The 72,089-nt window shown below is 41.8% G+C and overlaps 1 protein-coding gene across 1 annotated transcript; it reads left to right on the plus strand.

Moving 5' to 3' along the window:
• The first annotated feature begins 4,311 nt into the window (after positions 1–4,311).
• On the plus strand, positions 4,312–38,885 carry LOC121178183 (E3 ubiquitin-protein ligase Midline-1-like). The gene is made up of 10 exons (XM_041032723.1): positions 4,312–4,533; positions 16,142–16,935; positions 25,401–25,496; positions 29,249–29,356; positions 30,954–31,102; positions 31,785–31,912; positions 33,071–33,214; positions 35,615–35,776; positions 36,047–36,254; positions 36,347–38,885. The coding sequence occupies exons 2-10, from the start codon at positions 16,210–16,212 to the stop codon at positions 36,693–36,695; spliced, it is 2,070 nt and encodes a 689-aa protein (XP_040888657.1). The 5' UTR covers positions 4,312–4,533; positions 16,142–16,209; the 3' UTR covers positions 36,696–38,885.
• Positions 38,886–72,089: the final 33,204 nt, after the last annotated feature.

The following is a 72,089-nucleotide window of genomic DNA, read 5'->3' on the forward strand; positions in this document are numbered from 1 at the left end:
CCTCTGGAAGATAATCTGCTGATGAATGTGTGTCGAGATGTTTTAATGTATGTGTGGGTGCTTGCATGAAAGGATGCTGATCTGCAGTGTGTGCCATTTAGTATTTATTTTACCTGGGAGCTTGACTAAGAGCCAAGGGTTGGGGTCACGTGTCTATGTGCACATGTGTGGTGTAAATCCTACAAAACCCAGGCTACCCACAGCGTCGGTGCCCCGTGCAAAGGTCTTGGTCATAACCCTGTCGTGCTTTATCCCTGTAATGGTCTCACCCCGAGAGCAGAGACGGTCTCCACTGCATTCCACTCATTCTTGGTTGTTAAAAATAAGACCTCTCTAAACTCAAAGTAGAGGCCAGCTTTCCTAAATTCAGACTTGTCATGGGAAGGTTGGAGACAAAAGGCAAAAGTTTGTTCTTTCCCTCTTACATTTTACAGAAAATGTAAGAGCTAATGTGAATCAAAGATTAAAGATGTTGATTTTGCTGTCCATTGAAGGCTCTTTAATTTCAGACAGAATAGAATCCTCACTGAAATCCTAATTATGCCGAATAACAAAACAGAGACAGGGGATTGTGTAAGAAAAAATCCAAGGCCTTGAGCAATTTCAAAAAACTGACACAAAACTTCACCTAACATCACAATTTCTCAACATGCCTCAGTTTATATATAACAGCTGTACAGGGAGAAGTGAAGCTTTTCTTTCTTTTTCAAAACATTTTCCTGGAATTGAGATGTCTTTTGGCTCTACTTCACCGTACATTATTTAAAAAATTCCGTTTTATAACAGTACATTCATTCTGCTTGGTGTTTCTTTTATTTTGCAGCTGGACCTTGCACTGAATGTGAGTCTGTGTTTCTCGCAGATCCTAAATGTCCACTGTGCCTGGCAAATTAAGCCATACTGATTGTGAACTCAATAACCTCCATCTCTATTTTGTACAATATCATTAGAATCTCATCGAAATATCACTAGGGGCAAGATGGGAACATATAGTTCAAGGTGAAAAACTGCCATTAGACTTTGCCGCATTGTGGCACAGGACGCTTGGCAAAGCTTCAGTCAGTGTTTCTGCTCAGAGACTTGAGTGAAAGAAGAGGCCTTGTGTCTGTGTGCTTTAATTCTAAAGAGTGCTGCTGCAAAACCTCCAAGGCTAAAGAATAACTGAAAACCTGCTACTGCAATGAGTGTAGAGTATCTCTATGTAAAATGAGGGAAGGGGAGTTGGATTTTGGATTTTAAGGCTTCTTTGGATCCGGTAGAAACCGACACTGTGCAACCAAGGAGCCAGAGACTAGAAGGCAAGTAAAGGGATAAACTATTATTAAAAAATAATGCACTTTGTGTAAAGCACTGTTCAGAACGCAGTCTCAAACCCATCACAGAGAAACATAATGTCAAATAGGAGCAAAACCAGGCAAAGTCAGTGTCCTTAATATGAGCACAGTATTCAAGGCAGGTTTTATGTTGTAAACAGAGCAAAAACAGAAAGCAGAGCATCAGGCCCAGTACTCAACTTCCCCCAGCCCCTGCTGAGAGGTGGCTCTGGGGATAAAGGATCGCCTGAGTCGGTCTGTTGAGCAGCTCTGTGACAGCAACCTGCCACTGAACATACTCCTCTGCTTCATTCTGGCTCTGTGCAGTGGGTGACTGCACAGAGCCAGCTCGCCTAACCAGCTTGTCCAGCCCCATTGCATCGCTCTTCTTAGCGTTGCCCTCCCAGCACACCACAGTGCAAAAGAGAACGCTGACAGCTATGGACTGGTTAAGTGTCTGCAGGAGTTTCCTACTAATGTCAGAGGACCCCAGCCTCCTCAGGAAACAGAGCCGGCTCTGCCCCTTCCTGTAAAGAAGGTCCATCTTCTAGGAAGCACAACAAGATGTGTTGCAAACGTAAACAACACAAGCAAAACAGAAATGCACTATATTATTTAAGCAATTACAAACCCTACCAATTAAGTTCACAAAGCCATACTTCTAGCTGTCTATTGTTATGACATGTATGATGAAAGAACGAAGGTGACTGACCTATGACCCCCATGCTTTCAGATATTACTAGTCATATTTACTCTTAGTGCACTGACCTCACTGTGGAGGTACATATTTTTCGAATCGTACTACTAATTAAATGGTTGCGCCTGTATTTTACTTCTTGCCATGGTGAGGGAACATTTTGTGTCCGGATGGACTGATAGAGACTGTTTGAAAAGCTAGTCGTCTTGCTGTTGCTGAGAACTGACCCAAGATGGAAACTCTTTCCTCATCCTTTTCCAGGAGAACATTCTTTAGCAGCCGCCTCACCTCGACTGATCCTACTCCAACTGCTAGAAACACACAGCAAGAATCCCCACCACACACACACACTTTTTGTCTTAAAATTTAGCTATAACATATCTCAATGATCACTGGAATTTGAAAATTTGTGGAATTTCAGGGAAAGTTTTGATGTGTAAACTACACTAAGTCCATTAAATAACGTCCATTTTACAGCTTTGAGCCAAAGCTGTAAAATAGCTTTTTAAGTGACCTTACAGGAATTCCAAAACGCTTGATCTAATTGAAATTTATATCAGTACTTGGCCTTTCAGCGGTGCATTCAGTTTTGGACATGCTTTCTGGAACTTATCAGACCCAAACAAACAGTTTCATTTGATGCATAAAACTTAATTTTGGGCCAAAACACAATTTCTGGCTCCGCAATCCTGCAGTCCAGGATACAGGATGGATTTAAACCCATAACCCTTTGCAAAGTAAGAATCATGTTCTGCACTACAGGATTCACTCCCCAAGGGCAAAATGTTGGGGATTATTTGGTATCTAGCTACCAATGAGCAGCCGGCTTTCAAAGCTTTCACATCACATGGACTATTAAGTTCTAAATAACGGTTTAGGTTGATAGGTTTGAGTCTTCTGGTTTTATTCTGCTTTTTGTTATTCACAATAGCTAGGACTAACAGCACTGCGGACAGCGTATCAGACATGACGAGGAGGTATGGTTTCCAACGAGACAGCCGATGAATGCTGAGGATTGTTGATCAAAGATTGCAGTCATGGCAGGGCAGTGTGCCTTGTGTGGGAGGGTAAATGACTGACTTGCATCTTGGAGATTAATTTAAGCTGCTTTCCTTGAGGGCTGCATAAAAAAAGGGGGGTTGTTTTTATCAGCAGTGGCCAAAACAGCTGAAGTTTCAAGGTGGAGAGAGAGAGAGGGAGGGAGCGACAGACGGAGACCTAAAAAACTACAGAGGGTGAGTTGGTGCTGAGGATGTGTCATGGATGCAGAAGTGGAGACAGATGAAGGTTAATAGTGGCCTTAAACCTTAACTGCAGCGAGGCCTTGTTTGAAAGACCCTTATAACATTTCCCTGTTAAACATATTTCCTGTATTTCTCTCCATTTTAAATTAGTCTTGATAGAGTGTGTTGTTAATGCAAAAGCCAACTCTTCCTTCATGCTTGATTTGTTTACCTTTGTTTACGCTGATTCAGGACAATCAACGCTGTTTAATTAATGGCTTGAGTGATTTTCACCCATTTGTTTTTAGGCTGCAATGTTAGTCTTCCATTTAACTAAACTGTCCTACATTCAGCCCTGAAAGAGGATGTGAAGTCACAGTTCTGATACGGGTAATGAATAATTAGGGAGCAAATCGATCACGATGGATGACTGTCTGGAAATTACACCACTGTGAAAATTTGTAGTGCAAAGTTGAACAAAAGCGAGCGAGTGAGCCCAGAGGTGATGGTCAAGAGTCTGCACTGAAACGAGAAATGCATGCTTGGATTTGTCAGTTACGCAGGCTCCAGTTGAACTGAATGGGAGATGGAGTGAGTACTCACAAGACAGGAGTGTAATCCTAACACACTGCTGGGGGCCAGCCTTTGTTAGTTCCTTCAAAATAAAAGACTTGGCCATTTTTTGCACACTAACTTTTGAGAATAAGGAGTTGAGAATACACGCTAGCAACAATATAAGCAAGGACAAGTAGACACACACACATGCTCACAGAATGTCTGTATGACATATCTGACTGCAAACTCACACTTGCACACGGGCAGCCCAGACTCCACCCCCACTGGTTCAGTGATTGGCCTACTTAGAGGCAGGGCAGCCCACTGGCAGATTTAAATACAGAGAAACAGAGGGGGAGGGATGGACAGAGAGGAGGAGGAGGCAGGGCGGGGAGATATAGAGGGGGGCGGTGCACTAGTTTGTCCCTGCTCTCTCTCTCTCTCTCTCTCTCTCTCTCTCTCTCTCTTTCTCTCTCTCTGCCGGGTCAGGATGGAAAGGCTTATACAGGCAGGGGAGGAAACATGTCATGAGAGGTGATGACACAGTCAGGGAGACGTATCCACATCCTCACTGACTCCCAACTTCGCTGCTCGCCGCTGCTTCTGCCGCCGCTGCTGCTGCTGTTACTGCGTCCCACAGAGGAGAGAGGGAGCCAAAGATAGCCTCCATTCTCTCTCCCCACCTCTCTCTCTTCCTCTCTTTTTCACTTTGTTTGTGGATGATGGGATTTTAATCATGTGGAAGGTAAGAGGGGAAGAGGAGGAGGAAGAGGAGGAGAGGGGAGCTTGTTTTGTTTTCTTATGCATACTGTATAAGGGGCCTGTCTCAGTTTGTGTTCCTCTTAGTTTACTTAAGTCTGTGAGAGTCCCTGGGGGATTCCCGCATGCTTTCACCCTCCATCTCAGCTCAGAAATTATTCTCAGTGGAAATGAGGAGTGGAAGAGATGAGTGCCAGCATTACTGGAATGATAATGATAGAGCAGTGGCTTCGGGACTCAGCCAATGACTGTTGTGGAGCCATCTGTATGATGGTCGAGAACAAACTTCTGCAGGAACAGTTGCTGAATTTATGTCTAGAACAAGGAGTCTGCTTTCACCATATGGTCTCTTTGATTATGAATGAGTTGTTTATTCCTTATTAGTTTAAATGCATCATTCTTTGAGCTCTGAGCACCTCCAGCTTTACCACAACTTTAATTTTGAGTCTCCTAAACTGTGGTCAACTTCGACAAATGCAGAATTGTCTCAAGAGTTAAGTTTGTGGTGAATTCTGTGGATTGTTCTTTTTCTGAAATTTGGATATTATAGTTAAGAGGTTTACAGGTACTGACCCTGACATTTTTGTATGCCGACTAGAGAAGCACATTAAATTGTGTGTGTGTGCATGTGTGTGCGGTGTGTGTGTGGGTGGGGTTATGCTGCGTGTGAGAGTCTGTTTTGAGTGACCCAATTTCAAAGAGCCACTGTGTGTTTTGGTGGTTGCTTGAAGCCCAAGACACATAAAGACAGGAGACAGTGCCTTGAGGGATGCTTAAAATGTGTGTGTACTTGAGTGCTGGAAGTGCGTGCGAGTTGTGCGAGTGAGTGAGAGAGAGTGTGGCTTTAAAGGTCCCGAATGTTTGGTCTTTTTTTTGCACTTAAGAGGGAGGAAGTTTTACAGTGTTAATTTAACAGCTAGAGGGGAGATGACATATTTAGCTGGATGGTATGTTTTTCCTACATGTTGTGTGTATATGTGAATGTAACACACATCCACATGCAGGTCTTGCCACAGTAGACTACATGTTACCAACTCACATTTGTACGACTCCGTCATATCTGTTCTTACGAGCCTCTCAGAGGTCAGGTTATTCGATTTCACAGCATCTCCTGTGTGCTGAGGCATGTTTATTACGTGTCTGGGCATGTGCGTGCGTATGTGTGCATGTGTCTTGTGTGTGCCGAAGCGTGTGTGTGACAGCTGGCTGCCACAGGCTCAGCGCTACCACTGATCCTTCTCACCTGCTATGGGTCAAAGGGATCAAGAAAATCCAAGTTCGGGTTTTGATCTATAAGACAATGAAAACTAAAGGGAGGGAAGCTACTGTAAGTGCAGGTTATAGTGCTAGTTTAACTTTGAATTAAATGGAAGCATGTGTGACTGCTGTGTGTGACTGTGTGATTTTAGTCCTAAAAATCAAGATTTCTGAACTAAAAGTTTTTGAAAAGGCTTTAAAATTTGTACAGAAGTGTCGGATTTCAGCTGCAGTGAGGGTGGGAGTCATGTTTAGAGCTTACTTCTAAATAAAACTTCATTTGGGAACAAAAAGTTTAAGTTTTGATACTTCTGAAGACTATAAGCTTGCAGTTTGCTGTACCAGCATTTGCTCTGACAAACGGAGACTAGAAAGCACAAAAAGGCTTTGTCTTTAGTTTGGTTTGCAGTTGTCACGATGCCGACCAATATAGCAACAATAGTATTGTTGCTGTGTCTTTTCCTGTTTCCCCTGACACATTTCAGTGGCATTGTCAGCCTTGGCGAGCTTGAGAAAAGCATCTTAGCGCTCAGAGCCCCCCCCCAACCTGAAGACTGACTGTGGGAACCATGTAGACACAGTCAAAGCAGTAAAGGTGCTCTCTTGATTGTATTAAACATCCAAGCAGTTACTTTGAGCGTTTTTGCTTTTAATCACAAGGAAAAAATGTTTTCAGGAAAACTTACGTTGCCTGTTACTGATAGCATTAGCCCCTTATGTTGCCCTCAAAATATCCCGTTATCTCACCAGTGTGTAGCTTAGATGATAAAATGGCGAGGTATAACTCATGAGACTCTTATCACTCCTTAATTGGTTAATTTGATCTTCAAAGCGTCAGCAGTTGCCCACTTCAGACGCTCGAGGGGCAAACTACTAATTGCTATCTAAACATCCTTCAAAAAGGACAAAGACAGACTGGAATACTTTTTTTTTTCCCCTGCTCACATCCTCCCCCTATTTCCACTCCAGTTCAGTTCATTTTATTCACCCCAGTGCGTTCTTTAATCACCAACCGAATAAGATGAGAGTGCAATGTTGCCATGGAAACTTCAGAAATTGTGACAATGAGCACAATCGGTTCAGTGAGACTTGGCAGCTTGTGCAGTCCTGTGGAGAGGATAAGTGGTTCCTCAAACTTTTTTTTTTTTTTTTTTTTTACAGTTGTCAGGAGCTTCTACAGTAGGTTACTTTACAAATCCTAAGTGAGGTATTACCCAAAACCTTTAACATCTGAGCTATAAATATACGATCATAGCCTGCTCCACTTTTCTTATAAGGGAATTTTAGAGATAAAGGCAGTAAAGCACCAGATTTTGCTTTTCTCAATGCATCCAGGCTGGCTTCAACACTGACTTGTTGTATGATTTGCAATAAAAGAAATAGGTGTTTCTAAATCTCTCCTTTGAATGTAGAAGCGCTGAGCAGCCTTCAAACTGTAATCCTACAGTCTCATAACTGTTGGGGGTCTTCAGTGAGGTATCCACAAAAGTAAAACACTAAAGTGACTCCCTTTATAATCTTGATAAGACAACAGATTTGACAAATCTTCCTTTAGAAGCAGACTAAGCAGTGACTCTCTGGCAGTGCCTTCACAGGTGTCAGCCACTGCTTGGTTTTAGTTATTTTTCCTCCTCAGGTTGTGAGTCTGATGTGGCCATTTGATATGCATCGAGGGGTTTTGGTTAATCTGCTGCAGACCGACAGCTGTTAAAAGTCAGGTCACCTCATTTTGGAGAATCTGACACAAGAGAGGGCTCTCCAAAGTTCAGCATCATGTTTTTTTCATTCCTTCCTGTCTCACCCAGTATAAACACAGACCAGGTGAAGTCTCACTTTGCTCTGTAAAGCCATCGTTCGTACTCAAAATATGCAAAGGGCTCAAAAGCATGCGCAATTGTAAACATATCCCCAAGCTGTCCATATGTTAGGTGTTATGACACACAATGCTGTCTCTGATGTAGGTCAACAGGGTCGATTCAGGCATGTTCGGGTTAAACTGTGGTCACATGTGCAAAGAAACAGCTTTCTAGAGAAAAAAGTGGTTTCTCTCTATAATTAAGACCTTAAATCCTCATTTTCATCAAAAACAGGCAAAAAAAAAGAAAATCAGCAGATGCAGCAAAAATATTTCAACCTATATTTCAACCTGTTTCAAATAAAAAACATCTTGTCTCAGTAATTTTTCAGAAATGAGTGTCTGTATATTGGAACAAGAAGGAACAAGTATAAAAGTTCAAATGGAACAAGTCATGACTACTGCAAAACAAGCTGAAATATTCGTGCTGCACGGGCACAAGTTCACTTCAGATGAGAAAATCTGCCTCTGTCACATGACCCCGTTACAGCTTCCCTGCATAAGCCATGATGCAGATGCTGCATGCTTAGGCTTTATCACACTACTGCTGTGTTCATACATGCATAAACTAGCTTACCTCATCCTTGCCAGCTCTCTGGGGGGACTTTCATGTCGAAAACATTTCATTATCCAATCACAGTTGCAATGATAATTTAGCACTTTGGGGAATAACCACTATTTAATCACTTTCATCTCCACCAGGGAATCCTAAGCACATATTTTGAGGCAACATTAATGCATTATGGAATAACTGATCGTAGAAGGAGGCATTAACTAAAGGAAATATGGCACACAGGAGCTCGTCAGTGAATGCTCCATCATCCTAAATGACATGCTCAAGGTTTCTATTTTCTTACCATGCCAATAAGATGAAATGAAGGAATGCGAGTAAGCGATAGACCAGATACCTTCACTGGGATTTATCTATGAGGAAAAGACAGAAAAGTGAATTCTTAAAGTGCATCACGTCCCTGATGCGTTCGGTTCCTGATACAAAAACTGACACTTTGAACTATATAGTGAATTCCACCAGCGTGGTGCATTATTCAAGCTACAGCAAGCATTAAGGGACCATAAACAAATTCTTAGGGAGGTAGAGAAGGTTGGAGAAGGGCAGTGTAATATTTCTTTTCGGTAAAGGCAGGGAAGTCTGAGTTTCAGAAGATCATTCCACCCCAACAATTTCCGTTCAGCCCCTAAGAAATTCTTTCACATTCTCATCACTGTGTGGGTATGTGTGTGTGATGGGTGTGAAGATCATTCACCCAGATGAAATACTGTATGTCCTTGACAACACCAGACTTGTTTTTGTCCCCTATAATCTCTGGCCCCCAAACATCACATCTAATTTCATATGCGACACTGTACCCGATCTGGATCACACAAGCAAGATCCCAGACAGTACACACACACACACACACACAGAGACACACACCCCACAATCACAAATGTCACCCTTTATCATAATCACTAATAGCCCTGACATCCCAGACTACGACCGGCCAATCCTGTTAGGTGTGACTGACCACTTCAGAACATGAAATGCTGTGATTGGTCACGGCCGGTGTGGCAGGAAGCGGATTAGGGCTCAACGCTGCAGGGTGCCTGGAATCAGACAAAAACATTGTGCGTGTGTGTGTGTGTGTGGCAACAGTTAGTGTTGTTAACTTATTAATGACCCAGAGAATGCAGCTTCATACCATACGGGGTGAGGACGGGGGAAGCTGTGGTGGTGGTACAGGGGAGGAGACAAGAGGAGAGGGACGGATGTGAAGAGATGACAGAGATTTGGAAATCTAATTCTCCTCTGAATTTCATATCTAAAGCTCCCAGCTTTTTATGGCCAGTCTAAAAAGTGGAGTTTGGACTCCAGCTCCAGCTCTGGGCATGAGCATCACCCAAGCATACTTTTTCTTCTTCTGTCCTAATTAGACTTACACCACCAACACCTGTGAGCCAGTATGTTGTGGACTATGTGAAATTAATTTCTTCCAGCACAAGCATTGCAAGACTTGTCACATACTTCCTACAAGCAGTGGCCAAGACAAATATTTTGCTAGGAAATGATGTAAGGCTTTAGAGAAATACTTTGCCTTTGTTTCATATGGCAGGGAAGCATATCGGCACTCCTTCCACACGGCTGCTTTTCGTAAAAAGAAATTAAAAATTAATTTGCAGAGGAAATTCGCTTCGACCTTGGCACGGACAGTATGACCCTGACAAAGATAACTTGTACTAGATGACTCTGTGAGGTCGAGGGTTAATCTGTCATGGCGCGCTATCCGCTGCTGCTGTGAAAGCAGATTATGGTTTTTGTGAATGGCAAATCTCATAAGCAGTTGAGGGATCTTTAAAATTCTGTGACAGACCGAGGTAAACAAGGTGTCAAATGGTTTAGGTGTTGGAGAAACAGACAGGGAAGTTAAAAAAAAACAAAAACAAAACAAGCCAATAAAAACTGAAAAAGGGTCGAGGTTGTGTTCCATAATTCACAAAAAGAAAACGTCAATAATTTATTTAGTTTTTTGCAAAAATGTGAATAATTGAGGAGTGGTTCTCTCTGTGTGTCCCCACTGCAAAAGTAGGTGATGTCTGTGGGAAGGTTTAAAGATGTGATACTAACAATATCACATCTGTGATGTAATTGCAATTAGCTGCAATGCTTAAATGTTAGTGGTAAAATGTACATATTTTACTTGGCAAGCTGCTACTGTTTGGTTAGAGCTACTACTACCTTTGCTGTTAAAGTATTAAACTATTATTTTAATAAAGAAATCAGGGGATAACTGGCCTTCTGCCATCATTCTGAGTAGCTGATCTGATTCCATGCTGCAAACAGCTTGAGTCTGCGAACAGCAGGGTGCAGTGAGAGGAGCTGGTTACCACGCTGAGAGGATGGAGGTGTGCAGCCTGTCACTTGCAGCTCCTCCGCTCACTGAGGCTGCTCCTTCTTGTTCCATTACTCACGGCAACATTTCAAACTGAGCCGCTGCCCAAAAACACCTAAAATGACTGTCTTGTCTTGTTGTGTAGACATATTTTTGAATAGTGCTAAGTGCTAATCTCACTGACAAGAAAACTGCATTTCCTGGTGGCTACTTCATAATAAGAGTCAACTTGTGCTTCACCAGCTAAATGCTTTTAATGTGAAGCTGCAGCAGTAGGAAATATTGGCTTTGCATTAGCAGTAACTTAATACAGAGGGAACGCTGACGCAGACACCCAGTTTGTCATTCGCAAACATATAAAGATTGCAATACTGTCATCAGTGGGCCACTGTATTACCTCATTCAGTGACAGTAACTTAACAGATGTTCATTTAAATGAAAATCTTAAAATTGTCACATTAAATCTGCTGTCATCATATTTCAGACTAAATTTGATCTCAAATTTTAACCAGACACCAATTTTTGTTCCAAAAAATGGGACAGTAGAAAAGGTCTTTCGCTTGGTTCCAACATTTCGCTGTGTTTGCTATTTTCTGCCTCCTGTGAGTTCAGAGAGAATTGAAACAGCACAATCATACACTGACAGACACACACACTGTGTGTGGTGATTATGTGAGCCTGGTGAATGGGGATGACCTACTTCTCCGTTCTACTCCGTGGACTGCCACAGCCGCTCATGTCAACTCACCAAATTGACCCATTCACCCACCCACATGTGTTTTTTCGAAAGAGGAGGGTACATAGATTTTGGCAGCTTCCTATAATTATCTGGGAGTGATCTGGAAATGGATTCACTCCCCACTGTCCCGCTATAACTGCTTGAGCTCACTTTGCAGAGCGACGGTGTTGCTGGAATATTAATTGTGCTGAAACAGAAATTAAATAAAATTTCCCTGAAGCAGCGTTTAAAGAGGAGAAAGTCAAGAGCATTTATTGTTAAAATATTACAACAAGCAACTGTGAGTAGACCCGCACTTATTAACAATTATTAGCAGAACATCAGCATTATGTGCTGCTCTATGTATTATGCAGAAGGGCAGGAAACACTCACATTCTTTTCCCATTTCAAAAACAGACTCTCTCTAGCCTCCTTTTTTTTTTGGCCACATTGTGCTCTTGTCGAATCAATTTTTAGAAAATGGATAGAAAGAGCTCCTATGAAAATTTTAACAGCTTAAACTATGAGTGGAAAAGAAAGCAGCAACCTCCATGGACCCAAAGTTAATGAAAGATTTAGAAGTATGGCGCAGACTAATGGGGGAGTCGGCCCAAATATAAACAGGAAGAGAGATCAAAAGTTGTAGGATTTAATGGGATATATTAGCTGTTGCCATAGACAGTCTTATTTGTTTTCCATGCAGCCAGTGGACATCTTCAAAATATTAAAAGTGAGGTTTTTATACTGACGTAACACTAAAGAAAAGGTTCAGTTGCAAAAGGTTATTCACTGACATTTATGGATCAGAGACCATAAAGAAGGTTTTCTTTCAAAGCAAAAAGAAAAAAAAAAACACCAGATATTTGAGAACGGCATCAGGGCAATGACATTTGTAACCCTCAAAATAGAAATGTAACATTTGACTCTGGTTACACAGTGGGAGGTAGAAAAATGAAAACTGTCGGCAACAGAGAAAGAAGAAGAATAAGATACAGGGACGTCAATCTGATTCTTTTGAAGGGATGAGCCCCAACCCACAGCTAACATCCCTCTCACATATCAGCCTGTATTGTTTTCCATGTGGGAAAGGTCACAGGGACTCCAGCCATGTTCAGAAGGTCACATGACGGTTTTAAACGAGCAACTGCTGCAGGACAGAGATGCTGCTTTGTTTTTAATTAATCGTAAGGTAATCATTATTAGGCTTTAGTCTCAGCTTATGGTAGTACACTGCAAGAGTCAACTCGACTGGAATTATAACCAGTCTGTCCTGGTGAACTTACAATGTCTCCTTGTTCGAGACAAAAGGATGTGGGACTAAAATTAGGTTTACTTGCTCAAAGTTCAGAGTAGAGGATGGTTAAAGGCGAGCAGCCGGAGAGAGTAAACAAGTCCAAAAAAGGGAGAAAGCAGGCAAAATCCAAAAACAGACGGAGATCATGACCTCACGGGGCGGCAGACAACAAAAGAGGGTGGAACATTAAATCCGTTTCTGTTTGCTAAGAAACATCATATATTGCTCACATGCAGAAGCTGCAGGGAAGAGGAGGAGGAACAAGGCAGTGAAGGATTCTTCCACTACTCATTCAGCTTTGTATTGCCCCCCACTGAATTGTATCGGTACTGACGTTTCATTGGTGCCAGCGCAGGAGATGAGCCTTTCACACACAGTGGCAGCTCTGACAGCCATGAGGCACAAAGTGATGGTGGGAAAATAAACAACTTCGCCTGGATTTTGTCAATTTCCTCCTCCAGTCTCAGTCCCTTTTTTTCCCCCTCTCACATTCCTATTTTCTCCTCTATTCTTTCCCTCTAGCTTTCCCCATTTCTATGCTCCTCTATCCTCCTTTCTCCTCGGTAACACACGCTGTCTTCTGCTCTCTGCTCGGTCATCTCAGTGCATGGTTCAACAGTGTCACCTATGGTATGCTGAGAGGCATTTCACCCTGTCTCACCTGCCAATCTGGATTTGTGTGACTATGCATGTCTACATGCAAGCACACATTTAGGTTTGTGTGTGTGTGTGTTTGCCTTTGTCAGTATGTGGTGGATTTATTCTCTTTAGTGCCTCCAGGTTTCCCTCCTGTCAAACAGAAACCAGTCAGAGCTCCATCAATGTCCAACTTTTCCAGCTTTGTCAGGAACTTTTTCTGTATTTTCTCAGCTTCTGTAAAATGCTGCCTGCTATTTATGCTCCTTGTCTGACAGCTGTGTGCAGGGAAGGACTGCACAAAAAAAAAAGGTTGTCCATTAAGAGATTTTAGCTTATCGCTTAATTATATCTCCGTTAATGAACTGCTGCTGGTGTATTTTACTGCTGGACCTGGCCACCGACATTAATAAACTATTATTGATTTTGGAACTAACCTCTGCACATCGTTTGTATTATACAGCATCAGACTTAAAGCTGCAAATTTTCTAATGGAAAATGGCAGCCCAATGGAAAAGTTTTGGGATTTGCCTTGCGGTTACCATGCATACTGTCAATTGTTTGTGGATTAAACAAGAGTATAAAGACACCATGGTTATGTATGATGCTCATGCATGCAAAAGAAAATATCTAACTTTCAGTGTTCATCCTCCTACACAAACTTTAGTCCCTCATTTCAAAACAAAACTGATTGTTTTGCTGTAGAAAGCTGCTACAGTTTTGCTCTACTTCCATTTCAATCTAGACATGAAAGTCTAAGGACACAATGATGATGTTCTGACCTGGTAAACAACAGGCCAAACACAACATGATATACTGTAGTCCCTTCAGTCGTCACTGACAAAATATCTCTGGAAACATAAACACCTGAGGGAGGCTCTTTGCTGCTGTTGTGTTTGTGTGTGTATCGACACGTATAAATGTGACTGTGCGTGTGTCTCTAAGGATTTGTTGTGTTTACAGCCCCTCCAAACATACCCATTTCATTTCATTTGAAGCATGTGATTGCTGAATCACCTCCATCTTCCCGACTCTGTATCTGTCCTCTTCTCCCTCTACAGTATACGCTCCCATATTTGTTTCATTTCAAAGTTAGGATTTCCCTCTCGTATTTGGAAATAAGAGATCAAAGTTGACTCACATCAGTTTATTTATTTTATTTTTTGTAATCTAAAAATGTTCTTTGTGCACAGTATTTTTCCTGCCGTCTGTCTTTTGCACTTGCAGCTCATTTGCACTGCAAATTAATGTTATTGGACTACAGAGAGCTAAAGAGAAGACGGTTTATCTGCAGAATTTGCTTTTTTCGTAGGATGAAAGGAAACCATGCGTAAAGATGGTTAGAGAATAAATAGGAGGGATATTCTGATTGCGGTAGTCCACTCAGATGCACACAAGCCTTAAGCTCAGTAAACAGTGACATCTGCTGAAAATACCACACTGTGGGAAGAGGAGTGGTTGTTTTTCCTGCCTCGGATATAAGCATTTCTTATTATTAATGATCTGTAGAGCTTTTACTTTCAGAATTATAATAAATTGGAGAACTGTTTATTTTATTGATTTTCATGTCCTCTGTGATCAAGGTGATAATCATTTATGGTTCTGTTAACCTGGAAACTTTTTTCCATCTTGTCATAATATCTTGACCACTGATGTTACAGGTAGACTGAGACCACCTGTGAAGGATTACAGCTGCCTTTCTCAAAGTTTGTCACATGTTTTGAAATCTGCCTCTTTATATAACAAGGTTAGCTGTCCTCTGTCTGAAGCTGCACGAACACACACCCACACACACAAACTATACACACAAGAGCTACCATTAACCTAGAGACACACTGACAGCATGCCGGGTCAGATGGATAACTGTCAGCTCCTCTGCAGGGGGAATAAATGGACATGTGCACTAATTAATGAGCGACTAAAGCTGTGGCTGCAGCTGCCACTGCTGCAGCAAATAATCAAGACCACACCCACTGCCACACAAGAGCTCAGTGTTAAAAATTTAATTTAACACATATTAAAAAGATTCCACTCTAACCCAAAAATAAGTTCTCCACTGTCACTGCTTTTATTTTCATTTATTTTTAACTGCTTGGTGCAAACTAACTTTAATGGCATGGGGCAATGGACTGTTCTGGAAGAGGATCTCCACTGGTTTTCTCCATCATGAGTCAGCATAAGTTGGAAAATAAAATGTGTTGTCTCCCTCTGGTGATGTTATAATTGCCGAACCACTAGACAAAGAGACAGATGCCAGACACACTATGACTTTGAAGATCTTAGATCCTCATTTCAAGTTTGGCTCTATGCATTGTGTGCGAGTCCCAGGTGGTTGTTTTCTGGTGTTTCTTTCTGTTCCCGTTTTTCATGTCTTTGACATCCACACGTAATTATTCCATCATTTCACTCCAACAACTCGGCACCAATTATCACGTCCTCATCCTGGTCTGACTACTCCTGTGTTATTTTGACAAGGCCAATGAGAGAAGGGATTGAATCTCCTGTCTGCAGCTCCACAGTCACACCCGCTATTATTTAATATTCTGTTCTATCAACAGCTTTGTCTGAGGAGAATTTAAATGCCACAAACATCTGTGGACAGAAGTGGAAGTTTCACAGTCAGCTGTCAGTTGGTTTTAAAGATCTAAATATCTGATGATAAAGCATACTGAACTTTTTTAAGTGTTCTGTTTGTCTAGTCTCCGAGGATTTCAATTTTCCCTCATTTTCACTTTTCAAACAGACTCAGAAAATCCAGCACTTAACACTCTGCCATTCTTTAAGTCCACTCAGTGGTCTGCTCCATTGAGATATAAGCCCTCCCAAGAAAGCAGAGAGAAGTAAGCCGTTTCACACCATTTAATCACAAATCCCTGTGCTTTCTTTTTTCTTTTTTTTCTCTCTTTCTTCACTTTCCTCCCATCTATCTCTGTCTCTGGCCTACAGACAGCTGAGCGGCTCTTCTGGATTTCGCTGACGCTGCGCCTGGTCCCGCCTGGCCTCCTCTGAGCAGGATGGACACTCTGGAGTCAGAGCTGACCTGCCCAATCTGCCTGGAGCTCTTTGAAGACCCACTTCTGCTCCCCTGCGCCCACAGCCTCTGCTTCGGCTGCGCCCACCGCATCCTCGTCTCCCACTGCACTACCAACGAATCTGTTCAGAGCATCGGCGCCTTCCAGTGCCCGACCTGTAGATATGTCATTTCTCTGAGTCCGGAGCGTGGACTAGAAGGACTTAAGAGAAACGTGACCTTGCAGAACATTATTGACAGAGTTCAGCGAGCCTCATCTTCAGCTGGGCTCCCTCTACCACTGCCGCTGCCTGCGCCCCACAGTGGGCCTAACTCTCCCAGCGAAGAAGGGAGCAACCGATTGGCTCTGGTACCTGTCAGTGCCGCCATGTCCAGCCCAGGTACGCCACCCGAACCGGTCCAGTGCCAGTTCTGCGAGCAGGACCCCCCACAGGATGCTGTCAAGACGTGCGTGACATGCGAGGTGTCATACTGCGAGGAATGCCTTAGAGCGACACACCCCAACAAGAAGCCGTTCACGGGCCACCGGCTCATTGAGCCCATGCCAGACTCCCACCTCAGAGGGCTCCAGTGTCTGGAGCACGAGGAGGAGAAAGTGAACATGTACTGTGTCACTGATGATCAGCTGATCTGCTCGCTGTGCAAACTGGTCGGAAGGCACAGGGACCACCAGGTGGCAGCACTGAGCGACCGCTATGAAAAACTCCGGGTAAGCACAGAAGCTGATCTACTGTTTGTTTTAGATCTGGCCTTGATAGGCTGATTTTACACTGGACATTCAGTAAATATTGAATTTTAATATTTAAAGGACCGGTATGTTGAATTTAGTGGATTCAGGGGTGAAGTTTCAGACTGTAACAAATTGAACACCCCTCCCCTGCAGTGGCCTTCAGGTAATGTAAAAAACATGCCATTTGTCCATTCTGGGCTACTGTAGAAAAATGGCAGTACAACATGTCAGGCTCTGAGGAAGAGGACCCGCTCCTTATGTTGAAATAAAGGGCTCATTCTAAGTTAACGAAAACACAACGATTCTTAATTCAGGTGATTATACACTAATGAAAACATAATTATGAATATTATATTCTACTTCTTCCAGTAGAGCCACCTAAATCCTACACTCTGGTCCTTTCATTTTATTCTGCTCCACAACATGAAATTTCCTATTATCCTTACCCAGGTATCTAAGTCAATTATCAAGTGAGATTTTATCATCTCACGCTGACTTATTATCTCTCCTGAATAATTAAGCAATTAGCATAATCACTACACCATGCCACTGTGCCAGGAGGGTATTCTGAGGCAAGCACACACAGTGAATATGGGGAAAGTCATTAGTGACGAGGCATGGTGTCTTCAATGAGGTTGCAGGTTAATGAGCGACAATTGCCTGCTGGGTGTAGGTGTGCTTAATTGAGCATGGCTATGAGAGCATGCCGGTAATGGCCATAGAGGCAGTATGTGTGTCTTTGTGTGTGTGTGTGGCACATGTGGATGTTACACAAGAGCTTACAGGGGGTACAATGTTACCTGGGACGTCCAATGGATGCTGATAACAGCCTGATAATCTGACCTCTGTTTTTGGTGGAAGTGAAAACAAAATCTTAGGTTTTCTGTGGATTAATCAGACCCAGCACAAACATTTTTCAGCCATGCTGATTGTCTCACACAGTCATTACACTTCACACGAGCGAGAGAAAAAAACTAACTTTTCCGAAGCGTCGTTTACTCAGGGAATGTTTCCAGCAACGACCTACTGCACACTCACGTGGTGAGAGGCTCCGCCTTGCTAAATGAACTGCCATGGTGTGACTCCTATGAGAAACAGGTTTTTCCTTTTATCAGAGGTTTGCAACACATGTTCAAGTGTGAAGTAGTTTATAGAAGTAGTGTAATACGTCCTCAGAGAGGGGGCATGGCTTCAGTGATATAATGGAAGAAACTGAATCACAAGAACTGATTCCAAGTTGAGGTACTCAGAGAAGAACAGGTACTGGTACAGCTGTTACTGAAACATTAGTGCTCAATATGAAACTAGCAGCTCGCTAACACTCTACTTCAAGAACTAGCAGTGTCTTCCTCAAGAAATAAAAGTCATCCATCCCACACACTGGTCATTATTTCCCTGAGGTCATCTGAAATCTACACATAGCCATAATGCACCATCCCGTCTATTATTATGGGCAATCTGCTGCTTGGCACCACTTAGTTTTTAAGCCATTCTGCCTTAAATAATGAGCTTGATGTCCTTTGTCATCAGAGTTGCTGTTGGTGTGTTTGTACCGTCTCATCTTGCGTGTTTCAGCAAGTTTAAGCAGAGAAGAATAATTAGTAGGAAAGCTACAGGTCAGTGCATCATCTAATTATTATGCTTCTGTTTCTAATTATCATGCTCCTCTTTTTCCCCCCTCTCCCTCCATTCATCCGGAGAGACAGCGTAACATAGCACAGGTCAGCACACCCAGCAGTTATCATACAGGCTAATTATGTGATATAACACACACAAAAATCAAAGCAACAGCAGATCTCTCCTTGCTCTGACGTGTGCACAGGTTGCCAAATATTACCTGTCTTTTCAAAGAAAAGCTACGACCATAATTCCTCTTAAATGCATTACAACAAGCATGAAGTGTCATACATCATACAATCATGGTTTGTGTACTACAAACACAGTATACTGTATATGTACTCACAGAAGAAGAAACACAGAGAAGTTGCAGAAGAAGCTTCACGTGTGAAATACAGGTGCAAGTATCCTGTCGTTTACACTTTGTTTAACTCTATAGGTTTGAATTTAAATGAACTGCCTGAGGACTTCATGCACGCATTCATCTCTGGTGTTTTCTGCCTTAATCCTTCAGCTTCTAAACATAGAACAAGACTTTGAAAGAAGTTGGGAGACTGTGCATATAAACAACAGGGGAAAAAAAATTAAAAATACGTTTCTTATTCTGCAATGTTGAAAATAAAGATTAGAAATCTGAAATTAGAGATTACCATTGCACTCAGAGACTAATAGGAATAATTTTTTTTAACATATGACAATATATTATGTTGGATTTATCAAAGTGAAATTTTTGGTGCACTACTCTGCTTTATATGTAATCCTCAAAATAAATAAATCATGTGCTGCTGTTGTACGTAAGTCACAATATTTTGTGAGGACATTCAGAGCAGATGGGTAAACAAAGCATGTATGACTGCCTCATTAACTTTTGAGCATTATCTCTGTGCTCACACACACACCCACACAAGCACAGCCACACACACCCACACAAGCACAGCCACACACCAAGAATTGCATGTCTGCACACAGATACACAAGAGACCCCCCCCCCCCCCCCATCTGCCCTGCACCCTTACACTAATCTGAAAATAGACAGACAGGATCACCTGTCTCACACACACAAAACAGATGCGCCTTTTCTGCCAAAAGTTGGAGGGGATTTGACCACCTGTTTAGTCCTCAAAACCCTCTTGCCAGCCAGCTGGCACATGACGGCACATGACGAGTAAACCCCGGGTTAAGACCACATTAGCCCCGATGACCTTCACAGGATCAGCATTAAAGGGGAAGGGCACAAATGCAAGATGTGACTTTTTGAATATTAAAAAAAAAAACGTGGCGAGTGATCACTCTCTGTGTGGAAGCTCCAGTACTTGTCTGTCATGTTGTACCCACAGAGCTGCTGATTTTACAAACACAAGTTCAATTTTAGGATGAGCGGCTAATTAAAAAGGATACACTGCATATCAACAATTAAATTAAAGGCAGTTTATACCTAACCACATTTATTATTACCACTTCTTTTCAAACCACTGACTTGTTTTGCTGCATCTTAAATTACAGTGAAGCTTTAAATGTATCTCTGCCTGAGGCTAATTTCTGTTTCCCAGTAGAATGCAGAGTTCTGTACATGTCAGTTCCCCTAACTTTAATTCATTTCAGTAAACAAATGTTCCTTTTTTTTTTCTTTATCTGTGCGTGGCAGCATTGCATGGCACACATTAAGTTAAAGCGTGCAGTAAACCCACGCACTGCATATGCAAAACAAATCCTGACAACAGCAATCTCATCTTCAATTATGGTAATGTAACACAAGTAAACTTAACAATTAATGTAAACTTTTACAGCCTTTAGACAAAGGAAAATATGTCAACTTTAATTGAAATAATTCCTTGGCTTGATTAACTGTACAGAATGTTACTTTTCTTTCCAGCTATTCTGAAATGAGCTGAAGCTTTTAATTGGCAAGATTTTGTGACACAGAGTTTTTAAATAGCAATAGAAACAGAGAAGGAGATAAAATGAGGTCTCAATCTTAACTAATTACCATGGGAAACAACCCAGTCGCCATTTAATATTTATGCAGAACAACACATCTGATTTTTAATTCATAAAGACAGAAAAGTTTGGAGGAATTTGAAAGAGGAAGTAAGTCAAGGCACGGAAGCCTGAGTTTGTCAGGTAACCCAATGGTTAAACTTGAACTACTTAAGATGTTGCAGACATCCCTTTTCCCCTTTTCACTCAGATATGATGTTTTTCTTTCATTTTGGATTCTGACAAGTTGAAACTGTTTCGGTCGTATTTTCCAGACCATTTCATGCATATCACTTTTTGCTCTGGTCTGCTGGAATTTGAGATATCCCTACTCACCACGGGAAAAAAAATATAAGAATATCAGATGATTGGAATAGTTTCCTTTTTTCAGTGGTGGTGAGTCTGATAAGAGCCATGGAGGTTATTGTGGGAACACCCATCCTTTTTCAGAGATAAAATTACCCCCGTCACAGGAAATTGACGGAGAAGGCAGCTGGAAATAGCTTTTAAAGTCCTTGGCTCTGGGTCTGAGGAGACAGAACCTTGAGGATAAAAGATGGGAGCTGCCATGTGTGCGTGTGTGTCAGGTTTGTTGAATTTATGCAGTAATCCATTTGCTTTAATCAGATGTCCCTTAGTGTTGAAACAAAATACTTTGGGTTGTCAAGTGCCAACATGCACAATAAAACATGAGCATACACAGAACATTACTTCTGACTCACAGCCTTGCTGATAAGTGTAATATTTACCTTTATGTCCTCCAGCTGTCTCATTCATCTTTTATACTGTGAATACACTTAGACCCTCACTTCCTCCTGTAATATTGCTATTATTATTCATATTTCAGCCTTAACTTCATCATACTTCCCTTTAAGTGATCCATTAATGTGCAATGCCAGCTTTTCTGACCTCCAGAAGTAATTTAGAAGTGAAGCAGAGGTGCAACAGGTTTGAAACTTTTAACCAGAAAGGCTGTTGTTTTTCAGTCTGGTATGAAGATCAACATAAAGCTTAAAGAGTGAGTGAGCACTGATCTGAAAATGTGAGTTTTGCTTATGGTTAAAAGTTTCAAGCCCATCAGTCTCAGTCCCCTGTCTATAAAAAGACCCGGTCCTATCTTTGGGTGAAGTAAATGAAAAGCAGTATTTGAGAATTTACAGTGCATTGTGTAGTCTGCTTTCTTACGTTGTGTACTGAGTGTTGCCTTTGCTCTGGGCCTTCTTGTCTCTCAATCAAACACAATCACACACACTCCATCCTTTCCCCATTTCCCCCAGCGCAACGCTCCCTCCCTGCTGTGTTTTCTTTTTTCTCTGCTGTGCTTTGCCTTTGAGTCGGTGCTACTTTCTTCTGCAGGAGTCATCTGATTGTCTCTCAGACTGAAACGAACACACACACATACAAACACTGTTTCCAATTTACGGAGGAGCTCAGAAGCAGAAAACTGGGTGTCGAGCAAAGACAATGGTGCCTTCATCAAATACAGAGAACCCAATGCAATGATGACTTGGCAATATGACGTAAATACAGTACAGACGAGTGTAAAAATAGGCAGACACATCTTAAAGCACAGCAGTAAACTAAAGATGAATCATCTCAGTACCGGTCTCACCACTGCTACTTTAATTTCTATCTTGCTCTTCAGCTGTCCACCTTTGTTCTCTCTGTACAAAGTTTCACCTTCATCTGTGTGACTAACGCTCCTCTGATCTCTCTCCCTGACGCACACACACACACAGACTCACGTATATAAGAGCAACAAGAAAGAGAATGGAGTGAAATTCTGTCAGTTCATCTCGGATTCCTGAGAACACAATCCTGCTCAATGTCACAGCAAATCTCAAAAAGATGTAGCTCCTCTGAACTTCAGTTGACGACCTGTCTCCATCTATGGTTAAGTGTGTGTGTGTGCTTGAGTGTGTGATCCTCCTGCATACCCTTGTGTACATTCAGTACTGATAAGCACTGCTTTGGGGTGATTTAGTCCAGTCACACATGTACGATAGGGCTTTACTCATTTATATATAAAAATGGAGGAAAATATTGATGAGATAAAAATGAAAGTGATGCGTTGTGGAATATGGAGCCGTACAAGCTGTATTTTTAAACTGAAAGAAAGACGTTAGCTGATGAAACATATGCAAAGTTCGGTTTCAAAGGGCAAATTCTTGTTGGGTGATATAAGAAGAAGCTGTGAGAGGATCTGAGTGTGCTGCAGCAGAACAGCTCCCCACTGATTAAGAGCAGATGCTGTGGAAGAAACCAGCTTTACTTTGAAAAAAAAAAAAAAAAAACTGGCTCTGATTCTGTCAGCTGACCACACTTAGGAAAATAAATCTTATTTTTAGTCATGTATTTACATTTCAATTGACCTGACAACGCTGCTCATCTCCTACAGTTGAGTTTATCTTTTCTCTATTGCCAATAAGGTACGTTGGATTCCAGACTGAACACCTTGTCACTGTTTGGATTTTATTTTTTTTAAAGGTCACACATGGCGGGATGTCTCACCTATGAAAAAACAACAAAAAAACTCTTTATATATATATAGGCTTCATTTCATTTTTGGACACGTTTACAAAAAGCAGGTGCTAGATTTTTTTACTAAAGTTAAAGCAGTGAAGAAAAAGTAGCAAAAAATACTCAAGTAAAGTACACTGTATGTGAGTACTGGCTTTAGGTTGTGAAGCAGACTTTGCATGCAGCATCCATTTTGCCTCCATGCAGCTAAACACCAAGATAATCTGAATCCATTGGCTTACTGTATATCTGCAAACTAATCAAATCAACATAGCTTAGCTCTGCTGCTTCAAAGCAGAGATTAACTTTACACAGACACTGTCTACGCTGTTTGTTTTTTTTTTTTTTTTTGTGACAATCCGGCCTAGACTGGCAGCAGAAAAGGAGAACAGGCAGACAGAGAGAGAGAGAGAGAGAGAGAGAGAGAGAGAGAGAGAGAGAGAGAGAGAGAGAGAGAGAGAGAGAGAGAGATAGTGCGGATAAACAAGCAGGATTGACAGGTGATCAACCTGACGGCCTGGCAGGCAGTTCAGCTCCTCAAGATTTATACTACTTGGCAACATGGACACTGTAGATGTGGGTTAACCCCTTCATGTCCAAACCCGACCACAAATAAACACACGCACTCAGGGTAGATTCGCAACCGCACACAGAGGCATGGAAACTGACGGCAGGTTTCATTTTTTAAATCCCTGACATGTTGTTTCAAGCTGTATGTTGCTCCCTTGGGTACATGCCATAGTGTATTTCATGTATGTGCCCACGCAGAGATGTAAAGTTTGCTTTGTGAACAGTAGGTTGGTATGTAGACATAATTGCAAATGTTATTCTGTTTGCATTTAAGTATGCATGTGTGCGTTTTGCTGCATACATCGACCTGCACATGATGCAGATGCTGATTTCTTGTTGTGATTCCCGTCCTCCTCATCATCCTTTAAGAGGTTTAGTTTATTTTTATCTCTTCGGATGATAATACGACGACATCGCCATACTCCTCTCTGCGAGCAGACCTTTATGCTGCTTTTTGCTTTTGTGTGTCATCACCGTATTAAGGCCATCCATTAAGCCCCCCAGTGCCACTACAGTACACACACACAAAAACACACAAATCCCACCATCTCTATCTGTATTTACTGTTGCTGCTTATTCAATATTCCCTCTGGGGTAACTCCTTTTTAATCCTCAATCCAACATCAGAACCTGGCTTTGTTTACACTGCTGCTACAGCATGGTTAAAGGTTAAGGGAATTTAGCTTGTTATGTAGCCTATCTAGCTATTTTGCTTTTGTAATTTAAAGCACATCAGTTTGAATTAGCATTTTAAACCAAAGCAGAAGGATTTATCCAAATGTATTTGGATACGTGTGTCCCGGCGAAGCTATCTTGGACAATTTTCTGTCCTGGCCTTGTTGCTCCAGTGCACCTATGCAACTACTTTTGAGACCTGCAGGTAATTCAACATTCACCAAGTCTGAGCTTAGATTCGTCTGGAAAACAGTTTTTAACGGGACAGTGGAGACGCGGCATCAGAGCGGCTTAAGCACGCTCGGTTTGGCAATAATACGACGGTCTTAGAAGTAAAGGAGACAGCTTGAGCCTGAGCAGATGAAAAGCAGCAAAAAAAAAAGGGAAAAGGGGGAGGGAAGCAAAAAAAAAAAGGGGGAGGAGCGTTAAGGGACAGAGCTGACGTGCTGTCACCTGTTTGCCGGTTCGTTAGCCAAGAGCGCTGCTGCGTGCTCTCATAGGGAAAGCTTTTGATGCCTAATTTGCCGCTTGGCCGGGTTTGCGCATGGCTTGGTGCTCAGTGGAGTGACTGTCCCAGTCACATCCTCTCCTAGTGTAGACTTCTCTGTCGGAGGCTCGGACAGGGCAGGATGAGGAGGCACTACAGGGACGAGGGTTATCACCCGCGTTCAGAGGTATGTGGACTCTAAACAAACCCCTTCTAAAGGAGAGAAGAACACTGTTCAACTCTGAGGATGCTTGTGCAGAAGAAGAAGAGAAAACATTGCTCTTTGCTGTTCTTTGTTGAATCTACGCTGAGGAATCAAACACTTCTGCTCATTTTGTCTTGTGCTTTCTAGAAAGTAGTTGTTTTCCGCTTTCTTCACAACTTTTTTGTTGTTGTGATGTAGCACCTGAGGTTGTTTCACAACATCTTTGGCTCGTGTAAACAGAAAAACCTAAGGGCGAGGATTTGTTGCATTTTTATCCTCCTTTGATTTACAGCTCTTCCCTCCATTTCCATTTCTTTGCATCTATGTCCCAGACATGTATTCTTTTCATTTGTTCACTCTCTTGTCTCTTTTTTTTTTCTGTGTTTGCTGCAGCAAGCCCTGGACTCCAACCTGAGTAATTTGATCAAGAGGAACAATGAGCTGGAGTCCCTTATGGGGAAACTGATCCAGACTTGTCAACATGTAGAGGTGAGTCCCAGTGGTCCTCTGAGGTCACCACCGACCCACACTGTCTGTGAGTGGTTATAATTCCATATGTTTAGATTCTGTTGTAGATTTTACACAGCTGACCTGCTCTGGGAAACGTCTATCGCTACTGTTTTCTTATTTTTCTTACTAGATATGCAAAATCCCATTCTAATATTTATTAGTTACTTTGTTGAGTTTGGTTTTTTTATGAGATGCTGATGATGCTAAGGACGGACTGGCTGGAAGTCACTTTGATGTGTTTTAATAATATTTGATTGATTCTGGTTTAACATCATACTATATATTCTGAAAACAATGTGCAGGAATAAGGTTTAATCCTTTTTGCACATTTTGCAATTACTCAACATCTGGTTTGTCTAACATGTTTATTATTAGGATAATAACAAAGTGTGTGGAGGTCTGTGTATTCAGCTCTACAGGAGACAATTGTGTGCTAAGCCTGCCTGTTGATGTTACGCTGGCCCACTAAGAAGGTTTAAATAAAGCAGTGCCACAGGGTTAAAAGGCAGTGACATCGCAGAGCAGCAGCTCTGCCTGGCAAAACCTACACAAACAGCAGGGAAAGAGGATTGTGATTTATTAAGAAGATTTAAACATTTTTTGGCCAAAATACTGTGTGCACATCAACGTGAGTATGTTTTTGTGTCGCCATCACGCAAAGATGTTTTCTGTGAGCTAAGCTGGAGGGCAAATTTTGATGATTCAGGAATTTTAGGAAGGAAAGAAAAACGCCCTATTTGATCCTTTCGATCATCACAAAACAACCAAAAAAAGCAAACACTCCACTTTAAAAATCAGAAAGTAATAAATGATGCACACACGAAGAGCACAACAACTACAACAAAAAAAACCAACAACAAAACGACCTACTTTGTCCCCAGTGCATTATGGTCACAACTACACATACAGTGGGGTTTCACAACACACAAATAGACGATGTGAAATATATGTTGGACTGGTGATGATGAGACGAAAAAATATCCTATAAACTCAGTAAGTGACGCTGTGTAACACGCACATGTAGCTGCCCATGAGACCAATAAAAAAAAAAGAGGGTCACACAGGAAAAGCACTGCACAGGAAGCTCGGTGTGCTGTTGATGGAGCTTTCTGAATATTTCACATCAGATTAAACTATTCCAACGCTTCTCTGGAGATGGCTGCTGAGATTCCCTGACATCTTTCACGCTCTACGTGTCTCTACGTCTAATAGATTTTTTTTTTTCAAAATGGCATGGATGGCAACCTCAAGCGGTCTCATGTCCACCTCCAATGAATCACTATCTGTGCAATTTAATGATCCTGCACCACGTCAACTAACAGAATCAAGACGTTGTAATTGTTAGACTCTAATGCCAAACAATCTTTCAACCGTTCTCCGCTGCCTTCTGCACATTGGGCAATTTCAGGCAGTTTGTTGCTTTGTTTATAAAATGCAAAAAACAAATTATTCCAAACCACTCGAAAAGCAATGTTCAAGGCTTGCTGCTTTTGCAGGGAAAATCTAATTTAAGAGTCTTATTAACAAAAGCCACAGCAGAAAAAATATCCCTGATATGTTTGGCACAAATGTAGTGTCAGTGAATACATTAGGCCTGTAAACTTTAAATTAGCCTTCCCTGCAGAAAGTTTGGTTGATGTTCCTTTCCAGAAGTTTGGATATCCTCAGGGTTTGAGTCGTGTGTGTGTGTGTGTGTGTTTCTCTGTGGTTAAGTGAATCACTTAATGTCCCTGTCAGGGTGAAATCTGTCATACTGATCATATGCTCCAGAGGGCTCTGCCCACAGTCATTAGATGCTCCACTTTTTTACACGGCACATGATGCACTCTGTTCACAGTCTGTGCATATGTGTGTCTGTGTGTGTGATAGTGTGGGTAGTACACTGTCTAGTCTATTACAAATTTATCAAGTCAACCATTTACTGCATACTACTGCTATAATAGTTTGGGCAACAAAATGTCTTCATTTTAATTTTCAGTAATATTTTCTTACTGCAGTGCTTGAATTTGCAGAGGGACTGACCACAGCCTGTGTGTATGGTGACATTTGTGAGTCTGTGTAGCCATGTGGGTGGCTGTTCCAGACAAATGAGCAATATCGGAGGATGTCATCTGTATTCACATTGAGTCTCACATTGAGATTAACAGTTAGGAAATGTCAGAAAAAGTGAATCAGAGTTTCACTGCAAACTAAACAGCAAAATCTGCCAAGAAAACACCCAAACTTTCATTCCAGGTCCATTTGAGTTTAACTGTTGTTCATCAGTTGCTGGAAACTGTTCCTGACCTGCCGGCAAATTAAACAGCACAACAAAATGAGCTAAGTTTGCTGGAGAACCAAAGACCAGATAGACTTCAGTATGTGTCTTTTCAGTTTAAATTCAAAGAGCCTTCTAACCCCACTGTTTTTAGATCTGTATAAGTGTACTAATTGGTGTACAAAGAGACAACATATACAGTAGACACGCTTTTTACCAAGTAAACAGTTTTAAGTCCTAAGCTTCCCCAGAGCTGTCACAGTCATGTCAAAGAAACCAATTAGCAGTGTTGAAAAGACAGATGCACCGGCATTGCTACAGCTACCCTCCAGCACCGCTAAGGTGTACAGCTCAGCATGTCTCACATAAGCACCAAGATGTTAATCCAGGTGGCAAATTGTTTCTGTTGGCAACGTGATCCCAGACAAACACGTAAATGCAGTTTGGGACGGGACGTTGACGATATTGAGGAAGTCTTTTCCAGCCCTTTCTGGCTCTGTGGTGAAAAGGCAAAATGACTCCCCATGATGTCATTATTAAAACACCTGTCAGCTTGTGTGTGTAACAGAGAGTGTATGTGCGTATGACTAACTGTGCAATCTCCTGTTGGCTTGGCAACCCTCACTGCAGACTTCCCTTTCATTGCTCCCTGTGCTATCGCTTTGCTGCAGCAAGAAAACACTTTACAAGGTGCTGAAAGGGCCGCTAGGAAATGACCACAATGAGAAATTACACATTATGTTAGGTCCTACAGTCTTATAATTGGACTTGAACAACTTTTATAGCCTGCTGAGACTGTAAAGGTTCCAACTGCAAAGTGAATCAAATACCTCAGAGAAAGGAGCTGGATGCCATTTTTCTTCTAAACACCCTAATGGCAGAATGTAATCAACAGCATCAACTGCAGTTTCCCAAACACCGTCCAACTAAATTAAATCATTTTTCTTAAGCTTAATTGCTATCAGAGGGTTTTGGGCCAAGCAGATACTTGATCCCACAGCTACAGAACCTAAACACAGAAAGAAACTAAATATACATTTATATAAAGTTAGGACAACACACCAATGTCCAGACATGTCCAGAAGTATAAACGAAGTGTAAACTGCACTGATGACACACCCAGAAGCCAGAGACTTAAATATAATGGCAGATGGCAAATATAGTTCACTATATAGTAAAGAGGGACTGATTTCGGACTCAGCCCTTGTGTCTGGAGTGCCATGTCAGCCTCTAACAATCGTAAAGCTGCCTGCTGATTTTACTTGTCACTCAGCTCTCAACCCAGCAGGAGGCAAAATGGCTGAATATGCCAAGTGTTTGCTTCCAGACAAGAGGGCCAGCTGATGGATGAAAATGACATCCTGTCCCTCAGTCGACATGATGTGGAGCCACTAAACATATATCCCTCTATATCACCCCCCCTTCTCCATCAATCTCTTTGTTTATCTAATACTGTGTGTGAATTGGCTCTCAGGTGAACGCGTCCCGCCAGGAGGGCAAGCTCATGGAGGAGTGTGATGTCCTGATTGACATTATTCAGCAGAGGAGGCAGATCATTGGCAGCAAGATCAAGGAGGGGAAGGTGAGGTGAACACTCAGAGGGCTGAGGAGGGTGATAGCAGACATGATTTATTTTCCTTTGCTTTGTTTTTTATATCCATCTTTCACTTCATATCCTCTCACTTTTTCTTACCTCCTTATAGAATAAACAAAGCTCTGTTGCCCGTTTTAAAGCTACCCACAGTGTCAATTTATTCTTCCATCGCAAACAGCTTAATACTTTTATTGATGCTTAATTTGCTTATTTACTGATGCTTTTGTAGCTACTCATTTCGATCAATTCTTAAATGATTAAGAATGATATTTTCTTCCATCAGTGAACCACTGCAGCAGGTATGATCATCAAGGGGTAAATATTGCCTGCTGATCTATGTACCACAGTCATATGCATAAAAATTAATCTCCCCTATTCATTCAGCGATGTAATGTGCAAATATGGTACAAATCCTATGGGATTTACAGGTTTAAACACACTGAAAACACTTCAAGTTACCACCAGACTTCACTGTGTGTTACATGCAATATTTTATCACAGCCACTCGACCTTATCCGTACATCGTGAACAGACGGCAAACTGTTCGACTGCCTAAAATGCAAAACCTTCAACGCATTCCAAACAGACAGTGAAAACAGTCCGACTGGCCAACAGCAGAACCCAGACCATATGGGAGGGCGTGTTAGCTTGTTCTCTAAACCCAGATGATTTTTTTAAGCTGTGTCTAATGAGACTTGGAACACACTAGGGATTTTTTTTTCACCATGTAATGTAGGCTTTTAGCTTTTAGGATTGCATCTGAGAAGATACAGAAATGGACAATATTTATTTTTAGGCCAACAGATCTCTACAAATTGCTTTTTAGTGGAGCACATGATCAATAGCACTCAAAAGGCTTTTTTTCTGAGACTAGGTTTCTTTTGTTAGTCTGCCTTATGTCTGCCTTTTATTTTACATGATGATGACTTGCAAAATTCAATGGACTTGACCTGAGATTACACTGTTTTGGATTCTTCACAAGCCAAACAGCTGATGAAATGTCCTTTGACCTCAATCCAACCACTGACCTCAATCTGTCTCTTAAAATCTCTGTTCGTAGGGAGAGGGAATGAAACTGAGGGGCAAACAAGGGGAAATTAAATCTCAGATTTGAGTTCAATAGCATCACTGACACTGGCCTGGAAAACTGTAGAGTTTGAACATCTGTACAATCTGACCAAAAGTTTTTTTTTTTTTTTTTCTGGTCTACAACATAACATCTTCACAGTCACAAGAGAACCAGGACTTAGACTTTTAAACAAAACCTCATAGAACCAGAAACAACTAGGGATGCCAAAACAAGAAGACAACATGAAGAAATAGATGACTGCCTGCATCAGTCAACTCTGGATTTGACCTTTTCATGTACGAGTGACTTCGAAATGTTAACATCCATCTCCTCACGCCCATAAAACCCCACATTCTGGGGTAATTTCCTGTCTTCAGCTCTGTTTATGTTCTCATCTCTAATGATCCGCAACACCTTAACCTGGATGAGGACATTTTCATGCATTTGATGGGATTGTTTGATCCATACCAGCAGCACTGTTCTCAGACTGCTCTTTGCATTTGCCATTCTTTTCAGGCACAAAGGCTTCGGAAACTCGCCCAGCAGATCTCCAACTGCAAGCAGTGCATCGAGAGGTCCTCAGCCCTCATCACACAGGCCGATCAGACACTGAAAGAAACCGATCACGCTCGCTTCCTGCAGACTGCAAAGAGCATCAACGAGAGGTCAGACTGCCCACACACTGAACTCACATGCTGGAGTTACTCAGCTTAGCTACAGAAGGTCTAAGTGAAGAGAGAGGTTGAGGATTGCACGCATAGATGTTGAGAAACAATGTGAGAACTTTTTGTCCTTGACTTCACAGCAAAGACAAGTAGGATGGAACGGATTTCATCTTTTATTTAGCCTTGTCTTAGTCCATACTCCCTGTTTAAGCTTTCTGACTAATTGATTTGGCAATTTATAACAAAACCCGGTGTCTAGTATGTGCATCCTCAGAAGAAAAGAGAAAAGAGTGAAATAAAAGAAAATCATTATCCCTCAAACAAAAGAAGTGTTTCAATCAGAATCTAATCTGCAGAGCTTCACTAATTAGGGGGCTGATTTTATTCAGATTTGGAGCTCAGTATTTTTTAATTGAGCAATTGTTGAGCAGTTTGTTAATACTGTATATCTGTGGTACCCCATCGGCTAATCTGATCTGGTGCAAGAGCTGAAATTCCTTGTTTCTGCATCTTACAGTAAAACCTCTAAACCCTCATTTATGTTCCTCAGTTCTTCCACAGATTATAACAAACATTTATGATGATGTGCACTTTACTGACATTTGTACTTTGAAAGTACATCTGCAGGCCAGACACAAACAGAATATGAAAACCTGTTCAATTTCAATTGGCGATGATCTAGGGTTTCCATGGCAACCACATCAACCCAAGTGCTGATCCCTGAGATTCACCTGACGGACACCTTCGACACCTTCGCCCTGGACTTCACCAGAGAGAAGAAGCTGCTGGAGAATCTGGATTACCTCACTGGTAAACATTCATGTTTTCATCACCGTATTTTCCATTCAAAGAGACATTTTATTGATTCAGCCGAAAGATATTCATTCATTGGACTACCATAGCTAAAATCAAAGGGAGTTTCATTTCATGTGCACCACTATCACCTGATGTTAACTTACACCAAGGTCAAAAACACAAACTAAATAAACTCACTTCCTCGCTGACCTGAAAACCTCAACACACATTATGACTCTATTCCAGCTTCAAATTCTGATTTTGCTATTTTTTTTCTTTTGAAGTCTTTGCTGTCTTCAAGGACTGCATATGAAGGACCAGGCCCCAGCCTATTAACTCCAAAATTAATTTTCAACATTAATTTCCAATGTCCCATTTGTCAGGACCCATCAAAATGTATGAATTAGGAGCACACTGGGGACAAAAACAAGGCATCATGCGTAGTGGATTTGAAGGTCTGTGAAAATGGCTGGCTCGTATTTATTCTCCGCGATGCATGAGGGCTTCGCTGGAGGGCCTTTTCACTAAGTGAATCAGCCTGAATCACTCCACTATGTGCATCCACTCATGACAGAAGGCTGGGGAGAAGGAGAGAGTGACAGACACAGAAACAGAGAGGAAGTGGCTTTAAAATCAATTTAAGCTGTGCCTTTGTGTCTTTGTTTCTTTACCTCTGTCCATTCTCTTTCTACTACATGCTTCATGGCTTAAATAAAAAAGGGATTTATTTTATTTATTTTTAGAACAAAAACAGCTATAACATAATAAAGTTTGCCCATGATTCATACCAGGGCTGTAAGAGAGCCAATTTGGGATCTCTGGTTATGTAACAACTCACATCTGTTACTGCTAAAAGGATTGTGATATTTACTCTCCCCACTGTGTTAATGTGAGCTGTTTTTTATCTGAATATTTCATTATTTCTCTCCCGCACTACTTTTAATGCTCAACCTACCACTCTGCTGGAAAGAAAATCTTCAATCCTGTGTCTAATGAAGCTTTTACTCTCATAAATTGAACCAAATGAACACATACGAGGTTAATTAGGGCTATTGTTTGCAATAACAACTGACAATCTCAGAGTGTGTTATCATTTAGGAATATTATTAATGTGATTTACAAACAGAACAAAGCATTATAGCGGATGATATTCCTTTTTTTTTCCACACACAGCTCCAAGTGCTCCGTGCATAAGGGAAGAGTTGTGCACGGCCTCATACGACACCATCACCGTCCACTGGACGTCTGATGATGAATTCACAGTGGTGTCCTATGAGCTCCAGTATGCCATCTTCACTGGACAGTCTAACATTGCCAGTAAGTATTTAAGTATATGTGGCTGACAAGCAGTGCTGCAATCAAATACAAACTGGAGAACGCAGTCCAACTTCAGCAAAATACTCATTCTACTCTAAATCAGTTCTAGTAGCCATCTTCTAGCCATGGCCCAGGCCAGCACGCCACATCCTGCATGTATACATTTCCAGTACATTTGCTATGCAGACTTACATTAAAAAAAAACAAAACAAAACTATTTACAGATTATTTACAGACTCGAGATCTGCTCTACACCATCATGCTGCTTCAGTGGTGGCCACTAGCTCCCCTAAGGCAGCTGGCAGAGAAAGTGCTTTTCTAAAAGCTGAGATAGCAGTGAAGTGGAAGTGGAACCTCCTCAAGTGAACCTTCTAGCTCAGATGTTGTCAAACATCAAATGACTGCAGCTTGTGAGGAATGATAGGAGAGTAAGATATGACAGTAAAGCAGCAGAGAATCCACATTGTGTGTAGAACACTCAGCAGATCAGACTTCAGTCGATATACAGAGATCTTATGTCTATACATACAAGACGTTTAGGATTAAGTGACACTGAAGAAGTGAGATGTCGTATCAGGAGAGATGACAGCTGAGAATGAATCAGCAACACAGACATATAAACTCAGTGACACAATGTCTTGTTGAACAGCAACACACGTACTGTATACGCTGACACACACACGCTTGTATACACGCATAACCCAGAAAATCAGGAGCACACTCGAGTAAGCACCAACTACAAGGAAGAAAATGGGGTCAGGGCATCTAAAGACAAGCTCCCCTGCTCCCTTTCAATCAAATGCCTTTTCTCTGTCTTTCATCTATTCTTTTTTGAAGTCTTTTTTATAGATTCAAACCGAGCTACCTCACAGCAAAAATCCTCTGCCTTCCTTTCCTTCTTTCCTCTTTGCTTTCCTGCTTCACTTTCCTCCTCCTTTTTCATCTCAACCTGCCGAGGGATTCCTTCCTTCTTCTGTTTCTTTATTCCCCAGGTTTCACCTATGTAATTGCCTTTTCATTACTTTATAGTTTAAAGCATGTTTAGAACCGACAGCTTTCAAACTAATGCGACACTTCATTTCCGTCTTTTTTTCCCCCTCTTGCTTTCACATACCTGTCTCCTTCTGTTCACCATGATGCTGTGATTTTTCTCTCCTCCTGTTTTCACATCTGATAATGTCGGAGGTGTTGCTGTTGGCGTCCAAGTCACGTGCTGGAAAATTCCCCCAGGTCCAATTCAGATGAATTCCTACAAAAGACGGGAAAGAGTCTTGTAATGTTAATGCAATAACAACACAAAAACAACACCCTTAACTCCTGTGCATAATTGTTCGGTGCAGCCTTCTGGACTGGATTTCCTGGGGGAAATGTGGGTCAAGATGATAGCAACTAACTCGCTTTCTTATCTGCCATTTCTGCTTGATATGCCTGGAACTACAAGCTTGATTTACTTTAAGTCTAAGAGTATGGCAGTCGTTACTTTGCTGGTTGTGTTCTAATCATAATGGCCTCATTAGGATTTGGTGATAAAGATCGCCATGTGCTTGTTGGACGGGTCGTCTGTGTAAAGCCTTCAAGGCTTCGCACAGGTTCATCCACCGTGAGTGGGATTTTATCACCACTGACTGAGGAGATGTTGTTGTTCCTGACTCCTTTCCAGACTGAGAGGCTACAGGGCTTGGCAATGGCTTTTAGCTTATGTGTATAAACAAACTGAACTAATTACCAAGATGTCAGCTCGTCAATTGATATTTTTAATTACAGATGACAAAAAAGGAAAAATCAGTAGGTTTCTCTGTGTCAAACTGTTTGGCTTTTAGCTTTTTACTTCTGGGTGGCCAACGAAGAGCAGCAGTTCAGTGGTCACTTCCTGCATAAATTCCTCAGGCGAACAAATGCATGACATGGAAGGAAAATGTACACACACATACACGACGTAGGAGGTGGTGCAGCAGTACTGAGGCAGCACTGAATAAAACACGCACACACAGAGCAGAGAGAGCACGGTGCAGCTTTGAAGCCATCGAGGTGTGAATGGTTTCCTGCCTGGCTTTTCACACCCTCTCACCTGTTCCCACTGCCACAGGCTCGCACACAAGCAGCCATTTAGTACACCGTCCCTTCACTCGGCTGAACATCTCGCCTAACGAGGAAACTTTAAAGTAAAAACTGTTTGGGTTTTGTTTTCATGCTCTGAAACTGCCTGCTGTCAAAATTAAATAAAATTTCACCAGATTTCTTTTTCATCTCCCCTGAAAACTGCACTCATTATGTACTTTAGCTGCTAAAATGCAGTAATTCTCATCATCTCCTTGAATTAACTGACTGTACTCCTTATATTTCATCCCTCTCTTCTATGCTTTTTTCTCCTCATCACCCCTTCTCTGACTCTTCTCCCAGGTCTCTGTAACTCATTGGAGAGCTGGATGATTGTCCCCAACATCAAGCAGAACCACTACACAGTGCACGGCCTGCAGAGCGGCACCAAGTATATCTTTGTTGTCAAGGCCATTAACCAAGCGGGAAGCAGGAGCAGTGAACCGGGGACTCTGAAAACCAACAGTAAGCCACTGATGACTGAAACTGAACACTCCAAATAAGATCGACCTTTACAGGAAAATTCATGAGTAAACATTCACACAGAAGTAGCTTATTGGGTTTCTTATGTCACTTGCTCCAACTTGCTGTACGTGAGATAGCTCTGTCAGTAAATATGACATTTAATTAAGTGAAAATAAATGAGCTGTTCTGTAAGGAATGTTGCTGGTTATAGATCTCACAGCATTGTCACTTCGAAATCAATTTTTCATTTTCCTCCTTCTCGTCTCTCAGGCCAGCCGTTCAAGCTGGACCCTAAATCTGCTCACAAGAAGCTGAAGGTGTCTCACGATAACCTGACGGTGGAGCGGGACGAAACCACATCCAAGAAAGGCCACAGCCAGGACCGGTTCACCAGCCAGAGCAGCTATGGCGTGGTGGGAAATGTCTATATTGACAGCGGGCGTCACTACTGGGAGGCTCTGATTGGAGGGAGCACATGGTGAGAGACATGATTTAGGGAGTTTGTTTAATTAAAGGTTCAGAGTTAACGGTTTTCACTTGTGGATAACATAATCCTCCACTCCTGCTCAGGTACGCTGTGGGGATAGCCTACAAATCAGCCCCCAAACATGAGTGGATCGGCAAGAACTCGGCCTCCTGGGTGCTCTGCCGCTGCAACAACTCCTGGGTGGTTCGCCACAACAGCAAGGAGCTGGCCATCGAGCCCTCACCTCACCTGCGACGCGTCGGGGTCCTGTTGGACTACGACGCTGGATACCTGACCTTCTACGACGCCGTGGGCTCCCAGCACCTGCACACATTTCACGTCTCCTTCATTCAGCCTGTGTGTCCTGTGTTTAACGTGTGGAATAAGTGTCTGACGATTCTCACTGGCCTACCCATCCCTGACCATCTAGAGGGACTGGAGCCCCACAACTGAGAGCTACAGACAGACATGAATAAATCAGCATAAACTGGCCTCATTATCTCAAAGCTGCACTGGGCAAGATTTGTGAAAATACTAATGTTTGAATAGAAAAAAGAAAAGTGTCCCATCCTCTTAAATTCTGCTGAATTCACTCAAAATAAAATCTGCTCATGTGCACTTCTGCAGTCCCAGAGGCAGCGACAAAACGGTGAGTGAAATATAAACTGTCTCCTAACCAGCAGCTTGCAAGAACTTTGTACAAAAAAGCTGGAATCACTAGTGTTTGATCGTTTTGTCTTTTCCCATTTGGTTTTCTTTGGTACAAACCACTACAGACCAGCTGTTTTGGTAAAAACGAGCATGTGAATAAGCTAATGAAATCACTTCCTCAATCAAATTACTGCAAACACTTGCTGCTGTTTGTAGTGCAGCTTTAATGTGTGAAGACAAAAAGAATTAATTACTGAGGTGTTTATTCATCAGGCTTCTCAAAAGTGATTTTTAATTGTTTATTATGATTTCTAAAAGCAAACATGATGCTGGTTCATGTTGTATTTCACTTAAAAAGACTAAAAAAAACCTATTCCAGATGAATGGCAATAAGCTGGAGTCAGTGCGGAGGAAACAAAGACTAATGGACTTTGTTGGACCAGAAATTTTTACTCTAAGGCACTTTGAGCTACGATGGGTACATTTGTACAGCGGCAACTAGGAAACAAGCCACAAATCAATTTCTAATTTTCTTTCTTTCCTTCTTTTTTTTACATGCCGTCTTATCAGATATAGCACTTTGAAAGTCCCTTAAAGTACACACTCACACACACACACACACAAAACGAATGCATACACACATACCACCCCTTCTTACTTTAGTCAATCACGGTTGCTGGAAAGAGCAGAATAGCAGGTGTATATTTTGTAAATTCGCCCCTTATCTTCCCCTCGTTCATTCAAAAAGGAACCAAAGTAGCCATTGCTGTCTGTTCAGATGTCTTTACATAAAATTTTACCCTTAATAAATGCTGAATTATTTTTAAAAAGTGAGAGAGAGGAAATAGCATTATGCTAATATTAAAAGCAAAGTATTCCTTTAAATGTAGACCTTGTTTTTGCACATTGTTCATACTTTATTCATGGTTTTGTAGCCTAAAAGTCTCATTCATTTTGGTGCAATTAACATGCATTCATATTGGCAAAGTGTTGTGTTCTGTTTGACTTATTGTGTTAATTTCGTTTTTTGGCAGCCAGACAAGTCGTGCCATTATGATTTTATGTGATACATAATATGTGAATTGTGTTATAGTTGTAGCCCCAGGTTATTATTGGAGCTAAGCGGTAAAATGCACAATTGGGTGTAATATTTTTTTTCTCACTTTTCTCTTAAAACAAGCTGTTTAGTGAGATAAATTTGTGCTGGTGTGCCAATACTCCAGAACCATTAATTAGCATTTAATAAAGAGTGTCTTCCCGTTTTATCTTATAAAAAATATTCAATTTTATATGTATTTTCACACTGAGGTCTTATTTCATCAAAAACACATACAGCAGATTGTTTGGAAATGTTAAAAGTTCAGTTACTCTCTATAAAAACACACCGTTTTCACTTTAAGACAACATAGCACATGGAGATGTCCTTGGACTTTGCATAATGACCTTAAGGTGCACTGGCTCTTTACTTCAGTCACTGGCTGAATCTCATTTTGATTTTCCTTAATTCCTTGCAATTTAAAACAGACAAAAAGGCCTAAATGAGATTCAGCCACTTTTGCTCATAGGTCACGACCCCTGCAGAAAAATCTCCCAGAGGAACATTGTCAATTCTAAATCCTATAATTCTATTTTGTTCTAGATGTAATAATGTATGACAGTGACAAAAATGGAGCTCCTCAGTGTAAATACAATAATTTCCATTTCTCGATATTGCGATGTTTCAAAGCCCAGTACACTTAAAAACATGGAGGACAAATAACAATCTGTTCTTTTCTATCTAAAGTTCCTTGGCAATAAATTGAACTGTATGTTTCATTGTATTCAAATATATAGTGCTTAATTTAATATTTCCATTTGAACTTCCTGACCATGGTGTTATATGTTCTGTCTCTGTGGACATTTTTATGGAAAATAGAATATGAGTGCTTGCATCACTGTCGTCTGAGATAAGTCTATGAAAAGGTCAAAAATAAACATTCTTTTTCACATTAAGGTGTTTTTTTCCCCTCCTTTCCTCCAGTGAAGTAATATAGAAGTGTGAGAATGTCAAGGGCTGTTCTCATAAAGAAGGACAGGGTGAAATGCCAGGAGCCCTTTTGCTCTTTCTGGGTGACGTACAAAGAAAGATCACATCATGAGGAAACTGAAGCAGTCACAAATTCACTGAGCTTAACTTTTTTAGGCTATAATACGTCAGAGTTATGTTTCGAGCTGGTTTCTACAGGCCCCCAGTGGGCCAAAGATCTGGGTATTACAGCTTTAACTTGTTAGACCAAACAAATTCAGTCTCATATAATCAGAATCGATTATATTTGACTATGAAGAAACAGGCCTCCCTTCCCCATCAAGAGTTCACTTGAGTTTATGAATTTCTTGTGGAAGAGGAAGTTGTTGAGTTTATAATGTTAACTTCCTGCGGACATCAGGGGCTCTTCCTGGTTTTCCAGGAGCAATTGTTCTTTGACGGCAGGGTTCAGAGGGGTTTTCGACCCTGAACAGCTACTGTAGCATCAGCTGAAGCCTTGTGTGTGTCGTTCACACGGTTCACTGGTGTGAGCGGGCAAAAATGAGTTTAGCCAGCGCTCCACTGAGCAAAAAATAAAAGGAACACAAAGACAATGTACAGATCATCATCTGCAAATAGTGGAGGTGCGTGCTTGTTTGTCTGTAATTCAACCTGTAATACAGAGGGTATAATATAAACTGTCCCCTAACCAGCAGCTCTTGAGCAACTTGTCCAAAAAAAGCTGGACTCAACAGTTTCAGATTGAGATCCCCTTTAAGCACAAACTCCTACGTTGCACGCACACAAAACACGAATCCGTACACACCTACCACCACTACTTTATCCATCACAATCTTTGCCTCATTCATTAAAGTAGCCACTGCTGCTGCAGCACATTGTTTTATTACAAGTTCAGTTAATCTCCATGAAACACACTTTTTTCACTTTATTAAGACTTTCACAACATTTCTGCTTAAACAGTGTTAAATTGTGCGTAGAAATGTAAACGCAGCTAAGGAATCTGAGTATAATTAGTAGTCGTGTCACCACAGCCAGTTATAGTGTTACATCCATGACACAATTATACTCTGTGCATATTAAATGTAAAATTCACAAGTCACAATATGAGGCCACCTGTGCTTCTGTGCATACATGGTGACATGTGAATGTCCATAGAGAGCAATTATCTTCTTATAATCTGCCTCCGAGGCTATTTTGTATATCATATATTCCACGGCTCTGTACTTAGGTGATACTGGTTCCCTACATGTCATGAAATAATTAATTCGTTGTTAGTTTATTGCACTTAAGGTATGGCTTTAGATTTTCAGAAGGCTTTGTTAAGCAATTCAATTTACTTTCTGAAAAATAAAATTTAATAACCATGAATTCTGACCTTTTCCTCCAACTTAATACAATTTGAGCCAAGTTCAGCAGTTAAATGTGCTTACTGACCCTCTGGTGTTCTCATACAAGACTTTGTGTGACATTTCAAACAATCGATACAGTAACTTAATGTGTCTTGGGATTTTGCTGCTCGGCTGAAATGCAGCGCAAAGGTTGAGGACCAACTATTTTATTAACCTTTATCAAGGGAAGGATTTGCTGAGCTTGTGTGTTGTTTTGGTGGTGACGTACCACCATATTCACACTGAAGAGCTGGTGTGAAAGTCCAACAGCTTAAACAGCTCATGCCTTTTTTTTTTTTTTTTTTTTTTAGCTCAAGGGCACCTTGAATATATTTTAGCAAGAAGCAGAAACTGTTAGTCATTCAATTTTTCCCCATGGATCTTGGGATTTGAACCACTGACCTCCCTTCACAAGACCACTTCACTCTGCTTTAGGCAAACATCGTCCCACTTTTGTACAGATCATCAGGCCAGAGTTGGTTCAGTGTGTAACGGTTTGTGCTCCTACCACTGCAGCTGCACTTGTATGGGCAGTCTTGGGGCTCTGCAGTCCCCAGAGGATTTTTACAGCCAAGCCACAGCACACAGAGAGACAAGAGTCCAAAAGATGCAGCTTCTGCTCTCCTGAGGGAACTGTGCGTTTACTCTGTAGGATCTAACCATCCTAATGTATGTCTGTGGTAAGTGAACTTGGGCATGTATCAGTGGCTGCTTGCTGGTGACAATTTGCCATTTCAAACAAACAGGCAGCGGCACTATTTTGAGACACAAGCAGAGAAGCAGTAATAGCTACTCCCCCAGGAACAGATCTGGAAAATGGGACAGAATTTGGTACAGAAGCACAGTAACAACAAAGACAAAACAAAGCTGAGTCTGTTGTGTTACTGGGTCTAAAACAAATGTTGTACAAGAAAATGCTGCACATGTGCTTTCAAAACATCAGATCTGTGCATGTGAAAGCCATCACAACACACATCCAAGCCTCAGAAGGTAAGAAACAATTGAGAAGAGTAACTGTGTGGTGCAAGAAAAGATATTTTATTATTATAAAAGTTATCCAAGTTGAACAAAAGTTCTACTTGCTTATTTTTTACTAACATATTTGCGTGTGGCTATGTAAACGTCTTCTCCTCTATTCTGTCTTCTAGCAAAGAGAAATCAATCCTCTAAATGTCCAGCAGATGTCACTGTTTGGATTCAAGAAAATTAGCATAAATGCCCCACATAGAAATATCATTAGATCACAGATACTAATTGACTGTTAAGGCTTCTGATCTAACTTTTATTACATATCATATCTCATCTCCTCGTATAACTGTATTACACATAAATGAGAAAGTCCATGAATGAAATGCAGGTAGTTTTTCTATGGAAGTGTCAGTAAGTCATTCAGATCTCCATCAGGCATTCTCTGATTCCTCTAAGTCACTATCTATTAAATCCTCAATTTGCTAGGTTTTTGGGAGACCATTATTCACAAGCCACTGCACTATTAGAGACCAAAGTTGTGTCTATTTTAGGCCATGGGCAGAGAAAATGGGCTGGAATAAGTCATACGACTCGGCTGCAGTCTTAATGTTCCATGAGTGCTTTGAAGAGATCAATATGCAATCAGGAGCTTGTTGGTCACTTTCTTTATTCCTAAAGGGGATTCAGTTGCCAGACTGAGAGCGTTTGTATGTTATCTTCAACACTACAACAAACACTATATGCAAAAATTGGGTCTTACCAGAGAGAAAACCTCCGTAAGTTTATAGTGAAAGTGTTAGAAACAGTCTTGGTGATATTGAAATGGAGCAGTGGGATTTTTTTTTTTGTTTTTCAGTCTAAGTAACTGAGGCTTTGCTTGTACATGTCAAGGACATGACATGTACAAGCATTCTGGACTCACTTCCTTATTGTATGTTAAATTCTCAGAGCACAGAATGTACATCCAGTACAAACTGTAAGAATGCAGCTGACTCACCGCTACCATAATAACTGTCTCAGAAAAGTGAAGAAGTCCATCACACTAAGGTCTGACAAGGTCTCACTCATTCATTCTGTTATTATTTGCAAGCTACATAAAAGCAGGCATCTGAAGAAACATTTCTGACTGTCCTTCAACCAGATAAAAAAAACAAAACAAGCAATTCATGCCTGCTGACAACAAAAATACTGCCCTCCTGAATCCACACCACCTCCAGAGATGCTGCTCTGTGGTTTGTGCCGTTTACCTTAAAGGGATCATTTGACTATCATAGTATTATTAAACATTACATGCTAAAAAGCCACTATTTGGGAAAACTCACACCCACGCTGACAAAATAATTGCTAGTGTGAGGGTAAAATTACCATTATTATGGGAAAGTTATTTGATATTGTGGCTAACGGATTTCAGGCCAGTGATTAGCAGCGAGGTGGAGAGAGGTGCGGGCAGCTGTAGGCCTCTCCGTGGGGTTCTGATTGTCTCTGTGACAGTGAATGGAGGGCGATATGGTCTTGTGTCTGCTGTTCAGCAGAGATTTACCGCTGAGGGCAGTCGACCATCTCCTTTGATACACTCCTGCCAAACTGTTCCACCTTCTGGTCAAGCGTCTTGACAACCAACGGAGCTGTGGCGTTTGCTGCCAGCAAGAACTTGGCTGGCGTCTGTAAAGGCCAGGTTGCTGGCGCTAGTACTAGTGCTTCAGGGCTTGGTCAGGGTCTAGCATGGCCCTCGTCATTTGGCTGGGAAGATGCTGCAAGGCTTCTGGCTGCAAGCTGGGCCTCACCTGTGAGGATGTGGAGTAGCCACAGGGGCCCCGGGGCTGTCTGGCCAGGCATACCTACTGATGACCTCGGGAAAATCCTCCAAGAAGGCCCAGAGCTCGTTTCCTGGCTTTATTCTCAAGATATTGAGGTTAGAAAGCTAAAAAGAGGGTAGTCCGCTTCTTTAGCCTGCAATTAGACCTTCTACAGTCTGTAGTAATTACAGGCCAGCTGTTCTGGGATTTGGAGTTAGCAGATATTCCATTGTTGCCTGTTCATCCTGACTTACTTCACCACTGTAGGCCTTGTTACCAATTAATGCAATTCTTCTAACAACAAATTTGTTTTTCCCTTTCAAATATGAACCTCACGACTTAATAGCAACACTATTAACTCTGTGGCTTACTCCACACTCACTATGGCTCTGTTCTCATTCCCAAGCTCAGCACCCCCTGAAAGGAGAGCAGACAGATCTACGGTTGTTAGCGACACTCAAATGCACCTCCGTTTGCCAAAACCTATTTTGAATCTTTTGATATTTGGAATGGGACCCTCATTTCTTCTCTGTTGCATTTGATCTTATTCAGAGACTTGTTACGTGTGCTCCAGCCTTGAATTCTAATCTGTGGCACCAGACAAGGCACCAAGGGCTTTTGTGATGAACACTTTAGTCTATTGATCAGACGAGACCTGGGGCACAATTAAGACCAAAGGAAGGAACGATCACTTTGTTAATGACAGGGTTTTTGGAAACTTATCCTAGGAAATAGAAAGTCGAACCCTCTCTTACCACAAAATGTATCATTAAAAACAATAATTAGATGTAAACAAATTCTGTGTGACCCTGAGTTTGAGCATAAGAACCTTACATTCAATTTCTGACTTATCTCAGCCTCTCTAACTGCACTCTATCTGTGTCTAAATACTCATGTGTCTTTGTCTTTGTCTGTCTTGCTTCCCATTTCCCTTCATCCACCTTTCTCAGCACTTCCTCCCTTCTCTGGGTTTCTCTTCTTCAAACTCACTCACACACTGCATTCTTTCCCACCTTCTCAATCACTCACTCAATCCCTCTTTGATAGTCTGGCAATTTTATCCAGACAGCCAGTCAAGAATCCAATTAGTTTGCACCTCTCAATCATAAAATCTTGAGTCAGGTTGAAACAAACTTGGACAGACATGCTTTTACCGCCTCACTGCCTAATTAAGAGACGATAATTTATTGCACTCCAAATGGGGGAGGGCTTTTGTGCACTCAAGTAATTGGAAAAAAATATATAAGGGAGACAAGAGAAGGGAGCAACCAAGCGACGAGAAACGATAAAGGCATGAATTAAAGGCACGGGCAGGGTGTTAGCTAGGTGTTTGAGCCATTTCTGCTCCTTTCTCCCCTGACTAAGACCAAAAAGTGTTCAACTCAGGTCGTCTAAGGACTCGGGTGTGTTTCATCTCTGTGTTTAAAATTCAAGGGAGCGTCGCTCGTATCAGCAACACATCACCTTTCATTTTTATAAGGAAAGTACTAGAGAGGGTCTCTGACCCGGGAAGGCGGAAGGACAAACAAATCTGTACTTCTTTGTGTGTATGTGGTGTGTTGTTGTACTTTTGTACTTGTCAAGAAAAAAGAGAGTTTTAAACGTTCAGAGTGACAACGTTTCTCGGATGTGGGTAGACTCCGGTTTTCTTAACGGTTAGGGTAATGAAGTAAACAGACTGACACTAATACAACATCTAACATATACCTCTGCACTTTTAAAAATAGGATTATCAGAAAAAAACAACACCATAAATGGAAAAAATGCATCCGACTTCAGTATGAAGGTGTAGATCTCAGCCAGGTGTAAATGCAATGCAATGTACAGTCTGTACATTCTTAAGAAAAAAAAATCTGCTCATCAATCTGATGACAGGCTGCCTGACTCTTCCTCCTTTCCAAAGCCTACTGTAATTTGCATACTGAAATCCCACCTCAGTGTGGACAGAATCGAGATAATGCTGACTAATAACAGGTGTAAATGCAAAAACCTGTGACCAGATGTCATTATCCAGATAACACATTAACGCAAGGTGTAAAACGGGGTTGCTGAAAGATTATGCTGGAATTAGACAAATTAAGGTTAGAGTAAGAGCTCACATTACTTCATCCATTTAGCATTTGCTTCCATTAAGCTGGAAGACTCACAAGAGAGAGATAAAATAAAATATTCAAAATAGATGCATCAGAGGCTGAGACATCACGACTTTACGCCCCATTATAGGTCTCACTGCAAAAACACTGAATTCTACATTTCCCATCATGCAACAAAACAGCATCTTGTTGAAATCTAATGCCCAGTCAGACATATATTGCCAGATTTTAGAAAGTTCCCTTCTGAGCCACAGAAGACATTGTACAGCTGTTACCACAGGCTGAGCAGCACTGAGTAATCAGTAAGTTCTTAAGAAGGAATAAAAGTGGCCAGGGGATAGACCTCATTAGGACTGAAATGTAATTCCTGTGTGAGAAGGTGACGATGAGATGGAAAGAGAAGGTGAGACGAGGGAAAATGTGAATTTGGTGATTTTTGTGTGAGCGAGACAAAGAGTAGAGTATGTGAGGGATTAGGTGTATTTGTGTGTGAAGGAGAGAGAAGGAAGAAGAGGTGAGAGGGAGATGCGCATTTGTATATGTGCAAATGTTTGCCAGTGTGTAAGAGAGTGTGTGTGTGTGTGTGTGTGTGTGCGCGTGTGTGTATGTGTGTGTGCACGCTCATGGCAGCATTTGTTCTTGCATGACTGCATTTGCACAGAGGAGAACGGATATGACAGGCCTGTCTGTTGTCTCCCCAGAATAATTGCTTATGGATTACCTGAGGCGAGTCCCACTGGAGATGCTTAGAAATGACACTCCCAGGTGACTCCTTGAATCATGTTCATATCCGGTCTGAGCAAGAGTTTGATTTTGCTATGCCTGATATGTGCATATCCTTGAAGGCGTCCCTGTATGTGTGTCTGTGCTTGTGTGTGAGTGTTTGCAGATCCGAGGGGATACGCTGTCTCTTTCATCTTACTGACTCACAGATAAGTAATTCCAAAGACGTCACAGCTATTTATTACACAAACATGCACGCAATACACATGTGCACTAACAGACACACGCCAAAAAACATGCTTCCTCCAAAGCCATCATCTATGGCTCAGCCCAATTCCACCTGGCAACAGTTGACAAACTTATTCTTAGTCTGCATGTACCACTATGCACTCTGCAGCAGGTTTTCAACTCCGAACCCTCAAGGTTTGAAGTCACCCCTGAATGATTCAGGAGCCCAAAAGCAGAGCAGGGACCCCGGAAGATGCCTGTGATTATAGATATTTCACAACTGTTCACAGCCGTTGTCAAGGGGCGCAGAATTTCTAGCTCGAGCAAAACCAGTGCGAGGATGTGAGTGTTTGCACGGCTGTCAGAGTAAACTCTTGTCACATCTGCCTACTAATTATGATGATATCTGAACATGCTGGTAATTTTTCTGCCTGACTGAAATACTCTTCAGAGGCTTGCTAAGCTGTGAGCTCTGTAGCGAAAAGAAAACAAGCCAAACTCTCTTCTTTAGGCTTCTGTTTTCCCTTTAGGCTACCTTTTCCTCCAACCATTGATGTTAGCTTTGGGCACATAATTAATTCTTTATGATGCAGTCCCACTAAGCCTGGAGAAATCTGTAACACACACACTACACAGGAAGGGAGAAAAGTCCACTCAAGGTATGGATGATAGGTTATCACTCCAAGGGCTGAAATCCAGCTCGTACTTTTACTGTGAAACTTCTCTGTGCTATCACAGCCCGTCATTTATGGTCGGCAGAAGGGGGAAAAAAAAATGTCCAAAACATGAAAACAAAAGTTGTTGCAATTTTCTAAGTCAGCGATAAGCTTGTTTTCTGATTTATAGCAAATTAGGATTTCAAACAGTGACAGTTACTGTTATCAACAATTGCTCCCCGGGAGGGTTTTCAATATCCCTGTGCATAGAGGTCACTCTACAGACTCAAACAACATTTTTGCAATGATGACAAAGGAAAAAAAAAAAATCCAACTTGGTATGAAAGTAGAAAGTGGAGGTCCTTTTTGCTGGAACATTTATTGATTTGATAGTGAAATATGTCCTCTTGCAAGCACCTTTCTTATAATTGACTGAACTTAAATAAATGCCCCTCAACTGCAAGGTGAGATAGGGAAGTGAATGACAATGAGTAATTCTTAAGCGAGGTTTTCCCTGAGTTCACACACTGTATTAAACACCACCCCTCATTTACTTGAATATACTTTGAAGAGAAATTCAGGGCTTTCTTGGCTCAGAGTAACCATTAAAAATAGGAAAGAAAGGGGGGATTCTGCAACAAATGGAGGGTGATAAATGTTCTGCAGCAAATGTTTTTATTGTCACATAAAAGCCAAGGCGCTTTGGCAAAAATCCCTTCATCAGGACAGAAAATGGCTCTAAAGCACCTTTCCAAAATTGACACATCAGTCAAAAACAACATCAGTGAACTCGAAGCAATCGGGTAAAAAGGGCACATCTTTCACTCGAGAATCATTGAACACCTGTCAGTCTTACTTCTGTTCTGTGGATCTAGTTTGCAGCCAAGTTATTAAGGTCATGTGAACCTAAAATGAAGAAGACTTATGATTCCAAAAAGTAAATCTGCTTCCTTAAGAGGAAATAACTTTATAGCGATCGTATCCAATGCACGCTGTATTATCTCCTCATATTTTATGCTGCCTGTTATCAAAGGTAAAACCAGGAAATCACAGCTGATATGAATGAAGCAGACAGTGCTCACTTCATACTGATGGATGCCTTCAGACCCGAGGAGGCTGTTTTCGAGTAGGGCATTTGATAGAGTTTCAGTCTCGCTGGGTACCTGTGCGCAGTGAAAGGTACAGGTAACATTCAATTACATAGCTTTCTACACACAGTATGTATTGAACCGTGGTGAGACTGAAGTAGATGAGGGGTGACAGGGATAAGCTCAAAACTCTGTGGTCCTTGTATTTTTACCAGCACAGAGTCAGACTGTGGCTGTGTGGTCCACGTCAACAGAAAGGGCTTTGATTATGTTACAGGAAACCTCTAAACTGTCTGTGCCAGTGTTTTTTGATTGTGATCCAGGATTAACACCACACTGAAATTTTGATAAAAGTTAACACACAATGTGCTTTTGTTTTTTCTTAAAGCCTAATCTGTGTTACTTATCAGGCCTCTAAAGACCTGAGGCACACATTTAAAGTTAAGAGCGATTGGAAATGACATTAACTGACAGTTGCAAGAAGAAAAAACTGTGTGCAAAGATAAAAGAGGACAATATGGGTCAGTTAGTAGAGCTGTCTGAGTGCAGTTCGTACAGTCGGCCAGCAGAGAGCGATACACACACTATAATGGAGCTTTTCCAGACTGCGGCTTTGGAGAAAGGCTGTAAGCTACCCTCCTACCCTCTGCAACACTTCAGAGGAGCTGAAACTGTGTGTGTGTGTGTCTAAGCAAGTGTGTGTGTGTATATCTGTCATAGTACTAAGCTTCAACCCTCTCCAGCACACTGAGAGCTGGAAGCTGTTGCCTGACATTCACAAACAATGGCCACGCAAGACAATGCAAACAAGATGCCTGGGATCATTTCCCTGTCCCTGTGCGCAACAGCTTGCAAAGCTTTTGCTTCCTCCACCCACCCCTTTCCAGCTCCAACATAAGACATCGCCCAAGGTGTGGATTTATGTAACCGCGCAGATCCTTTTCTAACCATCCTTTAACCAACTCATCCCATTCAATGAACCTTTATATCTCAGCTCAAAATCAGACATGTTAACACTGGAGCTTTTAAGAGCAAATTTTGGTTTTTGGAAAGCTCTGAAATTACTCCAGGTTGAATTGAAGCTGACAGCGTTTTGCAGCACAGAATAAACATCCGAAGGGTGTTGTTTGAGTCAAACATCCATTTGGCTTAGTAATTTTATGGGTCAACTGCACACCAGAGGAAGGGCGTAAATATTCTGGCAACACCTTGAATAGTAATGCACCCTGGGCATCCTCTAACAGTTTGTGCTTACGTACAGTGGGGTCCAAACGTCTGAGACCATTTTGCCATGAATGGGAAACGCGGCCCCACTGTATGCATGCATGTGGGGGCGTGTGTGTTTGTGTTATATTTGTAACAGCAAACAATCTGTCCAATAAACTTCTGAAATACTGCCATGCAGGATTAAAGCTGTGCTGGAAAAAAATATGTGCTGGAGTTTCAGCCGGGTGAGTCACAGTGTGTTTGGGGGTAAAAGAGCTCAGTGGATGGTTATTTGTAGTGATGGTATAATTTTGAGGAGGAACTGCGGCGCACGGCGAGATGGACAGTGGGATACTCAGAGTGGGATACTCAGATTAGCTATAACTGTGCATGACAGTGCACAGTTTTGACCAGGGCCTTATTTTACAATTTAGCACCATGATCACTAACGGTATACAAACATTTAAACTGTATAGCTTTAAGTTACCACTGCTGCCCAATACGCCCACAACAACTGAATGTCATCTTCAACACTTACACAAACCAGTGATAGATATGTTCTTTCAACAAAATAACTCCTACACTGCACTCACTTGCTTTAAATAGTCGTGGTTGACAGATGTAACAGCATTCCTGCCATAATGGTCCTTTTAACGGTGCACGAACACTACCACGTTCACTTTGATGCCTTCTGGTAAATAAATTTTTCCCTCCATCATTGTCTCAGGAATCTTCTGCATTCAAGCACTTAGAATATTAACAGATCTAGGGCAGCAATTTCTCACTCTATACGTTCTTGGTTGATTGTGTTGATGAAGATAAAATATTATTATTTTCTCATGCCTTAAACTGACACAATCAGTGGATTGTGCTCTGTTCATCAGTCTTATGTTTGTGCAAGTGTGGAATATGTAATTACCAGTCAGAGGTCAAGCTGACTGGCTTTTTAGCAGCTTATGAAATGCTGTTATTCTTAAGATCAAGTTGGGGAAATCAGATCTGTAGCTCAAACAGGAACTGGTAGTTGAGATGCATCTGTTTTTGCAGACAGTGCTGACAACAACAACAACTGTTGACAGTACTAAAGCATGCAATTAACACCAAATGATCCCATCTTGTAAAATTTGATGAATCACACTATTAGCAGGGTCATGGCCAATAAAAATCAAAATATCTCTTACACTTATAAGTGAAGTGTCCCAGCTCCCAAACAGGGGAAACATCGAACATACAAATGAATCTACTGTAAGTGTCAAAACGAAGTTCAGATCATTTCCCGTTGTGCACTTTGTCATTTATTTATTATTTTGGCTCTAAAAAGATTTAAATACTAAACTCAGAAAGCAGCCACTTTCCTCTAGGTGCCTACATCTGAGTGTGTATGTCTGCCCAGCCCTGGAGATGTCTACCATGGGACAAATGCTGTGGAAGTAACGTAGACTGAAGGCACATTTCAATCTGGTGAGTCAGTGTCTTTTGAGGCAGGAGCGATGCCCTTATATGCTATGCTCTGTACAGTAACAGAATTATTGCCCTGGTGGATTGTAGCTCGGGGCGTATAGCTTGCAGCACTGTGGAAGTACATTTCAAGATAGAGATTTGGGGATTTTAGGAGCATTTGAGGCTGGGAAGTGGAGGGAATAGTCATCTGTATAATGATGGTAATATTATTACTAGGGGAAATGAGGCTAAATTGCAGCAGGGTCGACGGAAATGAAACTAAAGCCAAAGAATCAGTGCAGATTCTGAAGAGCAGCAGTACGCTGGAGTCAATTAAAAAAGTCATTTCAGGCAATTCAGGAACTTTACTTTAAAATACCAGAAACTGACGAGCAGCTTCTCTCACGAGTTCTTCTTTTCAAATCTTAAATCTAATATTTGTCAATGAACCATTATTATTATGATTGTAATCCTTAAAAACTACGAGTTCCACCCACATTTCCAAATTAAGGAGAGGGAATTCTGCACAGGTAGTGTTGCCTGCAGTCAAAGACATTTAGGATTCAGATTCCAGGAAGTACCTGTGCACGAAAAGAGTAAAAGTTCATGCAGAAACACATGGCCAGATATGTTTGCATGTGTGCACAGCCTGCATGTGAACGTGTGAGCGCGTGCCGAACATGCGTCTCAGCTCCCGGCTCCTCCTCTTTCAGCATGTCTGGAGATCCGTCTCCCGCAGATTGCCAGAGCTCTGGGTGAGGCACTTCAAAGGGCTATGAGAACTAGTCAGGCTGAGAGTGAAACAGGGGGAATCAGCTCCTCTACTCCAATCAGCCCGGCGGATGGGAAGGCGCAGCTCGTGATCCCTGCTATATTCCACTCTACAGAGCCAAAAAAACAGAGGGATTTCAGCCCCTCATGGATAGGCTACCCCGCGGCTTGTAAAACCTGCCAGTGTGTACTACCTGTAGAATACTCATGAAGAATGATGAGCAGAGAATGTGACAATTAAGGGAAATAAAAGAAAGGAGGAAAAAAGTAGCCTAAATTCAGGTTTATTCACCTCCTCCCCTCCTGCTTCAGAGCCTTTGAAGAGAGGCAGTTAGCCGCTGCTCTTGGTTATTCTCCAAACACAGTCTGGCGTTTCGAAGCCTTAGAACTTCTTGTTGGGATAGATCATTTATCCTGCTTTCTCTATCTCCCCCCGATATGTTTGCTTTTTTCCCCTAAAACATGACTTAGAAAAAAAAAAAGAAAAAGCATTTTTTTTTTCCTCCCAAAAGGTCTTTGGGAAGCAGAAAAAATTCGGGCTTGAAAAAAAATGCTGAGCATTGCTTTAAGGCTTTTCTTTTCGAATACCAGAAAAAAAAAAAGCTCCGCAACATATGAATGTTCACAGTGATGATGGTTAATCATCACTCCATATGGTAGCGACATTAAAGAAAAAAAAATTGATGCCAAAGATGGGCGGTGTATTGAAAAACCTGTGTTTATATAAATTGCTCATCAGCTGCCATCATTATGCTTTGCGTAGTAATATGATTGGCTTTCTTGTGTCTCATCACAGGAGAACAAGCACCACTCCACACCCTTTGATGCCATCATGGACCTTAAAATGAATGCAAGCCTTGCAGATTCAAATTGGAGGTTCAATTTCTCTTTGGCTCAGAATGGAGCAGGTGGATAATCACCAGCACCCTACAAAAGCTAGCTTTCATTCTCTCTAATGATCAAATCTATGTAGAAGCCATTAGCCTGCTATTCTACTGAAGCTCCATCAAAACTCCTGTCGGGGCCATCTGAATATTATGATTTCAATTACTGCGGTTAGATGTGTTGAACACTGTAATGACACTGAATCTATGTGTGCGTGGGTGTGTGTGTGTGGGTGGATGATGGGTGGGATGTACGTTCTACTTTTACGGTCTTATTATCACAAACTGTACAGTGGATGTACTGATGGATGCACTAACAGGGAGAAGACACATGAAGGTTGTAGCCACAAGTCTTCCAGCATAAGAAACTTAATTGGATTCCCATTGCTGATGCTCATTTTAATGGTATCTATGCTCATAGTAATGACACATTTCGAGTCTCTGAGGACAATTTAGAGTCTGCATGCTGTGGACAGAGGAAGGAAACTCATGTACATGCCAGAGAACATGGGAATTTGATTCCTAACATCTGTGAAGAACAGTGCTTCTAAGCAAGACATAATATTTGCCATGTTCAGCTTACCGTGTTTGCATGTCGAGGATTTCTGACTACAATCAAACTCAAAGCTGATGGGAAATCATTAGTATTGTAGGTATTCGGTCATAAACCAAAGTACCTGTACGTGCCAAAACTTGTTATATAGACTTTCTTAATTTATTGCTCACAAGCTTGACAAGCCTGTGGTTAAGAGTCCAGGGGGGGTCATGCAGTGCATCCATCACAGTGACAGAGGTACCTGTTTTCCATAACAACACAGTATAGGACCCAGCAGGTAATCCTACACGTAAACAAATGAACGACTTGAATAACAAACTGTCTTCACTCTGTTCTGCTTCTGCATGTCTGCTGCTTGTTTCTGTCCTTTCCACCTGTAGTGTCCAAGCAAGTAAATTTGAACAGGATCCATTCCAATTGAGACTTTGCCGTGTTATTTTCAATCAGACTCCCCTGATGCAGTTGCCAGCCCTCCACATTAACCCTCCCTCCCTGTTCTCCTGACCCCTTCCATACCTCCAGCCCTCCATCCCCCTCATCCCACTCTCAACCCCAGCTTGCCTCCAAGGGATCAATTGTACAACAAATTCAATGAATTCTCTGGCAGGACCTGTATTTCCTCTGAGAGCACTGGTTGCTCTTGAGCTTTGAGTGAAAAGGTGATGGGAAAGGAAAGATAGGGAGAAACAAGTGAGTGAGAAAGAGAGAGGTAGCGACAGAGAGACGGGGAGGGAGGGAAAGCACTGGGCTTTGACGAGGCTTGGCAAAGAGAGGTGCTGCGTTGTGGCGTCTAAATGAAAGGCACCAGACGGAAATGAAAGGGGGCAAAGGATAAGATCGGGAAATACAATAAGGAGCTGTCTTGTAAACACGCCTCGATGCCAAAAACAGATAATAAAAAGAACAGGCTGATGAAGCAGTACTTTTATTTTGCTTGACAGAGGGGTGTGTCCTGGTCATTATCTTTTGGGATGGGTTTAGGAAGTGTGTCTGGCATTATGCTGACACCAACATTATTTGTTTGAGGATCTAAATAGCTCTTTGTAGTTTTGCAATATTTCCTCCCTTTCTCTACCTCCACCTCCTCCATCTCCTTTCACAACCTTTTAAAGGTAAAACTGCACAGAAAAGACCTTACAGTACAATCAGAGAGAGCTGGAGCACTTGATATTCAGTACTGTGCTGTGAATTAAAAGATCCCTCTGAGCCATACACAAAAAATACCAGCTAATAACATTCATAATGCGTATGAGGAGAATATGTAAGTAAAGATTTAGCATTATTATTGATTTTATTCATACATTCTGTAAAAGGCCATCATAACAGTTAATTAGCTTTAGTTGGCCTTATACATTATGTATCTTTTCCAATATAGAACAAAAGAATAGATGGTGCTTCAAAACTATGCCTCCAAATGCTTAACAGTGGTACAAGGGGTAATTATACACACACACATGTGTGTGTGTGTGTGTGAATGCTCTCCTTTTGAAATTATGATATGTGTGAACTTTTTTCTTTCTCCCCAGAGGGACTACCAAAATGGCAGGGCACAGTAACGGGACGAAGCACATCATATATACCAAAGGATGTTCCAGCACACTAATGAGTTGAGGGATCGCTGTAACTCTGCCACACAAAGTAAAGAGTCAGAGAGAGATCAAGTGCATGACTTTAGAAGATTGTTCTAACTGCATCTAGTTAATATACAGTGGGTGCCTAACAAAGTATATTATATGAAGGCTGCAGCATCTATTAAATCCACGAGTTTGCCTTGAATTAACAAACAACAGTCGAACTGCAGGAAAAGCTTTTCTTATTCCAGATCTGAGTTTTAGGACAGACTGTCCAAAGTCATCAGATTGGATTAGTGTATTTAGGCTTTACTAACCAATCAGCATGGGTTGCCGTGGTAACAATGTAGGCATACTTCTGATGGAGCCTTCCTCAAATGCTCCACCAGAGCAGCAGATGGATGGAGCTGTATTTTCACTCCCTTCATGCCATGTAGTCATGTTGCATGGGTCCTCCATCATAACAGACCAGATCAGTGGTGACCGACATGTAGAAATGTGTTTGCAGTCATGGATGGCCTTCTCTGAATCTGATGTAAACATCATGTCATTGTATGTAAAGTGCTGAACGCCTTTTTAATTTCAAACATAATGTTAAATATGGCTTATAGCCAATGTGTTAGTATCATGGCTCTGGGGACGGCAGGGTCACTTGGTGCAGACCTGGACTACGCTGTAGATTATTTTGGTTAACTGGAATGGAAATGAAGGGGATGACATCCACAACAATATCAAATGTTACAGTTTAAATGTGAGAGAGTCTGTTGTTAAAGGGACGTCAACACAATACTGTCTTTAACAAGACAAAAACAGAAGCATATACATGTAGTTTATTTCCTTCTAAAATCAAAACTAACTAAATTCTCAGCATCTTATAGCAATGTCGAGGGAAACAAGGAAATTACTTTGCAAGCACTGAGTAAATTAGAATACTGAGCACAGCAATAAGCAATTTAGTGCATAAATTTGTAATTTTAGGGGTAAAACTGTGCATCTATCCCTCTTTATCTTTGCAGGACATGACTTTAGAGACAAAACCCAGGGAAAAACTCTGTCTAGCTTTAGCTGCCTTATGTATCTGGTTCACTTCACTGAATTGTCTTGCAGCATGAAAGACAAATCTTGCCTTTCAACAGTTTGAGTGGCGCACTGTGACAGATGGCTCTGTCTGTACATAGACGGAAACTTTATGGTGATGTGAAGATTAGAAGATGGTCAGCGCAAACTGGTGGAGACAACCACCCACACAGGTTTGAGTGACGCCTCATTAAATAACATTTACAGGTATATATGATATACATTTTTGCCTGTAATTATAACAGTGCTGCAGGCTGCACCCACAGAAAATATGTAGGCACTTCAAGAGGGAAAATATTTTAAAGCTCAGTTCACCTAAATCATAAAAAAGCCAGTAATTTTACCATTTGCAGACAGATTAAGTTTTATTTGGACACGTTCTTTTTGACATTTCCAAAATTGTTGTTTTCTACCTCTGACCTAATATAAGGTGAATGAAGTGACTGCAGCATTAAAAAGCTGCAGTTTGTCATTGTTCAAAGAAAACTATGTGTCTCCACATTGGGTGATATAACATTTTTTAGAAAAACAGAAGGTTTAAGTGCTTCTTCGTGGATTGAGACAATTCTACTTGCTGACCGAAGTAAACTGTCTGAAAGCCACTGAATAATTTGAAAAATGTATTGCTGCTGAGCACAAGGTTGTTTTTCTTCAGATCCTGAAAATTGTTATGTTGGAGATACACGGTTTTCAGAGGACAATGATGCAGCAAACAAAGTTCCAGTAACTCTGACCTTGCTTGACCTGCCTTGTTAATAGAGCGCTTCTCATTTGGAACTATATTCAACCAAAAAAGGTGAAATAACTTTTATCCATTGTCAATTATCCATTTTATTGCTCTAGTTTGGTTCCATTAAGTCCTAAATATAAATGGAAAGATGAAGGATATAACTTTGCCAGATTATTACACCATCAAAGCAACTGTGTGCTGTGGGCCCTGTGGGATTTGTACGGAAAAGATGCTGATTACATGCATGAAGGGAGAGTTGTACAATAGCCTGCACTGTATGTTATTAATTTTTAAAAAGGACAGCATGCTGTGTGCTGCACATTACACAGATAGTTACCAAAACACCCTGTGTAGATCTACAGTGTATGGACAGAGGCTCCATACAGCATGTCTTTGAACATAGAGGGGTTTTTGTGCCTGTAGAACATTTTTAGTTTTGTATTTTACTGTAAACTGATAAATGCAGGTTTTATTTGATTCTTTACAGTTGCAACTGAGTTATAATTTTATAATGGCAGCTGATCAAAAGGAAATCACTGGCAAGTACAATATGAACATACTTCAGTGCATGAAGAGATCTCACAGAATTATTTAAACTGATTTGTAGGTTCTTTGTCAGGCATGAGAGAACCAGATATTTCAGAGTTCGGCACATGCGCAGAAAGTGGATCAACAGAGAAAACTATTTCTGTGAATGCTGATGCCACACTGAAGCCACACAGCGGTGACAAATGAAGCAGCCCACGCTTAGCTGGACAGCACGCCGTGATGCATGAACCTCATTGTACAGTACAGGCAACCACATTCATTGCAGATTTAATGGTGTGTTTAATTTGCTTTTAATCATATTTTGATTCAGCCCCTTTCACTTCTGTGGAGTAAACCCAGATTCCTCCCCGAGGTCATTAGCTCAAAGACAAATGCCCCCATCGTTCCCGATGACACGCCTCGGACCTCAGGTAAATCCAACCTTTCATTTAGATCACTCAGCGGAAAAATGTGACGATTCCGAAAAACACTGACAAACCGGGCCACAGGGTAAATTCATCAGGTGGGAAATCAAGTCATCAGGATGAAAACACTTGAAAAACTACAAAGAACACAGCATCCACAGGCTGCATTTCTCCACTTACTGCCAACTGTCTGCTTTGTGTAACATCTTCCTGAACTGTAGGTAGGTGCCAGACCACCATGCATTTTTAATTTGCTTTGTCTCCAGGATGTATAATACAGGCAAGGTGTCGAAATGAGATAAACGTCATGCTCCAGAGGTAATTACAAATTCTCTACCCAAGTCTAGGTCATTTCTCCAAACTCACCCAACAGGAAAAAAATAAATAAATAAATGTCTTTTTTTTAAACTTCAGCTCAGCCTGTCCTTTGTGAGAGTGGTTGTTAACTCCCCAAAGTCACTTTCCCTGTCTGTCTTAAGAACGGAGTTAGCAGAATCGTTTCCGCCTCATTTCCTAGGCAACCTCTGAAACCGACTCCTGTGTCAGGCCAACCTGTGCTGACAACCCCCTGCTGAAGCGCACACGCATACACACTCACACACGCACGCGCACAAAGTAGCCGCATGCAGTCTGAAATCCAGCATGATGTCTTGGATCTTCTCTCTCTCCTCTCAAATCTTGATTGACTAGCTTCTGCTCACAGCCTGCCAACCCTCTGGGGTCATTTATGCTGAGGAAAGAAGAAAAAAGATGGCGAAAAGAGACAGATCAGAGAGAAGAGCCCAATAAGGGGAATGAATAGCAGAGGTGAAGAAAAGAGGAGACCAGTCTCATCTCTAGCTGTCAAAGCCTCTGCTTTGTGAAGCTGAAAAGCTTGTCTCGTTTTTTTCCTCCTCCTCCTGATTTTCTTTTTTTTTCTCCTTTTTTTTTATTTTTTTTATTTTAGGAAGCTCCCTCTGGGACCTTGTCATTAATTTATTTCCGTTGGACCTCAGCTCAAAAAACACATGAGTTTGTCAGCCTTGGAGCCAGGGCCACACAGAGAGACGCTTCATATGGAGATTACTGTGGGAGAATTCAAGGACAGATGTATTTATTTGTTTGATGTGTAAAAGAAAATGGTTAAATTATCACTGAATATCATCTTTTCTGTATAATGAGTTTGGAGCTTCTTATTGCTCTTAAAAAGAGAATCAAACTGCACACTTTGGTCAGTGCTTGGGACTTTAAAACTGGGTCCAATGACTGAACATCAGTTCACTGTGATTTCCAGGTCTTTTCAGATATTTTCAGTGGTGTTTAAGTCCAGGCTGTGGCTCAGCCACTCAAGGACATCCAGGGAGTTGCTGTCCTGAAGCTTTGTCTTAGCTGTCTCATTCAAAAAACGTATTTGTACCATGGACTCATGCCTCTTCACTGTCTACCACTCCTTGCCTGGGGAGCAGTTTATCCTCCCTAGACAGGAGGTTAAATAACAGTGAAAGGTGCAAAGCACCCAATAAGCTCTGGTAGCCTCCTTTTCACTTTCTGGATCTCTGTCTCATCAAAGGCCAGCACTGCTGAGACAGCTTGGTACTGGTCAACAGGTCGGAGTTCCTGGACATGGTTCAGGGTCAGGGTACAAATCACATGGCAATACCAGGCCTAACATATGGTAAAAGGTTTTGCCTTCGTCTCTCAGAGGATGTTTTACAAGTTTGAGGTGAGTGCTCTGAGCCTTTCACTTAGGAATTGCTTCCATTTAGTCATTGTGCCATAAAGTCCTGATTGATGGAGAGGTAAAGGGATGGCTTTCCCTCTTCCATCTCTGCAGACTGAATTACGGTGCTTCCCAGCCTTTACCCTTTTCACAATGGAGCCTGCTGTGCTGGGAACATTGCCTTAGCAAATCTTTACACTGCTCCTGGAAGGATGCCTCGACATGATTCTATCTTGGAGGTTTCAGGGCTTCGTTTCTGCTTTAATACACACTGTGAATAGGCGTGGGCTGTGTTTAGGCAACTGTGCACCATCCTCGCATCATGTCCAATCAATTGCATTTGTCCCTTTCTATAGACATTTTTTCGATGATCAAAAGGAAACAGGAAAAGATTAGATTAGCTGGGAGAGTGGTAGTGAAGGGTATCTGGATGAGATATTTCTGGGAACCAAGTACAGGTCAGTGTGAAAAAAATGTATTCAATCTGTTAAACATATTTCAGCATGAAAAGTGAAACATTTCATGTGTTTTACTTATACAACTGAGAGGCTGGTCTATATAGGCTCAGGCTTAGTGAGAGAACAAAGCACAGGTGAGGGCACAGGTGTGCAGGGAGGAGCAGGATCAGGTGAGAGCAAACAGGCGGGAAATAACTGGGGGCATCTGGTGAAGATACAGAGAATGGAAAGGAACTTTCAAGATGAGGCAGGAAGGACAGAGGGGAAGGAAGAATATCTGAAGGAGGTGATGGGGAGACATAAGTGGAAACCATTTCCCATCAGGTTCATTTCCAGTGATATTCTCTGGTTGTTAAAGATAGTGCTGGCTTTTGTATTACAATTTTACAAATTTCAATCTCTCTCATTTGCAAAGCTTCTAGATCAGACTGAGACAGAAAGATGTGATGTAGTAGATAGCAGTGCTTTTTCTGTCAGTAGGAAAAGGAAAATGCACAATGCTATGGCAGGTAAATGAGGTGCCATTTCAGACATCTTGCTGAGCAGTTTTGCTAAAAATGTCGCCCATTTTACCTCAGTCCCTTGGTAGCACAGAGCCAAAGCACTCTACATAAAGAAGAGACAAAATAAAAGTTTGTATCACAAGTTCCAAATATTAATAATGTGGGAAATTCATTTGCAAGAATTAATTTTGGTGGAAAGAGGGGAAAAAAACCAACAACTGAAAGGAGCAGGAAGGAATCACACGTTTACTTTCACATCAGCTCTCATTTTCATTTCCTCTCCCTCCCTTTTATCATGGCACACCAGCGTCCTGCTGATTGTTCACGCTTTGAAAAAAAAAAAAGAAAAAGAAAAAAACAAAGAGAATCAAACAAACAGAGCGAGCGGAGAGCAGCACATGGTGAAGATTTGCCTCCATGTGTCTTTTCTTTTCTCAAAGGCGCTCGGCTGATACACACCTATGTTGACACACACAAACACATATTGAGGCTTGTCACGCTGGCTTATTAATACACAGAACTTCTCAGGGATTTCAAGAGTATTTGTTGTTCATTACAATCGACACATACACATGCAGATCACACACTCACACTACTCCCACACTAATATTCATAAACAGAGCCGAGCTTGGATCTCTTTTGGAAAGCCGAGTGTACTTTTAAGTCGTCATGCGAGTTGAAACTTTGCCCGAGCTTCACGCTCATTTGCCATTTCTCATTTGTACGAACCTTGAGACCAGCCTATCTGAATAATACAGTTGCTCCATTAAACTGCAAGACTAACACAGTGCGCATATTTGCTGGATTAAGTGCATTCTCTTGCTTCATAGGTATTTTACAATGTACTTTCTTCTCACTGAAATGAATTTGAATTTGGCACCTCAGAGTCAAACAGGAATACGCGGCTGAAAGGAGTGAAAAGATGATAGTGAAGCAGCCAACGTCTTCTTGGCTGTTTAAAATGTAACATGAATTCTCATTAGGGTTGGAAGGGGCTGTTGCAGATGGAGTAATCCTTGGCAGGAGCGGTAGCAAGCGCACTAATATTTCCAAAAGCATTAATACGTCAAGCGCATTTGGGTATGTGTAAGAATGTGTGTGCGTGGGTCTCACTGGTGGCTGGGAAACAGGACGCCCGCTGAGAGAAGTTGACACACAAACACTCCCAGCGTCTATGTGACAGAGACAGACACGCACTCACCCAAAGCTGAATCATCCGAAAAGTGGTGCTGCCATCGAGCTGCGATTTGTTAATGCAAATTTAGGCCCAATCACACCCACGCTGACTTTGTTTGGGAGAGGAGGGGAGACACGGGGAGAAAGGTGAAAGAAGAAGAGGAAATCAGAGCATCGCTGAAAGGAGGAGACAGCTGGGAGATAAATCGTAAGGCAGAGGAAGAGGGAGAGATCTTATTTGCAGTTTAACCACAAGGAACAAGACAGAATAGACACACAAGGAGGAGGGATGAGTAAGAACGATATCTGGGATTTTAGTTATCATAAATTGTTTCTCCTCCACAAAACTGCAGGATTAGACCAGGGAGGAAAACGACCACTCGCCAATGCAGCACTCATGGTTGAATAACCAAGTAACACATTTCTCATTAGGAATTAAAGAGTTTAAAAACACAGTCCTCTACAATGTTATAAGTCATTTTAGAAAAATATGCATATTTCTCATTCATGCTGAAAAGCCTCTTAGGTTTCCAGGATATACCTGATGAACTTCTCCATTTTACTATATTTTATACAGAGTATAATAAAGCACACAGTGGCTCATGTAATGAAAATATCTATACATTTCTTTTTCTGGTGCATCCCTGACCTTTGAAAATATACAGCCAGCTCTTAGTGTATGGCAGCAGCCAAGGAACTCTGTGGCCCTGGGGAAATGCTAATCAGCCAGTCGGGACTGGTGAAGGGCCAGTATACAGTGGCTTTGCCTGAGCCATTGTAGCCTCTAGCTAGCAGATAAGTCCACATTTATACGTTTAATATGATTCTAAACACTGATATATTGCTCTCAGTGGCTGCTGCTGCTCCCTGAAAATATAGCAACTCATGGAATTATACCAACAGGATTTAGTCTGTAGGATACAAAGGTGACTGCTGCTGATGGGGTCAGAGTTTTATGTTTTGGGTAGTGGTAAAAGCAGTGTTGTGCTGAACAAAGACTGTATCCAGTTTCATCAACAAAAGAAAAAAAGAAAAGAAAAGAAAGTTCAAGGCATCACAGTCCCGCCCACACTGAGTGAGTGGCAGGAGTGACAGGTGATCTCTGTGAAGTGCGGTGCGGAAATACCAGTGAACATCAAGGACTTTCTTTCTTCACCTTACGGCATCAGCCTTGGCAGCAGATCACAGTATTACTCAACTTCCACTGTCACCATCAACCCCACAGAGGACTTCTTTGCGACCTCCGGTAACACAGGATATAGCGAGCCCTGCAAAGACTGTTACCTTAACCGTGACAGTATGCACAGCTTATAACTAGTTGCTCTACATGGATTTACCAGCTTCTGCAGATTCTGAACACATAGTAGAAAACACTTCGTGGAATCAATCAAAGCTGCGTTTTATTTTTTACTCTTTATGACTGCTCTTCAAATGTAGCAACATAGCTTCACAGAAGGCAGAGTTCTGTAAATCATTATATAACACACTATTCAAGGACAGTACTTCCAGAGTACAGCCATTCCCCACTCTCTCTCTCTCTATGCCTCTTTAGACTAAAAGCTATTGATTGATCAGATGTAGCTCAGTAATGATCTAGAATTGCAAAGTTTAGATTCCCAACCACAGGTGTATGGTTCACCTGCAACAGCTCCACAGCCCCCACATGTATTTGTATGGGAGGCTGAATATTAAGAGTATCAGACTGGGTTGGAAAGGTTTTTGAATATGGTCTCATATATCTGCACCCTGCGCTGCAATTTGTCTTTCCAGACACTTAACCAGGTTCAAAACCAGACATGTCACTGGTAGGATAAAGATGAGGAACACATTCTTCATGCTCGCTCATGCATTCACAACACACTCCACTACTATTTTCTCACACTCTAAAATCTACTATGCACTGTAATTGCACAGGGGGAAATGACTCGAGGACTGACAGAGGAACACAGCACTTTGCAGTGTTTAACACAAACAAAAAAGTGCCTTCCATCTCTCTGTCTCTTTGTCTCCCTCCTTCCACTTTTCCACGTCCTCAGAATCATCCACGGTTCCTCTCTTACCCTTCTATCTGCTTTTACTATTGTTCTCCATGTCTGTATTTCTTCCTTCGCTCTCTCTCTCTCAGTGCTGAGTCGTCTATAGAATGTTAAAAGCCTCTAACACTGTGATGTCCCTGCAGAGCCCCCTGTCCTCAGAGTGGAGGCTGAGTTGAATGCTAAATGGGCCGCAGCACAGTCGTTGACGCTCGCCACCGCCGCGTCCTGTTCGATGTACAACCTGTGCCCGTGGCCAGGTGTGTGTGAATAGGGAGGGAGGGGGGGGTCAAAGAGAGAGACTGAGAGAATGAGAGTGAGTGGATGGCGGCATGTGTGCCGGTGGGTGGGAAGCTAAATAGGGTTACAAAGGGGTTGGCAAATGAGGCATTGCCCCGGTCTCTCCTGTGAGCCATGTTAATGAAGATGAGTGAGGAGTGCTAGGACTCCGACTGTGCTGTATCTAAAAAGAGAAACAGCAAAAAAAAAAAAAGGTGTTTTTATCTTCACTTCCCATTTACTGTAAGTCTTCATGTGTAGCTGGATGTCTAAATTAAACATGTATGAATTTAATTCATGCTGCAAAACAGAATGACTTGGGTTAAAATAGAGTTAGTCCACATTTACTGAACAAACAAGCTTTCATTTAATGACTGTCACTAGGTCGTGACTGCAGTCCTCACAGACGTGTGTGTGAAGCTGTAACTGCAGTCAGAATATTACCAGAATTCCCATTACATTAAGAGTGCCATCATCTCCTCACTCTCAGTGCGCTGACATGCAGCCACTGCCAGGGAAAAAAAAACAGGTGTTTGATATCAAAGATCAGGCAGCTTTAATGAAATGAAAATTTAATTTACAGAGCTGAGAGTTTTTCTTTTTCTTATAATTTATTTTTCCGCGCAGAATGAAAATTAAGTAAATTTACTTTCAACCTCAGCTCCATGTCTGATCTGCTAGAACATGGCATTAACCCACAAATTAAATACATCCAAAAAGGGATTCTTGTTCAATGGAGAACACTATATTTGTCAAAATTCATGACATATAACATGGCCCTGTCTGCTTTGCAATTAGAGAAACGTGCTCTTTGTGAAAACCAAACATAGGTTGTTTTATCTTCACAAGCAAAGTGTGAATTGCAAGCTTCAAATCCTCAACACGTGGCCTTAATGACCAATAAGGCTGCTGATTGACTAACTGATTAATCCACTTATCACTGTAGCTTTAGTACTGCCTGTACCTAAAGTTTGGAGACGCACAACATGGAGTATCCAAAATGAATTACTAAAGTTGGGGATAACTTTATGAAAGTGACAGATAATCAAAAAGTCGTCAAAGCCGTCAAAACTGATGCTGCAGAAGTTGAGATATCCTGCCCTTTAGTCCCTAATATGGGACAGGCTTCGAAATCCAGGATCCCGCAGCACGTACGGCACCTCAGTGGCATCGTTCATAACACCCTGATTGCCTACTAAAGACCTACATCTTTCAAACTCCTTTCCTCAGCTCGCAACAGATTTCTGTTAAAATACTGCAGCCTCCAAGGACTTTCTCAGACTTGACAAAGTTCCTCCAGGGCCATTATACAAGACATTACACAACTCTACACTAACAGGATGTGTAGCCCTCCCTGTGACACGCGCTGTAAATTAACTTTGACTTGTAAGACCAGTGGCAAGCCCCTTTAAGTTAAAGCTACTTGAGTCATAGTCAGCACCAACTAAAGGCTGGGTGGTTATCAAAAAATATATAACTGTGATTTATTATGTACTGCAAAAGACCCAAGCCTGCAATTAATAAAAACTCCATGGACCAAGTAAAAATTCTCAAAGTAATAAGTTAAGTATCATGATAATATCAGTGCTGTGGCAAACAACAGCCAAATGCACACTGTGTTTTCAAAAACAACTCTCATCCTCTTTCCATCACATGGACACAACCCAGTGCAAGTGTTTAAAGGCAAATGATTGGCCCAGCAGCTGGCACAGCAGGCGGCAACCTTGATCAAACGGCAAACAGTGGAGAGACAGAGGTTTGAAATCACCTGATGTTATTGCCAGTGAGTCAGCGGGCTCATCAGGTCTCTGTAAGAAATACGAGACGACTGCGGCTTATGTAGCATGTATGGTAAAATCCTTGGAACGGTACAGACTTCCAAACACATTTGTGTCAACTAAACTTTTCGGAACAAAGATGAAGAGTATCAGATGACAAGATCCTTTCATGGTATTTTCTGTCAAAAGGCACATTTTATAATTCATACTTGAACTGACACCCATGCCTTTACTTTCATGGAAAAACTCAAGTCCGCTCGTCTCCAGCGGGGATCCAAAATGCTGCAAGCAGAGACCTGCAGTGAGTAGCTGATCCAAATTTACCTCTCAAACAACTGAGTAAGATCTTCATGAGTCAGTGTCACCTGAGTCATAGTGGTAAGATGCTCTTAAAAGATGACTAAATATGAAGGGTGGTGATGGGGAGGGGGCTAAAAATGCATAGTCTGGGACCTGGGGATAGAAAATGGCAGCAGAGAGCTTTTAAGGGAGCAGGAGTTGGTGACAAATGCACCGCCCAAATATGAGCAAATACAAACCTCACACAAGACGATGCATTTAAACCCGGCTGCACACAAACACAATGACTCCTGCCCACGTGCATCTATACACGCACTTTACTGCACGCAAACGCACACACATTCACACCTAAATGAACAGCTGCTGTGTTAAGCATTATCTAAACACAATCAGGATGCACTCACCAACAGCACAATTTGCATCTCTCTCGCTCTGTCTCGGCATTTCGCCATGGCTCGTCAGCACTTTAGTAAAAGGGCTTTTCATGCACAAATACAATAAAGCCCCCAACAGGCGTCTCAGGTGGGTAGCAAAGCTGTAATCCTCTTTCCATCTAAGCACCTTTTTACTGTAGGTAGAGGAGAGAGGGAGCTGAGAGCCAGAATTTGTCACCTCTTTCCTTCCCTCAGCTGCAGGAGTATTTGCATAGCATATACACAAGGTGCAAGGATTGATTTAATTGGCTATCTTGTCTTTTTCACCAAGATATGATTCTGCGGGAAAAATGAAATGAGGTTATGGGGTGTGTTTGAGAGAGAAACAAATATTTACTGCCTTTTTGATAAATGTGTGTGTCTCCCTGTCTGTCTGTGTGTGTGTTTGCATACGTGGCTGTAAGTGTGTGTATGTGTGCGTGTGGGCCGGTGCGGGTGTGCGCGGCAAAGTGCCCGCCCGTGTGCGAGCGTATTCACGTGTGCGGGAAATTCGTGTGCGCCTCTGACAGGAACGAAAAGGGTTTTCAGAGCGAAGCGGCGAGGCCGAGACAGGAACACACACTCTTTAGCTGAGAACACAGGCCTCATTTAGGTTAGCACAGGATTAGCCACGCCGAGCCGCACAAGCACAGGAATTAAAATGCAAATGAGGACAAGGATTGCACAAGAGGCGTGCAACAAGACGAGGATAAAATAGCATGGGTAAGGAAGGATGCCATGTGTGCTGTACTGGTATTATTTATACTGTTACTGTTTTAATTGTTGTTGTGGAGATGTCACACTAGCTGAAGCAGACCAAAACATGTATTTTATTAATAGGACTTGAGATATCAGGCATTAAAATGTATTTCTCTTAACAGGAATATTCTGCCAATTAAAGTGATTGCTGTAAACAATGGAGTCCAGAAGAAACAGAAGGACAAGCGTAAACTGGTGCTACACTGTGACTGCTACTGATTACAGTTATACTGAGTTGCAGAGTGCAGCTTTGTGAAAACACATTTTTGCTGCATTTCTTTCAAAGACAGAAAGAAGTGAAACAGTACGAGTAAGAAGTGAAAATACATTTTTCCATCAGCAGAAGTTTTTCACTTTCATTTAAGCCAGTTAACTTGTAATGGGACGTACTAATGAGCCTGTGAACACGGGTTGCTTTGTAATGACTTTTACAGAGTGGAACCTTTAACAGGCTTACCATTTCAACAACAGTACGAGGAAGGTTGAACACAAATTATGATGAATAAAAAGCAAAACTAACAACACGTTACAGATCAAACTTATTGCATAAGGCTGGAATGTAATTTTCTTGGCATATCAGTAAAAACACCAGATAAAGTGAATTTAATTTTAAATTTGAGTTCAGTATCGAATTTTTTGTTTCTGTTTATTATTTTTTCTTTCTTTGTACCGTGGTATAGACTGGGGAGAAAAAACCTGGTCATTGCCAAGCAGTTTTATTTGTTTATTTATTTATTTTTGCTGGTGTTGTTTCAAACGGGGCGCGAGACGTTTGTTCCTTCTGTCACAGGAGAGATGAAACTATAACTCATCTTCTTTTTGGGATTGTACCTTTTAATTAATGGCCCTGTATAATTCCAATGCGACCATTTGAAGTCACGTGTATTCTGAGTTTTCTGTTTTCTACAAGACATTTCACACAAAGCTTTCTCACTGATTTTCCACAGCTATTGTCTGTTAGTTCAAAAAAGCCTCTACAAACCACAAAACATGTCAGTGGAGGGAGAATAACTCCATTGTAATAACCTCACACTGTTTTGTCAACTATATCAGTTTTCTGATTAAATCCCTTCTTGATTAGGCCTTATTGAATGGGGGCTCTCTATCATAGGCTTGACATTGAGAAGGGTATGGAGTACTGAGGCAATTATAAGTTTTCTCTGCTTGCATCTGCCCTCCAGCTAAAAACACAGTGGGAAATTAATCATCTTAAAATGGCCAAAACTAAAGGTTAGCTATAATCCTCCACATCGTCCGTATGCAAGCATACATACACACACACACACACACACATGCTCCTCTCCTCCTTGTGTCCTCTGAGTGGACATAATGAAAGTTAATGAATAAATCCATAAGTTATATTTAACAAAATGGGACTCTCTGCACAGGCAGGAAAGGACATTTCTCTGAATATGTGCATAGATTTCAATAGGGCAAGAACACCGCCTCTGGAAGGTTCAGGGGAGCAACCGAAACAGAAGCCAAGCGAGCAGCGGCAAAAACAGCTGGAAGGAGCAGGAGCAGGGATGAACGCAGCACCAAAAACCACTACCAAAGCGCTCTGTTTGTGGCTTAAGAAAAAAGGTTTCTTTTAAGTTTTATTTACTGGGCGTCACTTGGTCACTAACAAGATTCAGTGTGTCCACTGAGTCTCCTAGCACTGGAATTCAGAAGTATAGTTCCTCCATCCTGAGCAGGGTAACAGTCACTGTCACAGGACATCTGTGACAGGCAAGGCAAAAAGGAGAGTGGGGGTGTGTGAGAGATGTACAGCCTCTGCAGTCAATTAGGCTTTCTGTAACAAGTTGTATCTACCATATGTTTGTCAGAACCCTGGCCTATTACATAATGACTGAGGTGCCATCGTGTCAGTGGCACAGCAGGGGTGCAGTCATCGAGTTTATCCCTCTAAGCCAGAGAGGCCTCAAAAGAAGGTGACTGTGAAAAAATAATGTCACACACACTGACTCTAGTTCTGTAAGTCATCTAAAAACTTATCCTGCAGTTCTGCTAAATGATGAAGGCCATTTTTTTTTTTTACTGGCCCAGCACATGTATTTGACTGGATTCATCCGTCGCCTGACTGGAAAAGCACATACATGTGTATTTAAGTCAGACAGAAGCCTGATGACCATGAGACTGATGGACCGGCGTCAACCGTCCAAACATGTCTCCTGGATTTTACATCAGCTTGAGACTTGAGAGTTTTTGTAAAGAATCCCACATCACAGATTTTGATCTGTATTCAATGCGGCTTTGAGATCGAAGCGCTCACTGTCCTGGTGTAAGCAACTGAGATTTACGACCGCTGTATTTGTTGGCCCGGCCTAATCCATAGGCTTTCCTCAGAATGGGAGCTTGTCAGATAGACAGACAGTCAGACAGACTTTTCTCAAGGAGGCTTGCTTGTCAAATTGCAGACACACAATCAGGCGTTTGCACACACACACACCCACACGCTCACATTCTTTCCCCAGCAAGGGGTCACATACCCAATCAGGTACACACAAACATATACACACACACATAGCAGTGTACTAGTTTGATATGGCGCTCAGAGTGTGATGACAGTATCAGGTCCTTGTGTGATTGAGGTGACGGAGGCAGAGACAGGATGGGGGCTGTCATCAGCTGTGAGTGACAGGAAGCTGAGGTGGGGGGGAGGTGGGGGGAGTGACAGCTGAGTTCATGGCATGCAGTCTATCCCTGTCTGTCTGTCTATGTGTTTGTCTCACCTTCTCCCACTCTGTCTCTCTATCCATCCATCTCTTTCTTATGCCTGCCAGCCTGTTTCAACCTTTCTGTCTTCTTTGTCCTGTCCGCCCATCTCTGTCTCTCCCTCCGTTTCAAATACATACATATTTTTTTTCCTCTCTCCCCGGATGATAGGTGGATGAATTTTGCCCTTTCTTCCCCGTGTCAGACATTGCATCAAGAAAAACAATGGGAGACCCATAAATAGGGTTTAGAGAACATGCACCCAATTTACTTTGACAGTGGGGGAGGCGTGTTTGTGTGTGTGTATGTGTGTGTGTGCGTGTGCATGGGCGTAAGTCACTATGACAGCTGCTGTAAATGAGGCAATATTGCAGGTATTGACTGACATCGTCGGCCCCAGGCCCTCAGCTCACTAAGAAAGAGCAGTCATCATAAATCACAAGTGTGTGTGTATAAGCAATTGATGCTCCAGCTGGAGATGCAGAGATTTAAAATGTTAGTCTAACAAATAGCCAAATAGCTATCTTCAATAGGAAACATTTAAAAAAAAAAAAAAAAGAAAAGAAGGGCTCACATTTAAATGAACTTCTAGAAAAGTAGAAAACTCCACAGGTGGTATCTTTAATGAGGCAATAATCAATCAATCAACAGACCAAAGCTTAAAAAATGTGCACTTATGGATAAATTCGAGGGAATCAGCTCTAAACCACACCTAATGCCTGATTCAGTCATTTTCAGAGATCGGTGCAGGTGTCAACATCACACCTTTCTTGCCGTCGTGGGCATGAGGAGTCAAATTCAGATCAGTCAGTGGTTAGACGCGTCAAACGTTGCTATCTCAATTTGTCAGCACGGTTCATTTTAGAAATGAAAATCATTTTCAAGCAGTCAGGCTTGTCATTTTTTGAACACTGCCTAAATAATAAAAGAAAGCAAAAGCTGTATTAGGTGGAGAATTTCTGGGATATAAAGGAACTGCTCAGGGGTGTGTCTGAAACTGTGAAAATCAGACGGTATGATATGTTCTCCGCAGAGGTCACGGACCACCTAGGAATTTTACACATGCTAAAAAGTACGAGACTGTTCTTAATTGGTGGTTTTCGTGGTCCTTCCAAGCAGAAAGCTCTTAATAAACTCGACACTCAAAGTTTTTAGTCTTTGGGCTGAAAAATAACACAACAAAGCCAAGGAGGAGTAACTTGTTCCACACAGAGGGTCATTACATCACGGACGCCACGGGACACCTTGTTATTAAGAAAATTTAGAATCAACTATCAATTTTCATGTCTTAATTTTCATACGACTCCCACAGTCCCACATTATTCATCAAGTAATGCACTGTGGACCAGCACGGCCAGCCTTACAGTACACTGATGCCAAGCACGTCACATCAGGCCAGCTATTCTCAGGTATCCCAGCAGCACATACTATTCTTAGGCTCCGCTGTCATTTTTGTCCGCTTTGCTTCCTCTCTTGTTCGGAACAAAGACTGTGAGATGAGGGTCATCTTTTCTGACAGCAAGGGCGGCCAGCCCCTCTGAGGTTGTCATACTCCGCCGCCTTTAACAGCGCGCCACTTTGACTGACCTCTTTGCTTGGGTGCGCGCGCCCGTGCGCTGTATGTCTGCGTGTGTGTGTGTGTGTGTGTGAAAGGGAGGTTGTTAAAATCTTGATCTTTTAACACTGCCCAGATTCAACCCCTGCTCTGACTCTGCTTGCGTACGTGTGAAAGGGACGTGGCATCCCAGCCCTGCCCTTTCAACACAACTCTGCTTAAACTTCTTTTGTTTTTGTTTGTGCCCACAGTGTAAACATCCCACGTTAACAGATCTGAAATCCTCTGACAGAAAGGGTGCTGACCTTTGAATATAAATAATACTCTCGATTTGACTCGTGAACAGAACCGATGCTCGGCTCTCCGAGCGACTGTTAGTGGCCGCGCTAATTGCTTTAGTGTGCTTGTCTCGTCGGCTGCCAAGTTGCACTCTGCTGAGCCACGGACTTGGCCTGCGCATGAGAGAGAGTTGGACAACAGGGCTCTAAAATATGCCAACATCCATTTGACTGCTTGGCAGTAATACAAAGGGGATGGAGAAGGGAGGGAGAGAATGAGAAGGGAAGAGAATGAGACAGAGAAAGGAAGAGAGTTGGTGAATGAGAAACTCAGTGACCAGAGAGGTAGCAGGGCCCGGAGGGATGCTCAAAAGTGAAAAATAGTAGACAAAGTGAATAGTGGATAATATCCCCTCATCTGTTTTAACCTTAGTTTGGATCCTGATAGCCCATGACTGAACAGGCGCTCCTCTGCTGTGTAGAAATTTACATAAAAATCAATACCTATTGACTCGCCATTAAATTTATTCCCTTTTCCCCTGAACTATTTTCCTGCTTCCTCCTCCCCTTTCTAATTCCTAATGATTGCCTTTCTGCTCAGTGGGGAATCTTCCGAAGCCTTGAAATTTTCCTCCCTGCTTGGTTTGTATCAACTCCACAGCAGCTCATGAACCTGCCTGTCATCCAAATCAGGCAAGAGTTGAGTGACAGCATATCAAATCCCTATCTTTTAACTGGTTCTGGTTGGAAGAAGAAGAGAAAAGCTGATGAAAAGGGAAATCACCCCGAAGGCTGTCTGTGGAGTCAAGAATCTTGACATGCCAGCAGAGGTTGATTTGTGTGTGTGTTTTCTCAGAGGCTTGTATAATGGCTTTGACACTGAGCCTCCTCATTGTGACCATCAGTAGTAAGCCTCCGTGTTAGGTCACCTACCATATTTCCTCTCTGGCAGTAGTATTAAAAATGTCACTCTGTGAGCGCCAAGCAAGGAGCAGCGATGTCCTCTCCAACATTTCTGCTTGACAGTAAACACCCCATGTGTTGCAACCATTTCAACGTTTTATCAATGAAGATATAAATGACATGTCTACA

This window comes from Toxotes jaculatrix, chromosome 24 (genome assembly GCF_017976425.1).
Source record: "Toxotes jaculatrix isolate fToxJac2 chromosome 24, fToxJac2.pri, whole genome shotgun sequence".
Taxonomy (NCBI): Eukaryota; Metazoa; Chordata; class Actinopteri; family Toxotidae; genus Toxotes; species Toxotes jaculatrix.

Coding starts and splice junctions, on each gene's coding strand:
- LOC121178183 (XM_041032723.1), top strand. CDS start 16,210: ATGGACACTCTGGAGTCAGAGCTGACCTGCCCAATCTGCCTGGAGCTC. Junction 16,936..25,400: donor ACCGCTATGAAAAACTCCGG/GTAAGCACAGAA, acceptor TGTTTGCTGCAG/CAAGCCCTGGACTCCAACCT. Junction 33,215..35,614: donor TGGACAGTCTAACATTGCCA/GTAAGTATTTAA, acceptor CTCTTCTCCCAG/GTCTCTGTAACTCATTGGAG.